The following is a 68,461-nucleotide window of genomic DNA, read 5'->3' as shown; positions in this document are numbered from 1 at the left end:
CCTTTGTTAAAATTTTCGCAAGTCTCTAAGAGTTAACATTCAAGGACGAATGTTCCTAAGGAGGGAAGGATGTAACATCCCGTACATTTACGTTAAGATGTGTCACGAGTTGATCAATATGGATTCAGGGATTAGAATCGTACATGAGGTTATAGATGTAAGACCTCATAAGTTTGACGAATTTCTAAACTATTATATATAGCCTTGATATTGTACTTTCTTTTAAACGAAACCCTTCTGTGAAAAATTGATAAATATGATTTTTATATAGTTATAATTGCTACTACTTTTTGGATATGCTTTAAATTATATACATGATATCAGGCATCTTACAAATGGGATTTTTTTTATTATAAAGGTAGAAATTATTTTCTCATAAGAAAAGAAAGTTATCTTTTTCCTTTTTGAGAATTAAAAGTACAAAAATTTGTACTCTTGATATAAATTGAAATGCTAGAATTTTAATAAAATATATTTTTGTTACAATGTATAATTTACCCATTACTAGATAAGTTGGATACGAATTATATTGACACATATCATTTTTTTTTAGCTAGGTTATAAAATTTTGTTGAATAGTTTATATTTATTATCTTATAAATGGATAAACTTTATGATTATATATTTTAATTAATATATGAAGATAAGATTTTTTTTAGTGACTGACATGTGTTTTCTTTCCAAAATGACAATTGATTCACATTTAATGCACCCACCGCCTCTTACATTAAAATAGTGTCAATACTATTTTAACTTTCTATTTTGGCAACTAGTTACCACATTACTTCACCTATTGGGATTCTTAAATATTCCTTATCAAATCACTATCTAGCATATTGAAGTCCCAATCCTCTAAACTCCCTCAAGTGGTTCTACATTGAGGTGAATCTTATATATAGGGACCCAAAATTTCTCTTTCTCTTCGTATATTCATTACATGTCTTATATTAATTAGATCTATAGTAATTTTATCTACATGCTCAACGGACTTATATGGGGGATCAATTGGTGTAGTAACTGATTACTAAAAGCATCTACATCAGATTGTTTGAGCTCGGATGCAAGGTACGTATTCGTTAAAAAGTCATGGGACGGTGATCGGAAGCTGTGAGTTCAAGTTGTGGTAGTTGTATAAACTGATTAGTTATTATTTTCTTGTGGTATGGAGATTGGTAGGGTTTGATAGCTCGTTTAGAGCTTGTTTGTTGCTCAAAGGAGGTCGGATGTGGAGTACACCATTGTATTATAGCCTCCGGAGCTTGTCGCCCCTTGATTGCTTGAAGATAATGTTGGTACAGATGTAGTATTGGGTTGTTCTTGTTGTTGTTGTTGTTGTTGATATATGAATTTGGAGCAAGTTAAGGTTATAGGGGAGATACTGCCCAAATTTATATAAACGAGTTGCTAGCGTGAAGATTCGACTAAGTCTCTGAATGGTAGTAACCATGTGCCTTGTTGTGCTTATGTAGATTAAACCCCATTGTGTGCTGTGTTGGGAAGTATTGTAGCTTGAGGAGATTGAGGTATGTTAAGGCTATCCCTTCTTTCTTTTGGCATGAATTACATAAACGAGCGAACGATGAACATATATGACTCCAATGAATTCTAGTTCTCAGCGGTACTTGACATAACAGTTGTCTTTGATTCTCAAGTGTCAGTTCATTCTAATTATTCTATTGAGACTCAGATGATGATTTAGTTTGTATATGGTTGCTCCTGATATTCTAATCGTGCATAACGTTATTACATCATTTCACCGAGTCCCGTGCCAGGTATGTATTCGTGCACAGTTTCATTGCATTGTTCACCGAGACCCTCACTAGAGGGCCGGGTACGGTATATATATTTATATTTCACCAAGTCCCTTACTAGAGGGCCGGGTACGGTATATATATGATTATTTCACCTGGTCCCTCACTAGAGGGCCGGGTACGGTATATATTTATATTTCACCGAGTCCCTTACTAAAGGGCCGGGTATGGTATATATTTACATTTCTAGTCATTGCCTTTGGGGCTACTTACATGATTATTCTCTGCCTTCGGGGCTATTCATATTACAGGTGGTTTCTCATACATTCATTATGTCTTATATCTCATTCTTTATGATTCTGGCCTTACATACTCGGTACATTGTTCGAAATGCGACGTCCCTTTGCACTCGAGACGCCGTGTTCATGCCACGCGGTCCCAAATTATTTTGCGGTAAAAAGTATTCAGCTAGGATGGTTGGCTATCAGCTAGGATTGGCAAACTCCATTTTCTTTCTGGAGCGATCTTGCCGAGTCATTATAGTTATCATGTGTGTGTTCGGGTATGTCGGGGCCCTGTCCCGATTCATATGATTCAAGTATTTACTCTTAGAGACTTTGCAGACAGTGTCCTGTGGTTAGTATGTTGAGATGTCATATGTTGAGTAAAGCGACCATGTAGGCCGATATGTCAGTTTGACTTACTCGGTTTTTGATTAATTGAGTATCGTTCGCAAATTTCTATGGTTTGACGGAAAGTACTTTATTATATTTCCGAATGTTTTTATATGTCCAGTTTCATTATGTGAATGCCAGAGGGTTCGCTCAGCTCTAAGTAAGAGTTGGGTGCCCATCATGCCCTGATGAGATTTGGGGTGTGACAGGCTCCTTCTCGAGGTGTCTCTGGCCTCCTTTCCATTGGTATGTAGTTCATCACCAACTCCCTCACTTCCTCGGAGACATTTTCCTCGTAGTACTATTCCTGTGATATCCTTTTCGATGGGTTACTGGCCAGATTCAGTAGCCTATCAACCTCTTTAATCTTCTTTCCTATTTCCTGAAGCTGCTCTTCCATTTGTTGAACCTTTAGTCTTAGGATCTCGGCGGTTTCTCCTAGGGTGAGCTTGTTCTGATCTCCTTGGTTTGTCATTTGTAAGTCAACCTTTTTGAGTGGAGATAAACTAGGGTAAGTCTTAAGTCAATTGATCTTTCTTTTAGGTATGTAATTTAAAACATTAGATCAGTCGTATTCCAGCTTTAATATTTGATAGCACATATAGCAAGTAGGCATGTGAAGCATGTAGCAAGCAGTCATGTAATTTGTAAATAGTTATACTACGTGTGTTCCTAAGGCTTTTTGAGCCAAGGTTCTCCTAATCGTTTGAAACATGCAAGTTCCATTCGTAAAGATGAACCATTGCCCCGAAAATCATCATTCATTAATAATATCTTCCCCGAAGGGATTACAAAAGATGACGAAGCCGACATGGGGCTATAATAATAAAAGCGATAAAATCAGCAAAGTCCTCTAGTGGTTGATTGTCACACCCCGACTTTACTAGGGTGTGATGGGCACCCGACCCCGTGTACGGAGCCGAGCGAACCCGCTAACTCTTATTACACCTATGAACTCTTTGGATTCTAAGACAAAATAAAGTAAAATACATAGTAAAATTTTTCAAAATCTTTTCGTGGTTTCTCAAAGTAAATACAGCCTGCACATATGAGGGCTCTGTAAAGTAGACACATCAATCAGTGGAGCTCTTTTAAAAACTGACACCTTAGACCCACGACTCTGTCTGCAAAGTCTCTAACTGTAATCATGGACCTTAGTACGTGTACGCTGACTTGCCACACTCCGCAGCAAACGGAGTTCGCCAACTTCGCTGAGACATCTTCTTTGCTAACTTCACATCATCTGGGTGTACCTGCGCGGCATGAAACGCAGCGCCCACAAGAAGGGGCGTCAGTACGAACAATGTACTGAGTATGTAAGGCATGGATAGTAACATAGCAAGAAGCATATATATGAACAATAATCGCATAGAAACGTAGAACATATTATGTCAAGCTGCAACTTGTACATAGGAATCATAGAACTGCATGGAAAACATAGAACATATCATAGGATAGCAGAGTAACCTGTGCATATGAGTGCCCCTGGGGGCGGATGCCATGCATGCTTACTTGGTCATATCGGTCATAGCACCGCACGAGGCGGCTCGCCCACATAGCGCCGAATACTCCCGCTCCGCCATAAATCCCCCGTCGGGGCATCCCGCGTCCGGATGATAAGCCACCGACCGGTGGCAATGAATCATAGTACCTTCCCCAATTCCCCGTGTTTCCATAGTTCCCATCCCCCAACCCATGGTCATATTTAGCATGCAAGAGAGCCCAAGAAAATCTTATACTTATCGGAGTGACGTAAGGTCGGAAACCTCCGATCGTATTATGGAGTAATCATGGTCGCTTTGTCTCACCTTGAAAGAAGGATAATCATAAGGCGAGACTAGAACATAGAACATGTCATAGCATTTCATAGAGTCATAGACATAGCATATCTTATCATAGTCATAGCATAGAATCATAGTCATCATAGAATCATGGCCATCATAGAATCATAGTTATCATAGAATCATAGTCGACATAGAATCATAGTATTCATAGGATTATAGTATTCATAGGAGCATAGTCGCCTTAGAATCATAGCATCTTAGGATCATAGGTATCATAGAATCATAGGCGTTGCCTTAGTAGGTTGAGATTTTCAATATTGTAAAACTTAGTTTTTAAAGGAATAAGAATATTTTGGAAAACTTAGTTTTTGAAGAAAAAGAATATTTTAGAAAACACTTGTAAACTTTTAGTAAGGAAAACTCATGCATTGGGGTTAAGGGTTTAGTAAAACAATTCTTATTTAGTAGTTGGAATAATATCTAAAAGTTTCCTTTAACAGTAATATTGAAATAAACCGAAAGGGAGCCATAGAGGAAATTAGGGGATAGTGGGCCCACCTCGAGTCAAATGAGGCGGCGTACATAGTTTACGTATAAAACGTTTCGTGACATGACTTGTGAGAGTTTTAGGGCATACGGATTCTATTCAAGCAAGTTCTAGGTATTTAGATCATTCTTACAACTATTCATGAGCTTTTGATTCAATTCTACCGAATGAATAGTAACCATTTTCAATCGTGGATTTCTAGGAACGGGATTGTCCCCGAGACACGTATTCAAGCCTATTACACCTAAGACATGCCATAGAAAGAGGGTGAAGCCTTACATACCTTTTTCCGCTTCTTACGCTCCTCCAAATTCACGTTCCAAATCCATCAAAATCTACAAATTGGTCATGTTGACCAAAACTTGATTAGTGCCTTTGAAAGTCTGAATTCTTCAAATAAGACTTGGCTACCGAAATTTCGGCAAGCATTTCCCCCGTAAATACATCGTCCCGAGAATATGGCTGGCCCATTTCAACAACAACAACCCGAGAATGGAACTCGGCCATAATATCGACAACAAAACCAACAATATCATCTCCAAACATGTTCATTTCAGTTCAATAACTTTTCATTCACTTTCAAATAAGCTACATATTTTCAAGCTCACATTATTGATCGTATGTTCAAGTATGGATCCGAGACCATTCAAACATGATTTAAGAACATTTCAAGCAATATATACAATTTTCAAGATACTCCATCCAACATACCATTTGACCCGAAATTCACAATTTTAGAACACAACGATATATTTCCTTCACCCAAATTCATACGTTATATCAACAATCTCATATGTTACAACATGATCTTCACATTTCTTGAAAGAACGTATCGAAATAATATTAACCTTCAAAACAGCCCGTACCATATTACAACTTCAACACAAGTTATTAAACCTCTCTTTTGTCACATAATTCACAACAAACAACAATCAAAACTCTACATAAAATTAGCTCATCATTTTCATCAAAACAGCCCACGTCATCTATCATTCCAACATGGATCATTAAGCTTCATTTTCCATCATAAAATTCACGTCACGACAACCAAAATACTAAACAATATTGGCTCAACATGGTTGCCCAAACCATCCATACGGCTAACCACAACATACATAAGTTCATGAATTTTATTCATTTATTCATCACATAGTCCATAACATAACAATCAAAATGCTAAGTAAACTTAACTCTTCACACCTATACCATATGCACACACGGCTAACACACTAACATACACCCTTCATGATTTTTCATCCATTTCCATGCATTACAACACTCATAGACCATCTATAACATAAGAAAAGAGGATTAGAACTCACCTTATTCCACTCCCTCCTTCATTCGGCTAGCTTGTACCTTGCATGAAAGGGTGTTTTTCTTGCTTCAACAATTATTCCATGGCGTAGAGGACCTCCTAATTAGTAGGAAAGCATGAAGGAAACAATTTTCCATGGTCAAATTTGAGGGGCCGATTTCAGCCATTCTCTCTCTCTCTATGTCCTTTTTTTCTCCTTCTTCATTTCTCTCCATCTCTCTTGAATTTTCTAGAGGAAAAATGATGAAGTCTTGCCACTTAATATATATATATATATTAATATGTCACATGTCCATGCACATGCTCCCTCTCTTGGCCGTTTTTTTTGCTTTCTTTTTCTTTTCAATTTTCTCCAAATTTCTAGATTTTTCTTCTTTCTTTCCCTCCAAGTTTCCTTGAATTTTCCTAGAATAAAATGGATGACTAATTAATTAATTAACTTGGTCATCCCTTGACTATACTTATTCCACAAATATATTATGTACACATATGTCACTCCTTGGCATGAAAATATTGGCCAACCATAAGGTGGGGCCCACGGCTACCTTTTTTTGGCCATTCCATGAAAATTATTTTTCCAACTTTCGGCTTCCAATACTTTCTTATTCCAAATTTATCCTTAACGCCCCATTCCAATGCAAGGGATGAATAAACAACTTACTCATTCTAAAAAAAAATTTGACCTTGTCCTTAACTTCCCGACATTAACTCGGAATATTCAACGTACCAAAATGCGAGGTGTAACATCCTTCCCCCCTTTAGAACATTCGTCCTCGAATGTTTAACTAGTCGTACGGGTTCTCATAAGCACCTCGGGGGAGCTCCCTTTTCATAGCCATGGTTGTCCTTCATACTATCTCCTAAGCTATCCAGTACCATTCTCTTTGTCATCCGCGTTTCTCTTTATATACGTCCATTTTCTGGCGTCGCACTACTCAAAGTTTGTGCGAACTTCCCATATTACCTTATACATCACCCGGACTTCTATCCACTGATTGTCGGTTTCCCCGACCTTACTAATTTACTTCAGTGAGAGGTCTCATTGTAACTCAAGCGTTTATATCAAACGCACTACCACATCAACTGTCTTTATCTCATCTTTACATTTCTCTCACCTGCTTCCCCCCCATTTTTGGGGCGTACCTATACCATTATCCATTTATACTTCATCTCATATCCTCATTCCCAATCTCAGTATATAGTGAAATCATAATAGCTTACGTTGCAACACTTGTACCATTTACTCTTGCTATCTCTCGAACTTCGGTACCCTTACTCGATTAATACCCTTTTGTACCGTAACTTCGGTCACTGGGATTCACATGTCCACCGATACAATCATATTTGGGACATCTCACACATTCATATAATTACTATCAACTAACCCACCAAATACTTCCAACGCTATTCAAGCCTATCCTAATATCCAAAGCTATAATGCACTTTCCGTCTCTTCACCGTTCTATTCTGCCTAGTCCTGGGCGTCCTCTTATGGTTTCCAGCCTTCCCATATGCTCTAGTTCTCCTTAGATTACTCTAACTGGTCATTTGTCTCTTATGTCCCGATTTATTGAATTTCTTGTAAACTTCCCAGGGAGGTCACCCATCCTCCCGCCTTAGCACGCTTAACTTCGAAACTTTGCTGAAATTCGATGCCTTAACGCTGATGCTTTCGCGTCAACTTTCTCGTATGACCCTTATTACCTGGTCTGGAGCGAATCAGAGCCTTACAGACTCCGGAACATTTTTGTAGCACGTTCCTTTTTGTATAATTACTCTTTTGCCTTTTTCAGTTCCAAATATTCACCTTCCACCTGTACGTTTGATTACTTCTTATCTTGGGCCTCCAGGTTTCTGAGGGTAATGGTCGCACCTTTATCATCATGCCAAATCCATAACCCTTCTTGGAATGTCGCATCTCGTTCATTGTCTGTTTGTCGTATTTCCTTTTCACACTTCTTTCTCTTAGACATGCCCATTCTGGTAGGGCCTTCCTTATTATCCTCACTATTCAAATCTGCGCACAGCAATTATTAGCAATACCTGGTAGGCTTACATATGCATACGACGTATCTTGGCCATACCGAGCCTCCAGCTTCGGGTAACAGAACAGAACATCGATACTTATCCCTGTAACTTTCCACATCGCTTTTCACTTTCTTTCGTCGTAGGTAAAGCCTGCATAGGAGATTCTATTTTTCCTAGGACTTGGCTCTATCGCACGATCATAGGACAGAAAGAAGGTCAACAATTCCTAAATGCCCCGCAGCCTCCTGTTTATAAATGTGGCCGGCTTCACATTATAAACAGGACTCGGACACGACTTTGCAGACAACCCTTGGACCGACCTGCTCTGATACCACTTTGTCACACCCCGACTTTACTAGGGTGTGATGGGCACCCGACCCCGTGTACGGAGCCGAGCGAACCCGCTAACTCTTATTACACCTATGAACTCTTTGGATTCTAAGACAAAATAAAGTAAAATACATAGTAAAATTTTTCAAAATCTTTTCGTGGTTTCTCAAAGTAAATACAGCCTGCACATATGAGGGCTCTGTAAAGTAGACACATCAATCGCGTGGAGCTCTTTTTAAAAACTGACACCTTAGACCCACGACTCTGTCTGCAAAGTCTCTAACTGTAATCATGGACCTTAGTACGTGTACGCTGACTCGGCTACACTCCAGAGCAAACGGAGTTCGCCAACTTCGCTGAGACATCTTCTTTGCTAACTTCACATCATCTGGGTGTACCTGCGCGGCATGAAACGCAGCGCCCACAAGAAGGGGCGTCAGTACGAACAATGTACTGAGTATGTAAGGCATGGATAGTAACATAGCAAGAAGCATATATATGAACAATAATCGCATAGTAAACGTAGAACATATTATGTCAAGCTGCAACTTGTACATAGGAATCATAGAACTGCATGGAAAACATAGAACATATCATAGGATAGCAGAGTAACCTGTGCATATGAGTGCCCCTGGGGCGGATGCCATGCATGCTTACTTGGTCATATCGAGTCATAGCACCGCACGCGGCGGCTCGCCCACATAGCGCCGAATACTCCGGCCCGCCATAAATCCCCGTCGGGGCATCCCGCGTCCGGATGATAAGCCGGTGACCAGGTGGCAATGAATCATAGTACCTTCCCAATTCCCCCGTGTTTCCATAGTTCCCATCCCCCCAACCCATGGTCATATTTAGCATGCAAGAGAGCCCAAGAAAATCTTATACTTATCGGAGTGACGTAAGGTCGGAAACCTCCGATCGTATTATGGAGTAATCATGGTCGCTTTGTCTCACCTTGAAAGAAGGATAATCATAAGGCGAGACTAGAACATAGAACATGTCATAGCATTTCAGGTCATAGACATAGCATATCTTATCATAGTCATAGCATAGAATCATAGTCATCATAGAATCATGGCCATCATAGAATCATAGTTATCATAGAATCATAGTCGACATAGAATCATAGTATTCATAGGATTATAGTATTCATAGGAGCATAGTCGCCTTAGAATCATAGTCGTCTTAGGATCATAGGTATCATAGAATCATAGGCGTTGCCTTAGTCGTTGAGATTTTCAATATTGTAAAACTTATTTTTAAAGGAAAAGAATATTTTGGAAAAAACTTAGTTTTTGAAGAAAAAAGAATATTTTAGAAAACACTTGTAAACTTTTAGTAAGGAAAACTCATGCATTGGGGTTAAGGGTTTAGTAAAACAATTCTTATTTAGTAGTTGGAATAATATCTAAAAGTTTCCTTTAACAAGAATATTGAAATAAACCGAAAGGGAGCCATAGGAGGAAATTAGGGGATAGTGGGCCCACCTCGAGTCAAATGAGGCGGCGTACATAGTTTACGTATAAAACGTTTCGTGACATGACTTGTGAGAGTTTTAGGGCATACGGATTCTATTCAAGCAAGTTCTAGGTATTTAGATCATTCTTACAACTATTCATGAGCTTTTGATCCAATTCTACTGAATGAATAGTAACCATTTTCAATCGTGGATTTCTAGGAACGGGATTGTCCCCGAGACACGTATTCAAGCCTATTACACCTAAGACATGCCATAGAAAGAGGGTGAAGCCTTACATACCTTTTTCTGCTTCTTACGCTCCTCCAAATTCACGTTCCAAATCCATCCAAATCTACAAATTGGTCATGTTGACCAAAACTTGATTAGTGCCTTCTGAAGTTGAATTCTCAAATAAGACTTGGCTACCGAAATTTCGGCAGCATTTCCCCTGTAAATACATCGTCCCGAGAATATGGCTCGGCCCAATTCAACAACAACAACCCGAGAATGGAACTCGGCCATAATATCGACAACAAAACCAACAATATCATCTCCAAACATGTTCATTTCAGTTCAATAACTTTTCATTCACTTTCAAATAAGCTACATATTTTCAAGCTCACATTATTGATCGTATGTTCAAGTATGGATCCGAGACCATTCAAATATGATTTAAGAGCGTTCCGAGCAATATATACAATTTTCAAGATACTCCATCCAACATACCATTTGACCCGAAATTCACAATTTCCATAGGAACGACAACGATATATTTCCTTCACCCAAATTCATACGTTATATCAACAATCTCATATGTTACAACATGATCTTCACAATTCTTGAAAGAACGTATCGAAATAATATTAACCTTCAAAACAGCCCGTACCATATTACAACTTCAACACAAGTTATTAAACCTCTCTTTGTCACATAATTCACAACAAACAACAATCAAAACTCTACATAAAATTAGCTCATCATTTTTCATCAAAACAGCCCACGTCATCTATCATTCCAACATGGATCATTAAGCTTCATTTTCCATCATAAAATTCACGTCGACGACAACCAAAATACTAAACAATATTGGCTCAACATGGCTGCCCAAACCAGCCCTTACACGGCTAACCACAACATACATAAGTTCATGAATTTTATTCATTTATTCATCACATAGTCCATAACATAACAATCAAAATGCTAAGTAAACTTAACTCTTCACTCCTATACCATATAGCATACACACGGCTAACACACTAACATACACCCTTCATGATTTTTCATCCATTTCCATGCATTACAACACTCATAGACCATCTATAACACAAGAAAAGAGGATTAGAACTCACCTTATTCCACTCCCTCCTTCATTCGGCTAGCTTGTACCTTGCATGAAAGGGTGTTTTTCTTGCTTCAACAATTATTCCATGGCGTAGAGGACCTCCTAATTAGTAGGAAAGCATGAAGGAAACAATTTTCCATGGTCAAATTTGAGGGGCCTGATTTATTGCCCCTCTCTCTCTCTATGTCCGTTTTTTTCTCCTTCTTCATTTCTCTCCACCTCTCTTGAATTTTCTAGAGGAAAAATGATGAAGTCTTGCCTACTTAATCATCCCTCCATATATATATATTAATATGTCACATGTCCATGCACATGCTCCCTCTCTTGGCCGTTTTTTTTGCTTTCTTTTTCTTTTCAATTTTCTCCAAATTTCTAGATTTTTCTTCTTTCTTTCCCTCCAAGTTTCCTTGAATTTTCCTAGAATAAAATGGATGACTAATTAATTAATTAACTTGGTCATCCCTTGACTATACTTATTCCACAAATATATTATGTACACATATGTCACTCCTTGGCATGAAAATATTGGCCAACCATAAGGTGGGGCCCACAAGCTACCTTGGCCTTTTGGCCATTCCATGAAAATTATTTTTCCAACTTTCGGCTTCCAATACTTTCTTATTCCAAATTTATCCTTAACGCCCCATTCCAATGCAAGGGATGAATAAACAACTTACTCATTCTAAAAAAAATTTGACCTTGTCCTTAACTTCCCGACATTAACTCGGAATATTCAACGTACCAAAATGCGAGGTGTAACATTGATGTCGAGGCTTGACCTGTTTTGGCCTTTTTGGCCCCGAATGTGAAGACATGTCCGATATAGCTTCATTCCGGATCCAACTCTTCTAGAATCTTAGACAAATGCTCATCCATACTTTCCCAATATTCTTCAAGTGATATAATTCTCAGACATCATGATGAAGTGTGGGCCCTAGGATAGGTGTACGGGCCAAATGATTGGCAAACATTCATTTCACATCCCGCTTCGGCCTGCCCCGGGGCTAAGGTGTTTGGTCCCTCATTCTATTACTTGAGAATTAAGTCTTGATGAACCCCTCGCTTGGGGTATTAATTGCCTTCTTCCAAATTGCCTCAAAACTCTAGTGGCACAAACGTGCAATTCTTTCCCCCGAAGATATATGGGCTCAAATTAGCAAAGAAGTTTGTCCAACCAGTCTTGGTGTAATGACCCGTTTGGTCGATATAGCTCTTTTGGTACTTTCGCCACTTCCAAGCATTATTGACTCACTTTTGACCCGAGATTGACTTTTGAAGGAAGTTTCGTCAACTGGAGGTCCGTATGATTGTTTAGAACCGTATGTATGATTGGTTCGTTTCTCAATGCATTTTGGTGCATTTCTGGATGGGAAATGAGAAGAGGGCACCGGTGGTTGACTCCGTTGGAAATTTGAGACCACGAGCGCATTCATTGTATTTTTAGATTTTTGTGAGCAAATGGCCTTGGGAATAACCCGAATTTTTTATTAAAACTTAGAAATTTGTGGGGAATCCTTAGAAATGGAATTTGCGGTGGTTTTGGGTCATGAGTTATTTTTTCGGTGTCCTGTGCAAGGATATTTCATTTAATGTGACTTAAATAAGTCTTAGACTCTCATTATATCATATCTCGATTGGAGCTTGGGAAAGTCGTTTCTTGGAGACAAATTGAGGAGATTCTTGGAGGTAAAACTTTGTCCAATCATTTACTCTTCCTTAATCACAATCATCTTAGGATTCCCCCTTCCCTTTTACAATCCCTTAGAGTTGGAATTTGAAGAAGGGTTTTGGGAGATTTTCCCTTAGGGTCCTATATGATAAATTGATGATGTTGATGATAAAACTTGATGAATCTAAGCTTAGTAATCATATATCTTTAACTTTTAACGTTGAATTTCGGATTTGGAGAATTAGGGTTCATACCCAATTTGGGGATTTTTACTAGAAGTCAGATTTAGACTAATTCTTGAGCTAAATCAACAATTAATGATTGGGTTATGATTACCTAGGATACAATTTGGTATTTTACCGGCGAAATTCTCATTTTGCCCTTGTGGGCCCGTTTTCCCAATTTCTAGGGTTAAAATGGACATAATTGAAGTAATAGAAATATTAGTATCACTGTCCATGATTTCTAATTTAGAATTCGATTATGCTTAGACTACTTTGGTTCTGAGCTTCAGAGGAAGGGCAAGGCGATAGAGTGACTTGTTGGTGTTGCGGTTCGGCAGTCCAAGTAGGTTATGGTTTACCTTTGGTGAGACTTAGTATAGTGAATCACATATTTAGATTATGATGTCGGAGACAACATGTGAACCTTCGGGTGTGAAGTTGGGATGGATATTGCCTTAGGTTGGGTCCTGATGTGTGTTGGGACTAGCCACCCCGTTATATGTGTTTGATTGTTTAATTGTGTTGGCTTGATGCCATGTGTAGTTGGTAAATAGTGAATGTCACTTTGTTGTCCGATTTGGATAGGATGACATACCCGTTGTTGGTATTTGTACTTTGATACATTATTGGCATACCCATTTCGTTGGTACTTGAGTTATATATATATATATATATATATATATATATATATATATATATATATATATATATATATATTGGCGTACCCACTATTGTTACATGAGTTATTGATATATGTTAGCATACCTACATTGTTGGTATTGTGATATGATACATTGTGGCGTACCTATTAAGGTACTTGTGATATTGAGCTTGCTTGTTGATGATTGACATATGCATTGCACGCATTCTCTCATAATTATCATGCATGGCCGATATCCGATGATGATCCGGTATCGTTGATTGAGCGAAACTGATATTTAATAAACTCTTTTACTTGAGTGATTGTGAAAAAAAAAATGATGTCTGAAGATCCATTCCGGAATCGTTGTTTATATGAAACTGATATTTGATAACTCTTTTACTTGAGTGATTGTGAGGAGGCCGATGTCCGAGGTTCAATTCTGCAATCGTTCATTTATGAAACTGATATTTAACAACTCTTTTAAGTGATTGTGAGTAGGCCGATGTCCAATGGTTATATTCGAGCATCGTTGTTGCATAGTCGATTCCGATGTTATTCCGAAATCGATTGTAGTGCATGGGCTCCGCGGTCCCCCAGAGTGGTGCCGGTGAGACTCCCCCTGTAAGCAATTAGCCAGGGTCCCATCTGTCTGTTTGGCAAAGATCCAAGACGGGTGGCACTTAGACTTCGCGATTCACACTGGGTTGTGCTACCGAGACGTCGATATTTCCATCCAGAGTGCATATGTACACCTCATTTGCATAGCATGGCATGGCATCACATTCATACCATTATTGCACTACATTGCATTATGACTTGAGTGAGATGTCTTGATGACTCCATTGTGATGGTTGTGTTGTTGATGTGACCGGTGATGATTCTATCGTGGTGATTGTTCCGTGATTAGATATACTCGTACTTATTATATTGGGGTTAGATACTTACATAGGTGTTGATGGATACTTGGTTACGATTATATTGTTTCATGCGTGATTGGTTTACTTGTTATCTGTGTTATTTTCTAAATTATGTTAACTATGCTTAGTCGGCCTATGACGTCAACCGCATCGTTGTTTGTACCCTTCGCACTTGTCGCATTCTTTTATGAATGCGAGTATCGATCTCTTCTCGACTCGTGGTTGATCGAATCTACTTCTCTGACTCGTGGCGTCCGCTGACCTCGAAGACTCTTTTATTGCTTATGTCTTACTTTTCTTTCAAGACATGATTTGAGACATTTATGTATTATTATTCAGACTTTAGTATTCGGATTTAGATGCTCTTGTATGACCAGACCAGATACTGAAATGGATTTCATTTACTTCCGCACTTATCTATATTATATTATATTGTGAGACTTACGTCATTTCACTTCTCCCGCTATTATTTTTATTGATTGTGAACGTTGAGTTAAGGGTTCGCCTATCGAGGTGGGACGGGTAGGTCCCCGCATGACCTAGGCTAAAATCGATCTTGACAAGTTGGTATCAGAGCCCTAGGTTACCCGATCTTTAATGAAAGAGCGCGTCTAGTAGAGACTTGTGGATCGGTACGATAAGCTCCGTACTTATCTGCGGGAGGCTATTGGATGTTTAGGAAATCTCACTTTCTTCCTTTCCATCGTGCTACTTTATTCAAATTGGTATCTGGAAAGATCAAATTGGTATCTGACTCTTATCTCTTCTCTCACAGATGGTGAGGACTCGAGCTACTATTGCCCCCAGTCGCGTGTCGAAGCCCCAGCCTACGGGCCGGGCACCCGAGGGGCGGGCTACGGGGGCCGAGGACACGGGCTTCCCCGGGGGGTGAGCCCCGACGGTCGCAAGGCTGCTGACAGGAGAGGCCTCCATCTCCCGAGCCCAAGTATCAGCAGGCTAGAGACCAGACCGTAGGGGATGGCGTGACCCCGCACATTCGGACACGGCCCCCGGTTACATCCGACCGAGCCGCACATGACACTATGGCCAGGATCCTACTTCATCTTCGACGCCAACAGCGGCCGGCCGTATACTACTCCCGTGGAGGTTCGCTGCATCAGTGGTTGGGTGCACGGACCGAGTAGGGACCTACGAGGGTAGCACATCCCGCCGCAGCTATGGCTCCCCATATTGATGCTATACCCGCTCATGGGGAGGATATTGGGGCCGGATGACGGCGCTCGTTATGACCGCCGCCGATCGTGATCAGTGGGGAGGTTCGGGGAGTTGTAGCCGCCGAGGTTCTCTCCGGTACTTCGTCCGAGGATGCCTGCGAGTTTATTCTTGATATGCATGAGTTGATGTACCGTATGGGGATAGTGGAGACCCACGACATTGATTATGTGTCCTACCTGTTTCGTGGCGACGCGAAGACGTGGTGGAGGTATTTTGTGGCGTGCAGACCTGAGGGTTCTCCTCCGTTGACTTGACTCCCCCCACCGGACTTCCTTGAAAAGTATGTGTGCCCCGTCTTTGAGAGAGGCTCCTAGGGAGCGATTTCTACACCTGGAGAGCAGGAGCATGCCCTGGAGTCTTATGTGACCCGTTTCTCTATTTGGCCCGATACTCTACTCCGTTGATTCCTACCGAGGGGCCGATAGACGAGGCACTGTCGTGGAGGACTGCCGGGCTCTCTACATATTTCTTGCCTTCAGATAGAGTCTATGGCGGCTTCTTTCCAGTCCATTATTGAGCATACTTCGATGGTTGAGGGCGCCAAGGCCCGTGCTTTTAGTGGTGGTGACAAAAGGCCACGTCAGACTGGTAGTTTTGAGGGTTCTGGTACCCGGGGCACTAGTTAGTTTTTAAGGCCACCTCAGCCCTATTCCGATCATCCGGTGCATTCAGTATTACTGGCTTCCTCTAGTGAGCCACCTAGACAGAGAGCTCCTGAGAGCTCATTCTCCAGAATAGTGGACAGGACCGCTTCATTCGGGTCTTGAATTTTCGTGTTTCAGCATTCGACCTCTTACCCGTTTCTCTTGTGGGAGGTTGGGCATATTGCTAAGACGTCCCCCGACCTAGGCGAGATTATCACCGTCGAGGACTCCTCGTATCATCCGTGGTCGAGGAGGGGACTTCTCGAGAGGCGGTGCTCGGTCGAGCCGCGGAACTTCCCTAGTTCTAGAGGCGGGTCCCGCCGACCAGAAGTGGTACTCGAGTTCGAGAGGGGGATCCCAGACTGGGCGTGGTGGAGCCCATTGTTACTTATTTCCTGGTAGGATCGAGGCAGAGGCCTTAGACGCTGTGATCTCAGGTACCATTTTTGTCCGTCATAGAGCAGCATCTGTGTTATTTGATCCTGGATCCACTTATTCGTTTGTATCTGCATTTCATGCTGTTGGTTAGGATTTATGTCACGCCCCAATTTCCGAGGGACGTGATGGGCACCCGACCCTGATTTAAGGCCGAGCGAACCCACAGACCTTAATCACACACGTAAATTTTTTTTTTCTAAATCATACCAGAATATAATACAGACCAAATCGGACAAAATCTGAAATCAGATAAAACTTATACATAACATAGTACAACGCGTCGGCTGATGAAGCCGCTACACACACCGACACACTATACCCACACCGCCGTTCCGCAAGTCTCTAGTACCATCCGAATGCATGACGCACACACACGGACTCAACAAAGTGCTCCGTAAGGAATGGAGCTCACCAATCATGCCGGGGCATCTTCAACTCATCCGTGGGTACCGCGCGCATGAAACGCGGCCCGGAGAATGCGGGGTACGATTTGGAAAATGTACCGAGTATGTAAAGCGTAAAACCGCATAAAATCATAATCAAATTAAAGTACAGAATAGGACCGATAGAACCGTAATCGACTCAAGAATACGCATCGTACGGTAGCGTAATCTTAGTCATAACGTAGGGGCGGAAGCATAACGGTCAGATTCATAGACCGAATCGGAGATACAGAAAGCATACCAGACATACCAGACAGACCCGTGGTCGGAGCAGCCGTACAGAGTACATCAGACGGATCATAACCAGAATCGGGATACAGAGTGAGCATAATGTCAGACGCAGATCATATGTGCTGATACAAATCATGCAGAACGTACAGAATGCCGAGGCGGCTCATACGTGCGTACGATTGTACGGAACATACGGTGCGGGAGCGCGCATCGTACACTCGATACAAATCATACGGACGTACGGAATACCGTTCAAATCGGACTCATATGCGAACGTAACATACGGATTATTGCGAGATCATGCTCATATGCGGATAACGAGATCCGCCCTTTAAGGGACGCGGTAGCATAGTCAGAATCATATATCAGATGTGCATACAATCATAACGCCGTAGCGTACATATATCAGAACCCGGCCCTCTAGTACGGGACGCGGTGAACAGATAGATCAAATCAGATGCCATCCTGGCCACCACCCCATACATCAAATCATAATATCATATCATAAAACAGAGCCCGCCCGCCTACGAGGGACGCGGTGAACAATGCATAGAGGTGCACGATAACGAACCCGGCCCGGACGCGGTGAGCGGACATAACGTACGTGCGAGCAATGCGCACGATAACATATCGAACCCGGCCCGGACGCGAGGAAAGATACATTGAGCCTTGCACGAGCGAGTAGTGCGTAAACATATGCATATAAATCCGACTCGACAAACGAATATTCTTACCGATATCCGAGGCTCGGAAGCGCATTTCGAATCGTCTCTACCAAACGTTGGGATTATCGTATCGAACGCCGCAGCGTATCACATCGGGTGGTCGAAGCATATTATATCGAACGGACATTCCGACGTAATTCCGAATCATTCGCGAAGTCCGGAACATTTAGCTTACGTAGCTTTCGGAGAACGAGGTGACGGACATACCCATTTACCATACGGACGGACACGTCCGGTTACCATACAAACAGACATATCCAGATATCATACAGACAGACATATCCGAATACCATACAGACAGACATACATAAGGGGAATATCGGGAATTGTGGGCCCACTTCGCACAAAATCGAGACAACATACAGAAGTTGGAACTATTCTTACTTACAGAACTTCTTTTAATCACAAAACCTTCTCATACTTATTCATTTATCAGACATACACAACTTAGTGATACTAACAGACTTACACCTGACATAATCATAATCATAACAGACTCGGAATTCAAGAGCGAGTTACCCCAAATACACATTATATCACAACTTATTAGCTCTAGGACATGCCATAAAAGAAAAGGTAAGCCTTACATACCTGTGCCGCCTTGCTAGCTATACTTGTTCGCCCCAACTTGCTTATCTACATTCAAAAGGATCCATATGATCATTAGATTCATCGACTTGTTTTCGCCTTAATTTTTCATACAAGTTCACTTATAGGCCACCGAAATTTCGGCAAAGATTTCCTCTGTGAATACGGCACCCCCGAGATTCACACTCGGCTAAATTTCAACCAACAACAATCCGGGAATTCAACCCGGCCAAACTATCAATAATCAAACCAACAATCATAAGAACGATATCAATATTCAACTCACAACATATTCAAAATATTCCAACCCAAATCTTCCAAATGCCACAAGAATTCCAACATTACATTTATTTCTTTCAAACTCATAAACTATACCAACAATTCCATATGTTTACAATATTATTTCCATAAATTCAAGGAAGCATATTCAAATCATATCACACTCCAATTCAGCCCGCACGGATGCAACTTCAACACGGGATCATTAACTTTCATTTTACGTCATAGAATTCATATCGACGACAACCAAAATGCAAGATAACATTAATTCATTTCATGAACACTAGGCAGCCCCCATTCGGCCACTCCACCTCATACAACATTCCTTGCGTTTCATTCATTTTTCCATGCATTACAATAACACAAAAACATGCTAAATACCATAAATTCGCCACCCCTTCAATACCACACACCACACGGCCAACTACACATCCACATGGTTACCATACCAACATGCACGGCTACAACAGCACATCAATATTTCCATGAAATTCACTAGTTTCTACGCGTTATAACAACAACCAAAACACGACACAATCACACACACATGTTCGGCCACACATAGCAACACCATAACTTCATGAACTTCATTTATTCCACACTTCATAACATCCACAAATCATGCATAACACATATAAAATAAGATTGGACCATACCTTTTCCTCCTTCTTCACCCCACGGCTAGACTCTCTTTTTGCAAAACGGGTAGTTTGCTCGTTCCAACAACTTCTTCACGACGACGAGGGCCTTCCAATTAGTATAGTAGCATGAAGAAAACATTTTTCAGGATCACCTTTAGGGGCTGGTTCGGCCGACCCCTCAAAACCGTGCCCCTCTTCTTTTTTCTTTTTTTTTCCTTCAAATTCTCCAATTCTCTAGAAATCCAAATGGTGAATTGTCTTATTTTTTTTCAAGACTTATGTATATATATATATGTAGTCAAGTAGCATGTGAGGGGCACATGCCCCTCTCTAGAAAAATCTTCATTTTTTTTTCCTTCTTTTCCTTTTTCTAGAATTTTCTTGATTTCCCATTTCAAGACTTTCTCTAGAATTAATGCGAAATTACTATTTTGTCCCTCGTCTTTCCACAAAATTACCAAAATGCCATTTTGCAAATTTTCCATTTTTGCCCCTCGACTTTTCTCAATATTCCGATTTTGCCCCTAACCTTCCACATTATTTCCATTGGCCATTTTACAAATTTCTCTTTTACCCTTAACCTTTCTAAATATTTCCATACTAATAATCGTCAAAACAATTTTATAACGACTTACACATGCAAATAATTTTTGGAAGTCGTCTCGCCCTTAACTTTCCGCGACGACTGTAGAATTTCCAAACGTACCAGATGTGGGCTATAACATTCTCCCCCCCTTTAGAACATTCGTCCTCGAATGTTCAACTGACCTTATAGGGTCTTATAGCGCTTCGGGAGGGGGTTTCTTTCGCACCACGGTTCTTCCTTCCGATTCCGCGTACAACATAGTAAAATTCCTTATCATAAATTTTCCTTCCTTTTCGGTCGATACCCTCACATACGAAATATCATACACATCCATATACCCATGCACATATCATCAGTGTCAACTAACCCACAAAATACTTCCAGACACTGTTCAAGCCTATCCAAATTTTCAGAAACGTAACGTACTTCCTGTTCCCTTTTCAGCCTTGCTTATGGCATTCCATATGACCTGTTATGGTTCCCAATCGTTCCGTACATATTTAATTTCCTTTAGGCCGCCCTGGATTTTCTTTTGCCTCTTATACTCAAATTCATGAAATTTCTTCATACTTCCCAAAGGGGGTCACCCAACATGAGATTGCTCTTGCTTGAGCACGCTTAACTTTGAAACTTTGGTAAGTTCGGTGCCTTAGGGCCGATATAATCGCATAAATTTTCTCGTACGACCTTTATTGCATGACTCGGGGCGGTGAAAGTCTTACATACTCCGAACACGTCCGTAACACGTCCTTTCCGCAAAATTACTATTTTACCCTTTTCCGTCCTTACTATTCCGAATACGCCCGCAGCAATTTCCAACAACATCTCGCGAGATCATACCACCCCATATCAGACCATATTATGTCGTATAATAACATGTCATGTCAAATCATAGCCGCACAGGGCTTCCGATTTCTGATAACAGAACAAATATGTCAAAACTCACCTTCGTAACTTTCCATATCCTCATTCGTCTCCTCTCGCCGTATGTAAGGCTTACATATGGGATACGGTTTCCCTATAACCGGCTCTATCGCACGATCTTATGACAGAAAGAAGGTCAACAATCCCTAAATGCCCCGTAGTCTCCTGTTTATAAATGTGGCCGGCTTCACACTATAAACAAGACCCTACCGGACACGACTTTGCAGACAGCCCTCAGACCGACCTCGCTCTGATACCACTCTGTCACGCCCCAATTTCCGAGGGACGTGATGGGCACCCGACCTTGATTTAAGGCCGAGCGAACCCACAGACCTTAATCACACACGTAAATTTTTTCTTTCTAAATCATACCAGAATATAATACAGACCAAATCGGACAAAATCTGAAATCAGATAAAACTTATACATAACATAGTACAACGCGTCTACCGATGAAGCCGCTTACACAACCGACACACTATACCCACACCGTCGCTCGCAAGTCTCTAGTACCATCCGAGAATGCATAACGTACACACACGGACTCAACGGTGCTCCGAAGGAAGGTGGAGCTCACCAATCATCTTCGGGGCATCTTCAACTCATCCGTGGGTACACGCGCGGCATGAAACCCCCCGGAGAACAGGGGGTCAGTACGGAAAATGTACTGAGTATGTAAAGCCAGAAAACTGCAGATAAAATCATAATCAAATTAAAGTACAGGAATAGGACTGATAGAACCGTAATCAGACTCAGCAACACAGACTGTAACAGACAGAATCTTAGTCATAACGTAGGGGCGGAAGCATAACAGACAGATTCGTAGACCGAATCGGAGATACAGAAAGCATACCAGACATACCGAACGGACCGTGGTCGAGCGGCCCGTACGAGTACATCGGACGGATCATAACGAGAATCGGGATACGAGTGAGCATAATGTCGGACGCGGATCATATGTCTTTGATACAAATCATGCGAACGTACGGAATGCCGGCGGCTCATACGTGCGGTACGGTTGTACGAACATACGAATGCGGGAGCGATGATCGTACACATGCGATACGGATCATACGGACGTACGGAATCGTTCCAAATCCGACTCATATGCGAAATGAACATGTCAAAGTCATGGATCATGCTCGTATACGGATAACGTGATCCGGCCCTCTTTAGGGAGGGACGCGGTAAGCATAGTCGGAATCATATATCGGATGTGCGTACAATCATAACGCGTCCCGTACATATATCAGAACCCGGCCCTCCAGTGAGGGGCGCGGTAACAGAACCCGGCCCTCTAGTACGGGACGCGGTGAACAGACAGATCAAATCAGATGCCATCCTGGCCACCACCCCATACATCAAATCATAATATCATATCATAAAACAGAGCCCGGCCCGCCTATGAGGGACGCGGTGAACAATGCATAGAGGTGCACGATAACAGAACCTGGCCCGGGACGCAGTGAGCAGACATAACAGACAGTGCAGAGCAATGCGCACGATAACATATCAGAACCTGGCCCGGGACGCAGTGAAAGATACATTGAGCCTTGCACGAGCGAGTAGTGCGAGAAACATATGCATATAAATCCGGACTCGACAAACGAATATTCTTACCGATATCCGAGGCTCGAAGCGATTTCGATCGCGTCTCTACCAAACGTTGGGATTATCGTATCAGAACGCCAGAGCGTATCACATCGGGTGGTCGAAGCATATTATATCAGAACGGACATTCCGACGTAATTCCGAATCATTCGCAGAAGTCTGGAACATTTAGCTTACAGAGCTTTCAGAGAACAGAGGTGACAGACATACCCATTTACCATACAGACAGACACGTCCAGTTACCATACAAACAGACATATCCAGATATCATACAGACAGACATATCCGAATACCATACAGACAGACATACATAAGGGGAATATCGGGAATTGTGGGCCCACTTCGCACAAAATCGAGACAACATACAGAAGTTGGAACTATTCTTACTTACAGAACTTCTTTTAATCACAAAACCTTCTCATACTTATTCATTTATCAGACATACACAACTTAGTGATACTAACAGACTTACACCTGACATAATCATAATCATAACAGACTCGGAATTCAAGAGCAGAGTTACCCCAAATACACATTATATCACAACTTATTAGCTCTAGGACATGCCATAAAAGAAAAGGTAAGCCTTACATACCTGTGCCGCCTTGCTAGCTATACTTGTTCGCCCCAACTTGCTTATCTACATTCAAAAGGATCCATATGATCATTAGATTCATCGACTTGTTTTCGCCTTAATTTTTCATACAAGTTCACTTATAGGCCACCGAAATTTCGGCACAGCATTTCCTCTCGTGAATACGGCACCCCGAGATTCACACTCGGCTAAATTTCAACCAACAACAATCCGGGAATTCAACCCGGCCAAACTATCAATAATCAAACCAACAATCATAAGAACGATATCAATATTCAACTCACAACATATTCAAAATATTCCAACCCAAATCTTCCAAATGCCACAAGAATTCCAACATTACATTTATTTCTTTCAAACTCATAAACTATACCAACAATTCCATATGTTTACAATATTATTTCCATAAATTCAAGGAAGCATATTCAAATCATATCACACTCCAATTCAGCCCGCACGGATGCAACTTCAACACGGGATCATTAACTTTCATTTTACGTCATAGAATTCATATCGACGACAACCAAAATGCAAGATAACATTAATTCATTTCATGAACACTAGGCAGCCCCCATTCGGCCACTCCACCTCATACAACATTCCTTGCGTTTCATTCATTTTTCCATGCATTACAATAACACAAAAACATGCTAAATACCATAAATTCGCCACCCCTTCAATACCACACACCACACGGCCAACTACACATCCACATGGTTACCATACCAACATGCACGGCTACAACGAAGACATCAATATTTCCATGAAATTCACTAGTTTCTACGCGTTATAACAACAACCAAAACACGACACAATCACACACACATGTTCGGCCACACATAGCAACACCATAACTTCATGAACTTCATTTATTCCACACTTCATAACATCCACAAATCATGCATAACACATATAAAATAAGATTGGACCATACCTTTTCCTCCTTCTTCACCCCACGGCTAGACTCTCTTTTTGCAAAACGGGTAGTTTGCTCGTTCCAACAACTTCTTCACGACGACGAGGGCCTTCCAATTAGTATAGTAGCATGAAGAAAACATTTTTCAGGATCACCTTTAGGGGGCTGGTTCGGCCAGCCCCTCAAAACCGTGCCCTCTTCTCTTTTTTTTTTTTCCTTCAAATTCTCCAATTCTCTAGAAATCCAAATGGTGAATTGTCTTATTTTTTTCAAGACTTATGTATATATATATATATGTAGTCAAGTAGCATGTGAGGGGCACATGCCCCTCTCTAGAAAAATCTTCATTTTTTTCCTTCTTTTCCTTTTTCTAGAATTTTCTTGATTTCCCATTTCAAGACTTTCTCTAGAATTAATGCGAAATTACTATTTTGTCCCTCGTCTTTCCACAAAATTACCAAAATGCCATTTTGCAAATTTTCCATTTTTGCCCTCGACTTTTCTCAATATTCCGATTTTGCCCCTAACCTTCCACATTATTTCCATTGGCCATTTTACAAATTTCTCTTTTACCCTTAACCTTTCTAAATATTTCCATACTAATAATCGTCAAAACAATTTTATAACGACTTACACATGCAAATAATTTTTGGAAGTCGTCTCGCTTTTATGGGGTATGACACCTTAACTTTCCGCGACGACCGTAGGCTTGAGTGGAGGCTCTCTTATTGATCTTCACGGACTTAAAAAGATTGCGGTCGGTTTGATAATGATCGAGTGACATTGCTTCTTTCCCGAACCGAGGAATCCCTTAGATATGATGCAAAAGGGCTCTTGTTCTATCCTTGATCAGAGATTTCTCTATGAAAAATATGAATCGGAGTTTGAAGAAGGGGAGGGAGAAGGAGCCCTAATAATTCCCTATGTATAGAATATAGAAATATCAGTATTTGATTGATCTAAGTTCATGCAATTTCAATTTGTTAATAATTAATAAAAATGAATAAAAAAATTATTCATTTTTATTATTTATTTATTATTAATATTTTGGGCAATCGTTGAATAAAATCAACCGAAAGGGAAATCATTTCGCCCTTTTTGTTACCTTTTTGTTATTGAATTTTATTTAATTACACGTCGTAAACCTATACAACAAGAATTATTGACAAAAATTCTTATATTCAAATTGTTTTAACAATGAATTAATAATGAGATGGACTGAGCAATCTAAAGTGAATATTCATTGAGACGAAGTATGATATTAAGTGAAGGAAAGGGTAATTTTAGGAAAAAGATCTTTTACCGAGGTGGGAAGGGTAGGTGTCCGCATGACCTAGGCTAAAATAGGTCATGACACTTGGACCAAAACCCGAGATTTGGGCAGTAATCCACGAGGAGATCTATCCTGTTCTGTCGATTCCATCCCTGAACTTCTTTGGATATGTTGATGTGTTTGATAATCCACCATTACAGCAACAAATTGCACCCGTCAAAGTATCGGAAATGACTCCGGCATTTTTCTAAAGCCCGAAACATGTCTACCAGAATGATGGGTGCCAGGTTGAAATACTTAGTTTCCTGATCCCTGGTTATGCCGTAGAAGATAGCATAGGCCTAGTAGATCCACTACAATAAATTAGACATTTAGCAGCGACATATAGTGGCGATCTTAGTGATTGCAACAAAAGATATACATTTAGCGGCGACTATACAGGTCCCTATAGAAAGTAATTTATTAGCAGCGACTTTTATTTGGTCGCTGTTGATTTGTGCAGCTAAGATGAAATTTTGCCTCCATAGTTTCCGTGGCGACTATTTAAAAGTCGCAACTAAAGGCGTATTGAAGCGATTTGGGTCGCTGCTAACTTATTATTTTATTTTAAAATAATAAAAATATATCCCTAATTGAATTAAAACATCAGCAGTCATAGAACATACAGGTTTCTCTTCTCTACAGATAAGTTCCTTTACTCTATTGAAGTGGATTTCTTCATTATTAGTCATTTTTCATCCTTATACAAGCTACCCATATGGGTGAAAAATGTCACGACCCAACAAGAGGGCCATGACAGGTACCCGGTACTAGCTATCGAGCACCCCTTATCATACTATCTATCACTCAACCAGTGCAATCATAGTTCCCAACAGACTTGCAGTGAAACGATCACTAAATATCTTCACAGAACATGCATATATCTTTGTTACACCCCGTAAGAGTCCGTGCTACTTGAATTAAGACAAGAATGAATGAGTTAAGAAAGTTCAAGGAAAGTTAATCGAGTTAGTAAGAATATCGTTATATATATGGTTGCCTTAGTATCCTGAGGTGACATGGTAACCTAAAGGATTTGAAATCGTGTTATGACTACGTATATGAGGTAATGTGACTGCCCTTTTAAAGTATTTGAGATTATTAGTAATGATATAGAAGATGGACAAAAGATATGAATATACTTTTGTGATTGGAGTTTCGTCGAAGCTTCGTAAGTTCTCTAGTTATGTTTAAGGTTATTGTGATTCTCCGGACCATTCAAGACACGTGTATGGATTGTTATGTATGTATATAATTATGGATTTGTATGTATAAGAGGTTACATGAGGGTTGGAAGAGGATTAGAAGTTAAACGAATCTAAACGAAATGAATCGGAACAACTTCAGTAAAATCTCGGACCAGATTTTTAGCCCATATTGTTGGAGGCATATCTCCTAGTATATGAGGAGTTTTAAGGTGTTTTAAAAGCCTAAAATGAAGTTTATCAAGTCTAGTTTCCAACTCAATAAAGCACTCATCCAAATGATATCGCGATAAGGAGATATGGACAATGCAAGTTGGGCTGGCGGGACAGCAAGTTGAGACCCGATCCAAGCATTTACATTCGGCCCATGAGTATATTTCGGCCCATGAGGCCCATTAACGTTAATATATATGGAAAATTCATTAGAGGGCTGGTCATTTGCATCTAGGAGCGTCCAAAACATTAGAGAGAGAGGGAGAGAACTTCTAGGCTAAGAAAGCCATTTTGATCAAAATCCGAGCCCCGAATCTCGAAGCTCATGAAGAGAGAAGCGTTGTGCGTCGCGTTGCCTTCAGTTTGAGCTAAAAATTAGCCAAAAAGAGGAGTGTTAATGTGGTTTATGCAATACTTAAGGTAATATTAAGGTCTCTTTTTCATTGTTAATAAGTTTATTTAGAGTTTTAACGGATCAGAACGGAGAAAATAGCATTATAAACTCGTTTGTTGTTTTGTTGAGATTTATGGATCGGGGGCTGTTTTAGTTGGATTAAATGGATGGAATCAGCTGAGTTATGATGTATAATAATGGTTGGTACTGTTGTTGATGTTGTTGATGATATTTTGGGGCTGTTTTGTATGATTTTCGTGTCGTTTTGTGATGATATTTTGGGGAAATTTTGTTTGGTATGATTTTTGTGGCTATTTTGTGATGATATTTTGGGGTTGTTTGGTATGATTTTCGTGGTTTGTGTGTGTTTTTGATATTGTTGTGATTATTTTGGGTTGTTGGTGAGTTGGGACGAGTAAGAAAAATAAGGAAAATGTTGCCGGATTTTCGTTAGATTGTTTGTTAGCTTACAATGAGTAGTAAAGAATGACTTTCATCTAATTGTGGCGTACTTATTGCCTTGTTATAGATTACAAACTTGGACAGTAGATTTTAGACGAATAGACGCGCTTCAAGGTATGTAAAGCTATCCCTTCCTTCTTTTTGGCATGAATTACATAAACGAGCGAATGATGAACATACATAATTCCAAAGAATTCTAGTTCTCAGTGGTACTTGACATGATAGTTGTCTTTGATTCTCCAGTGTTGGTTCATTCTAATTATTCTATTGAGTCTCAGATGATGATTTAATTTGTATATGGTTGCTCATGATATTCTACTCGTGCATGCTTTGTTAATATATCATTCACCGAATCCGGGCCGGGTATGTAATCGTGCACGAGTTCATTGCATTGTTCACCGAGTCCCTTCACTGGGGCCGGGTACGGTATATATATATGATTATTTCACCGAGACCCTCACTAGAGGGCCGGGTATGGTATATATGTATATGATTTCATTCATCGAGTCCCATAATGGGCCGGGTACGGTATATTATATAGATATGCATAACTCTCATCACATAAGGCACAGGTGCATTGGTATCTTTGATTATCATACTTGCCTCCTGCCATCTTTTTATTCGGTCATGATCTTCTTTATTGTATTTCATGCTTTATATACTCGGTACATTTATTGTACCGACCCCCTTTCTTCGGGGTGCGTTTCATGCCCGCGAAGTACATACACTCGGTTTGGTGATCCTCCACTAAGACTTTCGAATCACTTGTTTGGAGAGCTCCATTGTTCGAGCCTAAGTCATTTTGTACGTAAGATCCTTTGATATAGACTTATGCATATCCAGGGGTACGGCGGGGCCCTGTCCCGTCATATTTCACTATTATACTCTTAGAGGTCTGTAGACATGTGTGGGTTGTATATAGGTTTTGGTCAGCTATATCGATGTGGTTCGTTTTGAATATTCCCGTATATAGTGGCAGCCTTGTTGTCTTGCATATTATGTTATGTTTTGGTTAGCTGTGACTCCTCAGGAGACAGGTTCATTATGATATGTGACGTTATGAGTCTATAGCTTGCTTTTAAAAAATTCCATATTGTCCTCAGTTTCAGTCTGACTATATCTAACAGGTTCGTATACGAGTGTCTAGCTCGGGCACTAGTCATGGCTCATTGGGTTGGGTCGTGACATATACGTAAGCTCTCGAGGTGTCAAAAGTGATATACACAAATATACACTAAGGTGATCGTGGGATACCTATTACCCACACATATGTATCTACGAGCCTCTAACTAGAATACTGAATCTTAGGACGGGATAGGACACCGCCATGCCCCAAAATATGTACACAAAAGGATGTACCGACATGCGGCAACTCCGGAGTAGTGGAGTGCTTCTGCAAAGCTGCTGACAAGGCTCCTAAGGATCTATACCGTCACCCCGTCTACCTGTAGGCATGAACACAGTGTCCGCAAGAAAGGACGTCAATACGAGTAATGTACCGAGTATCTAAGGCATGAACAGTAATGTAATAAGACATATGGAATATAACATGAGTGTTATGTCCCGTATCGTTACATTGGGACATTATAAAGCTAAGTGCGGCAAGTTAAAGACAAAGCTGTTTTAAGGTTCCCGGTAAGGGTTTTCGCCTCCCGATTTCGTTTCTATGCACAAGTTGCTTATGGATTTCGTTTGGTATAAGAACATTATTGGAAAATAAGGATTAATTGGCCAAGATTGGATGACTAAGTGAGATTAAGGACTAAATTGCATCATTAGGGAGCTTAAGAGGCCGTGTGGGCCCCACCTTTGAAATGGCCAACTATTATTGGCTAAAAACTTGGGTGGGACACATGTCCACCTTGTGGACTGCATATATAAAGAGGGTTGCTGATTCATAATTCAATTAGAAGCTCATTTCAACATTACAAGTTAGAGAAATTAAGAGATAGAGAGGGAAGCTCTCGGCTACAAGCTGGCCGAGAGTGAGGTGCTCCATTTTGATCCAAAAAAAATTAGTTTTCCAAGAAAATTTACTCCTCATCAAGTGCATATGAACGTGTGGTAGTTGTTAGAAAGAAGCAAGGAGGTGTAGCATGTCAAAAACATTGAGGTTCGGCCAAGATTGAAGAACAAGATTGAAGGTAAGAATGATCATTATTCTTGTGTTGTATGATGATTTGAATGTATAATTTGTGGATGTTGTTGTTGGATTGTTATTGGATTGTTGTTGTGGTCGAAGTTGAGGTGATCCATGAGCTTAGGTGAAGCCATGTTTGGTCTTATTTTGCATGTATTGTGGGTGGATTGGACTTGCGATAATACATGTATATGAATGAGAATTTTAGAGTTTTGTATGTGGTTGTGTTGAAACCGTGTAGGGGACTGTTTTAGGAGAAGTTATGGACATTGTGTTATATTGTATGCATGTTGAAAATGTGAATTGAGGTGTTGAAGAAATGAATTATGTTGAAGGGTGTAGGCAGTCCAAAACCGTGGATTTGTTTTGGTACTAGAATGTAAATGTGTGTGTTGAATGTTGATTCTTGTTGCAAACGTTTAGTGAAAGTAAAGTGCAATGATTCAAGCTAAAACTGAAATGAATTGTGGGCTGTTGTAAAATGAAGATGATGTTGAAACAGTCCCAAGAACCATGAAAGCATTGTCATCAAACGTATTGTTGTTATTGTAAGTCGAAAGTTCGGAAAATTGCTTAGCGAGAATGAAAACGTTATGTGTGTTGTTTAGCCGTGTGTATGGCCCCTTTTTTGAAGGGTGTGTGGACTGTCCAAATTCCCTAAGTCATGTTAAACAAGTTTGGAATGATATAAGAAAAGAATGACTAGCAATGTGAGCTTGTAGCACTAGTTGGGTTGAATGCGAACGAAACATCGTCTAAATGTTTGAAAGGGATTGTGAGCGTTAGAGTGCGTATTAAAATCCTTTGTAGACTAACTGTAGCTTTTGATATCTTGATATAGGATAAGTGTTGTTGGGCAGCAAGTACAAGTTATTATACGACTAAACGCTAAAGGTACGTAAAGCCTACTCCTTCTTTCTTTTGGCATGTCCTAGACGTAGGTATGAAATGATATGAACCTTGGGTAAACTCTACTCTCTAGTTCCAAGCATAATTTGTGATTCTTTTATTCTCCGTAATGTTATTGTCACGAGCCTACTACATGATTGACTAATGAATGATGTATAGAAGTTCCTACTCTTAAAGAATTGCACGACTAGAGGCATACTTGACTTTCAAAAGCTACACTATGTTAAATGGATACGTGTACATGAAATACGAAATGTTTACGGTTGTAGATGGTTATGAGATTTAAAAGAATTGGACATGATTATTGTCCCGATGTCCGAGAGCCGATTTAGTTTACTATTCATTGAGTCTTAAAGATGTTTTACTTTTATGTGGTTGCTTATTACTCGCTCGTGCTACCGCAATATCCTTCACCGAGTCCGGGCCGGTGGTACGTTCTCGTGCTTATCTATTATATTATTCACCGAGTCCCTCACTAGAGGGCCGGGACACGTTATATATATATGATGATATGATGATATGATGATATGATGATATGGGGAGGCGGCCAGGATGGCATATGATTCCTTATTACCGAGTCCCTTATTAAAGGGCCAGGACACGTATATGTTTATGTTTATGAGAATATGATTTTAACTACCGAGTCCCTTTCTAAAGGGCCGGGACACGTTATATATATATATATATATGACTATGATATGATTTTTCTTACCGAGTCCCTTACTAAAGGGCCGGGACACGTTATATATGTTACATACAGAATGATTATGCAGCTTTGATTACAAAACACTATATTGACATTGATATGAGAACGACACAGATGAAATATGTTCAAAGGCAAGTTTTATGAAACTTTGTTTATTGCATCGAGTCCTATACACCTTGTCTCAGATATGACTCTAGTTACTAAGTTTCATGCTTTGCATACTCAGTACATATTCCGTACTGACCCCCTTTCTTCGGGGGGGGGGCCGCGTTTCATGCCCGCGGTACACACACGCTTCGGAGATCCGCCGGCCTAGGGTATCTACCCGGCTATTTCGAGTGCTCCTTTGTTCCGGAGCATAGTTTCGTGGTATAACCTTTTGATATGTACATATGTTATCGTTCAGGGTACGACGGGGCCCTGTCCCGTCATATGATGTCGTTGTCACTCTTAGAGGTCTGTGGTCACAAGTGTGGGTCTATGTATGGTTGTTTTGTTATATGGTTATGACGTGTGTCTGGGGCGCACCCATTTGTAGTGGGCGCCTTGTCGCTTGCGTAGCTATATATGTTTATCATGCGTTTGTGTATGAAGGTAGCCTTCTCGGCTTATGTTTTGTTGGGACGTTCCCTATATATATATATATGCCCTTGCCGGCTTTGGTGCGATATTGACTGTTATAGGCTGTAACTCTTCAGGAGATAGGCAGCTTCGACTTGCATATGTTTTGCCCTTATACTTATATCAGTTCGTTCATGCTAGCGATGTAGGATTATAGGTAACATGTGTATACGGATGCCAGGCTTGGGCATTAGTCACGGCCTATGGCGTTGGGTCGTGACAATGAGATAGGGGAATAACCTATACATCTGGATGCCTCTTAGGGAGGATACCATGCATGCTTAGCTTTCTTTGAAAAATGTTTCTTTTACATGTATACATAAAATAGAACATATGATAGTGCCGAGGAGCGTCGGCCCAATTCATATAACCATATACCCCGCGTTCGGGCATCCCGCGTTCGGGATGATGTCATATTACACTAACTGATCAGGTGGCCATGCGTCTATAGCGCCTCATCCTTTTTCCCATATCCCCCATATACATATACATATGTCATATACATATATCATATAAGCAGCATACAGGAGAGCCCAAAGAAAGTCATGTATCTATCGGAGTGACGTAAGGTCGGTAACCTCGGATTATATTATGGAATAATCATCATCGCTTTGTCTTACCTTGAAGGAGAAATTATTATAAGGTGAGACTATCGAAGAAGAATAACATCAGGAAAAAAAACATAGAATAAGGTCATAAATCTCATAAGGCGTCAATTCATATACTTGGAATCTTTAAAAATAGTCATCATCCATGAATAAAATTGAGAAATCAATAAATATCTCAACATTCTCATATTCACATTGAAACCATAAGCTTGGAACCTTTAAACATGAAATCGTTCTCATTATAGTCATCGTAGAAATATTCTCATCCTTGACATCATCGTTGTCATTACAAAAACATGTCCGTCGTTGTAGTCATAAAAGCTTACAAAATCATAAACCTCTGTTTTGGAAAATACATACATTTTGGAAAACATTTACGGGTTATCGGGAAATAAATCATGCCTTGGAATCATAGACTTTTAACTTTTGAAAACAAGGAAGATATGGAAACATTTATGAAGTCATAACATAGGAATCATGCCTTTGAAAGAAAGGGACGAGCCTTAACATACCTGCTCGACCTCCTATTGGCTACGTTTACCCGCCCGAGCTCGTAAATCTACATTCAATTCACACTAATGTTAGTCTCCTTATCACACATTTATCCTAAGTTTCAATTTAAACTATTTTATATTCTGTTGAAAATCGGGCAAAGATCTCCCCGTTTATGTGCCTAGCCCGAATTCTTAGTTCAACAACCAACAACAACAACAACAATAATACCAACATCAATAATATCATTTCCCATATCAAAGTGTTCCATAAAAACGACCACACGCTATTTTTCTAACTTCCATAACTAATTAACTCGCTATACAATCATTAAACCACTCTATCTTCGTAAATCAGCCGGTATTAACATAAATAGGAAGAGATCCATACCTTGTTCTTACTAAAACAGCAATATCTTCGGTGTTCTCCTAGAATCCAAACCAAAATCCGCCGCAAAACGACACTACAATCACAGTTGCGCGCTATCCGAACCTAAACTACACTCTGCCTCTTAAAATTCCATCAATTTTATGCTATCCTCACTCCTCAACTGTTTTCTAGAATTTTCTTGAGCAAATCTGATGAAAAAAAAAGGGGTTTTACCCTTTATATAAGGTTCAAATTCGGGTCGGGTCACTGTAGCAGTTTATTGTAGCAGTACTGTTACTGTAGCAGTACTATAGCACGCGTCTTTGCTTTATCAGCTGAACTTGTAACATCCATAATTCTCTACTCCGATGTCCTATAGATGAGCGGTTTATTACATTGGAAACTAGACTCGACGAACTTCATTTTAGGCTTTAGAAACACCTAAAAACTCCTAATATACTAGTAGATATACCCCTCCAAAGTTGACTAAAAATCTGCCCAAAATTTCCGCCAACTTTTTTTTTTTTCCAAATTTTTTCGACGAATTTATTTTCTTCGATTTGCTTGGTCCCGAAACCTTTGGGAACTTGCTTGACACTTGTTAAGAGTATTCATTAACCTTATAAGGGTTCCATGACCTCTCCGAGCTTACTTTAGTTTACTTACAACGCAAACGACGCGAAATTTTTTTCGAGGTGTAACATTCCTCCCCCCTTAGGAACATTCGTCCTCGAATGTTAAGTTCTTAGGGATTTCTACGAAAATTTCGCCAGAGTTTCCCCTATAATTGTACCACTATCATCCTGTCACAACAACCCAAAACATATAATCGCCTCACTGGGCTACAACATCAATATCCATACTGGCCACACACGACTAAGAAATCACTTTAGAGAAGCATTACATACCTGAAAGTGCTGATGGCCCTGTCTGCACGTCTTCTGGGGGTGGGAATAAATGCGGGTATCTAGATTTCATTCCTTCCTCGGCTTCCCAAGTCATTTCTTCTTTGTTATTATTCCTCCATGGGACTTTGACTGAAGCTACGTCCTTGGTTCTCATTCTTCAAACTTGTCTGTCTAGAATGGCAATGGGTACTTTTTTGTCACGACCCGTCTTGAGGGCCGCGACGAGCACCCGGTGCTAGCCCACCCGGGCACCCCTTATTCATACTTATACTTCACTTTCTAGGTGAGCCACATCATTACATCATACTTTTCGTTCGTCATCATTCTAAGATCATCGGGCAATAACATATTTATATCATCGCCAACATCTATGCTCATGCCCGTATACGGTACGCGCCGACAAGGCGAACAAAATAACATCCCAAATATGGCCGACAAGGCCGAACATATCTAACCATATACACAATGTCTACGAGCCTCTAAGAAGGGTACATCATATCATGTCATATGGGCGGGACGGGACCCGCCGTGCCCATGAATATATACACAAAAGAATATATATACCAAAAGTAACGACTCTCCGAATGAAATGGAGCTCGCTATGTAGTCCCGAGATAGTACGGCTATGGATCAAATCGTCTCCCCGGCCACTGCGGGCATGACGCGGCGTCCACAAACAAAAGGACGTCGGTACGAAGAATGTCGAGTATGTAAAGCATGATCGATATCAATATGGAAGCATAAAGGATAACATCCGAAATAATACGGGGAGATAATAGCATCATCATCATGGCACTTACACCTTTCCATAGGAACGTTCCATTTCTATTTCACACTCGTGTGCATACATTTGTATTCTTGCTCATTTACCTTTCTGTATCTACTTTCATGTTCGTATTCATTTCTCCTTTCATATTCATGCTCATATCATCTACATTGCGTATTTATAGCCCTTACTTGGCACTTACATAATCTTAACATAGTCGTACTCATAAAGATGTAATATACATAGCATAATCGTACTCATATAGATGTCATACATATAGTATTTATATAGCCTACCCGACCACGAAGGTTCGAGGTTTTACGTACCCGGCCCTACCAAGGCTCAGTGCACGGCCCTACCAAGGCTCGGGGTTATTATTGTTATTCGTACCCAAGCTGCCGGCGCGCGCGCGTCGTTATATAAGGATATACATGTTTACTATATTCTACCCGCCGTATAAGCTCGGGGTTCACAATAGCCTCTCGTGGGCATACATACATATACATATACATACTTATCATATTCTACCCGGCCATGTAAGCTCGGGGTTCACAATAGCCTCTCATAGGCACACATACATACTAGTTCATATCTATCTCTTACCCTCTTTACTATCGTCATTTATACATTCTATCCTTAGAGCATTACTCGTCGTATAAGAAACTTAGTACAATCGTATCACCGGGCATCATTGGCTTAATAGCTTCTCGAGCTAAGATCATTAGAAAGTATCATGAACTCATAAGAGATGAACAATTGGCCCAAGAACCATGCCTTATGAAAGAAGGGTTAGCCTTACATACCTCGTCGTGTAGCTATTCTATCGCTTGAGCGATCTTCTTCAAAGCTCACGTTCTACCTTCATTGAAGCGCATACTCGTATTAGATGATAGATAGCATTAGCATTCATGACTAATTCTAGAGAAAATCGGACAAAGCATCTCCTTTATTTATACGACTTTCCTCGTATTACATATCAACTCCCAACATCCATAATAACATTCATTTTATCATCATAATAGCTTCTAGTCATCTACATTACTCTTACTTCACAATTCTTTTCACTTTATCCATATCCATAGCCATAACTCGTCAATACGTTCATTCATATACAATGTCGTTTTCCATACTCCCAATATCATTTATAACATGATTATATTCATGAAGCATCAAGAATCATAACTCGTTCCAAACGTTTACTCAAAAGTGCTACTATTCACACATTCATGACCCATTACTTATTTTCTTTCGTAATTCGAGTGTTTCATCTTCCCAACACTTTATATAACATGGAAACATCATAAAACTTACCTTAGATGGTGTAGGATTGAACCTTGGTTGCATGAACCTCACTTGAGCCAAACCCTAGATTTTCCTTCACTTGGATTTCTTGCTTTTGATGAACTTTAATGGTTTTCCTTACTTTGATTCACTTGGTTTGATGATTAAGACCTTTGATCCCCTTTGTGTTCTTGTTCTTGGAACAAATATGGAACCCTAGAGCCTTTAGAGAGAAGTAGAGAGAGGTTGGAAATGAAATAATGAAGTTGGGAACTCATTTAAACACTTAAAACATTTCAGCCCGTCGGGTGTTCCACGGACGTTCCACGGTCCGTGGAACCAAGTTTTGTCCGTGGAGCTGGTCGTGGTTCATGACCAGCCAGCTGCTCTCTCTCGCTGGCAGTTCCACGGACCCATCCACGGTCCGTGGAATGCAATGCTGGCCGTGGATGTGGCCGTGGAACTCACAGTTCCACCAAGTTTGATCCCGTCGTCTCGTTTGATCTCCAATCCTTATGGAACCTTCTTAGCACTTGTTTATCACTTCCTTAGCAACCTAAGGGGCGTCATAACTCTTCCCCAACACATCATTAAGTTGTCATCGACTTACTACTCATAAAGCTTTTTCCGAACTTATCGCTTACATAGCCTTTTCTTGGCAACTTTCTTATCTAACATCGAATGTCTTTCGAATCTCATTTAGAATCATCAATTGCTATGTCTTACTTATTGAAACATCGTATACTTCATATTTCTCTTTAGCCTACTCACTCTCTGTGCATCAACGGAAAATTTTTCCGAGGTGTAACATTCTCTCCCCCTTAGGAACATTCGTCCTCGAATGTTAAGCACTCGGGGATTTTATAAAAATTTCGCCAGAGTTCCCCCTATAATATGGCACTACCGCCCGTCACAACAACCCATAATATCAATGCCACACAGGGCCATAACATAATAGCAATATAATTTGGCCACACACGACCCGAATACATAGAAGGAAAGCGTACATACCTTGTGATATTGACGTCTCATCTTGGCCCTCTTCTGGGGGCTGGAATAGGTGCGGATATTTGGATTTCATGCTCTCTTCCGCTTCCCATGTCATTTCTTCTCGATTATTATTTCTCCACAAAACTTTAACTGAGGCCACCTTTTTGTTTCTAAGCCTCCGTACTTGCCTATCTAGTATGGCAATGGGTTTTTCATCATAAGCTAACTTTTCTGTTACTTGAACATCATTTAATGGGACGATCCTAGTAGGATCTCCAATACATTTACGCAAACATCGAGACATGGAACACTGGATGAACTGACTCCAAATCAGGAGGTAAATCTAATTCGTAAGCTACTTGGCCTACTTTGCGCACAATTTCATAAGGCCCAATATACCGGGGACTAAGCTTCCCCTTTTTGCCAAATCTCATAACGCCTTTCATCGGCGACACTTTCAAGAACACCCAATCTTTGACTTGGAACTCTAGGTCCCTCCGACGATTATCCGCATAGGATTTTTGACGACTTTGGGCTGCTAACAGTCGATCTCGTATAAGCTTGACTTTCTCTATGGCTTGTTGGACCAAATTCGGCCCTATCAATTTAGCCTCTCCTGTCTCAAACCACCCAATCGGGGATCTACACTTTCGCCCATATAAGGCTTCATACGGTGCCATTTGAATGCTAGAATGATAGCTATTATTATAAGCAAATTCAATGAGCGGCAAATGATCATCCCAATTTCCTCCAAAATCTATCATACATGCTCGCAACATATCCTCGAGAGTACGGATAGTACGTTCAGCTTGTCCATCAGTCTGTGGATGAAATGCCGTGCTAAGGCTTACTTGAGTCCCTAAGCCCTCTTGGAAGGACTTCCAGAAATTTGCCGAAAATTGAGTACCTCTATCGGAGATAATAGATCGGAACACCATGAAGTCGCACTATCTCTTTAACATAGAGCTTTGCATAATCCTCTGCTACATACGTCGTTCTGACTGGCAAGAAATGAGCTGATTTGGTGAGTCTATCCACAATCACCCATGTGGAATCATACTTACGCCGAGAACGGGGTAAACCTGTGATAAAGTCCATGTTAATCACTTCCCATTTCCAAGTTGGAATTTCTATAGCCTGTAACAATCCGCCGGCTTTTGGTGCTCTATTTTCACTTGTTGACAATTGGGACATTGAGCTACAAATTCTGCTATATCTTTCTTCATCCCATTCCACCAATACATGGATTTAAGATCATTATACATCTTTGTCGCTCCGGGGTGGATAGAATAACGGGAACAATGAGCTTCTCTCAATATTTGGTGGCGCAATCCTGCCACATTCGGAACACATAACCTGCCTCGACATCGGAGAACTCCGTCTCCTGTAATCTCAAATGATGACTCCTCTTTCTGAGGGAGTGTATCTCTGTACCGCACTAACATGGGATCTTCGTATTGTCGCTCCTTCACTTCTACTACTAGCGACGAGACTGCTAAATTCTGAAGGGTAGTTCCCCTGCTACACCGAGTCCACTACTCGGACTCTAGGCTAGCTAGGCTTTGGAGCTCACAAGTCATTTCTCGTTTCTCTGATTTCACATCACATAAGCTTCCCATAGATCTGCGGCTAAGGGCGTCAGCCACCACATTTGCCTTTCCGGGGTGATATAGAATATCAACATCATAATCTTTTAACAATTCTAACCATCGTCGCTGTCGCAAATTCAACTCTTTTTGCTTGAAAATATACTGAAGGCTTTTGTGATGCGTGTAAATATCTACATGAACACCATATAAATAATGCCTCCATATCTTTAATGCATGGATCACGCACCAACTCAAGATCATGGGTGGGATAATTCTTTTCATGCTTTCTCAATTGCCTCGAGGCGTAAGCAATTACCTTGCCATCTTTGCATTAACACACAGCCTAACCCAACGCCTGAAGCATCACAATAAACTACATACCCTTCCAATCCCTCTGGAAGTGTTAGGCCGGCGCGAGAAGTCAATCTATCTTTTAGCTCTTGGAAACTACGTTCACAAGCATCCGTCCATTGAAACTTTCTTTGATTTACGAGTCAACTTGGTAAGTGGAGCAGAAATAGAAGAAAAACTTTCAACAAATCTCTGGTAATAACCTGCTACGCCCAGAAAGCTACGTACCTCCGTAGGAGTTGTAGGCCTTGGCCAAGTCTTTACGGCCTCAATCTTTTGGTTATCTACCCGAATTCCATCACCGACACAATGTGCCCAAGAAATGCCACCGAGTTCAACCGAACTCGCACTTAGAAAATTTCGCAAATAACTCTTGAGTACGAAGAACTCGAGGACGAAGACGCAAATGATCCGCATGTTCGCCTCGGATCTAGAATACACCAAAATGTCATCGATGAACACAATCACGAACAAATCTAGAAAGGGCACGAACACATCATTCATCAAATCCATAAACACGCCGGTGCATTAGTTAGCCCAAATGACATTACCGGAACTCGAAATGGCCATATCTTGTTCTGAAAGCTGTTTTGGGGATATCTTTCTCCCTAACTCTCACTTGATGATATCCGGATCTCAAATCTATCTTAGAAAACCATTGGGCACCTTGTAATTGATCAAATAAGTCATCAATCCTCGGAAGAGGATATTTATTCTTAATCGTCACCTTATTCAATTGCCGATAGTCAATGCACATCCTTAAAGAGCCATCTTTCTTTCGAACAAATAATACAGGTGCTCCCCACGGGGATGAGCTAGGCCTAATAAAGCCTTTATCGAGCAAATCTTTTCAATTGCTCTTTCAACTCTTTCGATTCTGCGGGAGCCATTCTATAGGGAGGGATAGATATAGGCTTAGTGTACGGCAACACATCAATAGCAAAGTCAATCTCCCGCTCGGGAGGAAGGCACTCCGGAAGCTCTTCCGGAATACATCCGGAAATTCATTCACTACGGGAGGCGAAAGGTCGGCGGTTCGGCTTCTACATCGTGAACTCGCACTAGATGATAAATGCAACCTTTTGTAATCATTTTCCTTGCCTTTAGATAGGAAATAAACCTACCCTTTGGTGACGCCGTATTTCCTTTCCATTCTAAAGCGGTTCTCCCGGAAATTGAAGCGAACTATTTTCATTCTACAATCGACATTGGCGTAGCAAGAAGCCAACCAATCCATGCCCATAATAACATCAAAGTCCACCATTTTTAATTCATGCAAGTCAATCATAGTACGGCGATCACAAATCACAATTACACAATTTCTATATACTCGGCTAGCTATTACCGATTCACCAACGGGTGTGGACACCTCAAAAGGCTTAATCGACTCGGTTTGATTCTAAACCGACCCGCAATATATGGAGTAACATATGACAATGTGGAGCGGGATCTATCAAAGCATATACATCATGAGAAAATACCGATAATATACCGTAACCACGTCGGGAGAAGACTCAAGATCTTGGCGTCCGACCAAAGCATAGATACGGTCGAGGACCGCTAGAACCGGGGGCTCTCCCCGCCTCTACCACGGCCGACCGGCGCGTGTGAACGGCCCCGCCGGCGTATAGATGTCGAAGATCCGGCCACCGACCCCGAAGGCCGGGTCCTACCTCGCCACTAACCGAGGGGCAATCTCGCATAATATGGCACGGTCGACCACATGAATAACAACCCTCTCGAACCCAATCGCACCGGCCCCAATGTAACTTCCCACCCGGGAGCATCGTGGTACGGGTGGCCTCGCCTGACCCGAATCACCTCTAAACTGAGATCCCGAAAAGCTCTGACTCGGCCCAGGATGAGTAGATCTATCGAATCTCTGGCCTGAATACCGTGGAGGCGCACTAGTCATAGAATAGCCCGAATGTCTAGAAGACTGCTGTCTGTGCCCACCTCTAGACTCGTTCATTGGACCCGAGGATCTGGCCCTCTTGTTATGCCCTCTATCATACTCGCTTCTTTGTTGTTGCAAGCTTTCTTCTAAATTTTGAGCGTGGGCTTGGATGCGTGCAATATCCATATTGTCTGGAAGGACGCGATCGACATCTATCCATCAAGTGTGGCCCTAGGCCTTTCACAAACCCGTATACTCGATCTCCCATATCCGCTACCATGGCCGAAGCATACCTAGCCAAGGAGTTAAAAGCGGAGGCTATACTCTAGAGCACTCATGCTCCCTTGTCTCAAATTTAGAAACTTATCGGCCCTAGCTCGCCGAACCTCCGGGGGCAAATAGTGTCGGAGAAACGCATCTACAAACTCTTGCCATACCGGGGGAGGTGCATTGGCCCCCCGTGAAGCCGTCCAAACCGTGTACCAACATATCGCAACATCCCTCAATCTATAGGACGCTAGCTCCACCGACTCGGTGTTTGAAGCATGCATCAACCGAAGCGTCCTCAACATACCATCAATGAAGTTCGAGGGTCCTCATCCGCTTTGATCCAAAGAATTCGGAGGGTTCAACCGATAAAATCACGGGCTCTTGCACTAACGCCCCTATCACCCCGACCGAACTTGACCCCTTAGTCCGGGCCGCAACCAACCGAGTCGCAAATTAATGGCCGCTTTTACATCTTGGCCGAAGCATCCGGTGGGGGAGCGGAGGTGCCGGAGCCGGGGCCGAGGCCCCCTCACGCTCCTCTAATGCAGCCCCGAATGGGAAGATTGAGATTGAGCCGCACTTTGGGACTCACTTTCTTCTACTACCGGTGGCGGTGCTCTTTCGACCCCGCTTTTCTCGTTTGTCTTGCCCTTTTGGGCTGCTGAAGCCTTTCTCTTTACAGGCATTTCTGAAATACACAACATATCGTTAAGAAACAAGAAGTTCTTACATCAAAGCTCTATCGCACGATTTCTTATGAAGAAAGAAGGTCATTCATTCCTAAAATGTCCGCAACTTCTTGTTTATAAGTGTGGCGCGCAACACACCCATAACCAAGACTCGCTAGACACGGCTCGTAGACACATCCTAGGACCGAACTCGCTCGATACCACTTCGTCACGACCCGACTTGAGGGCCGCGACGAGCACCGTGCTAGCCCACCCGGGCACCCCTTTTTCATACTTATACTTCACATTCTAGGTGAGCCACATCATTACATCATACTTTTCGTTCGTCATCATTCTAAGATCATCGGGCAATAACATATTTATATCATCAGCAACATCTATGCTCATATACAGGTACATGCGCCGACAAGGCGAACAAAATAACATCCCAAAATATAGGCGACAAGGCCGAACATATCTAACCATATACACAATGTCTACGAGCCTCTAAGAAGGGTACATCATATCATGTCATATGGGCGGGACAGACCCCGCCGTGCCCATGAATATATACACAAAAGAATATATATATACCAAAGGCTAACGACTCGAATGAAATGGAGCTCGCTATGTAGTCCCCGAGATAGTACGGCTATGGATCAAATCTGTCTCCCCGGCCACGCGCGGGCATGACGCGGCGTCCACAAACAAAAGGACGTCAGTACGAAGAATGTACTGAGTATGTAAAGCATGATCAATATCAATATGGAAGCATAAAGGATAACATCTGAAATAATACAGCTGGGAGATAATAGCATCATCATCATGGCACTTACCTGCTTTCCATAGGGACGTTCCATTTCTATTTCACACTCGTGTGCATACATTTGTATTCTTGCTCATTTACCTTTCTGTATCTACTTTCATGTTCGTATTCATTTCTCCTTTCATATTCATGCTCATATCATATACATTGCGTATTTATAGCCCTTACTTGGCACTTACATAATCTTAACATAGTCGTACTCATAAAGATGTAATATACATAGCATAATCGTACTCATATAGATGTCATACATATAGTATTTATATAGCCTACCCGACCACGAAGGTTCGAGGTTTTACGTACCCGGCCCTACCAAGGCTCAGTGTCTGGCCCTACCAAGGCTCAGGGTTATTATTGTTATTCGTACCCAACTGCAGTGGTGCGCGCGCGTCGTTATATAAGGATATACATGTTTACTATATTCTACCCGGCCCTATAAGCTCGGGGTTCACAATAGCCTCTCATGGGCATACATACATATACATATACATACTTATCATATTCTACCCGGCCATATAAGCTCGGGGTTCACAATAGCCTCTCATAGGCACACATACATACTAGTTCATATCTATCTCTTACCCTCTTTACTATCGTCATTTATACATTCTATCCTTAGAGCATTACTCGTCGTATAAGAAACTTAGTACAATCGTATCACTTGGGCATCATTGGCTTAATAGCTTCTCGAGCTAAGATCATTAGAAAGTATCATGAACTCATAAGAGATGAACAATTGGCCCAAGAACCATGCCTTATGAAAGAAGGGTTAGCCTTACATACCTCGTCGTGTAACTATTCTATCGCTTGAGCGATCTTCTTCAAAGCTCACGTTCTACCTTCATTGAAGTGCATACTCGTATTAGATGATAGATAGCATTAGCATTCATGACTAATTCTAGAGAAAATCGGACAGCATCTCCTTTATTTATACGACTTTCCTCGTATTACATATCAACTCCCAAACATCCATAATAACATTCATTTTATCATCATAATAGCTTCTAGTCATCTACATTACTCTTACTTCACAATTCTTTTCACTTTATCCATATCCATAGCCATAACTCGTCAATACGTTCATTCATATACAATGTCGTTTTCCATACTCCCAATATCATTTATAACATGATTATATTCATGAAGCATCAAGAATCATAACTCGTTCCAAACGTTTACTCAAAAGTGCTACTATTCACACATTCATGACCCATTACTTATTTTCTTTCGTAATTCGAGTGTTTCATCTTCCCAACACTTTATATAACATGGAAACATCATAAAACTTACCTTAGATGGTGTAGGATTGAACCTTGGTTGCATGAACCTCACTTGAGCCAAACCCTAGATTTTCCTTCACTTGGATTTCTTGCTTTTGATGAACTTTAATGGTTTTCCTTACTTTGATTCACTTGGTTTGATGATTAAGACCTTTGATCCCCTTTGTGTTCTTGTTCTTGGAACAAATATGGAACCCTAGAGCCTTTAGAGAGAAGTAGAGAGAGGTTGGAAATGAAATAATGAAGTTGGGAACTCATTTAAACACTTAAAACATTTCGGCCGTCGGGTGTTCCACGATTTGTTCCACGGTCCGTGGAACCAGAGTGCTGTCCGTGGAGCTGGTCGTGGTTCACGACCAGCCAGCGCTCTCTCTCTGGCAGTTCCACGGACCCATCCACGGTCCGTGGAATGCAATGCCGGCCGTGGATACGGTCGTGGAACTCACAGTTCCACCAAGTTTGATCCCGTCGTCTCGTTTGATCTCCAATCCTTATGGAACCTTCTTAGCACTTGTTTATCACTTCCTTAGCAACCTAAGGGGCGTCATAACTCTTCCCCAACACATCATTAAGTTGTCATCGACTTACTACTCATAAAGCTTTTCCGAACTTATCGCTTACATAGCCTTTTCTTGGCAACTTTCTTATCTAACATCGAATGTCTTTCGAATCTCATTTAGAATCATCAATTGCTATGTCTTACTTATTGAAACATCGTATACTTCATATTTCTTTAGCCCACTCGAGCCTACCTTCCTTACCAACTCTCATCACACCTTCCATTGGCGACCCTACCAGAATACCCAACTGTTAACTTTGAATTTTCAAATTCCAAACAATCTGATAATCCCCTATTCTTGTAAAACATTCATCCGAGCCATATGGACATTGGAGTGATTACTGGTACCATATGTAATTTCAATCCATATTAACTGATTACCCAAATTTTCTTCTTGGTTCTAACATACATGCTCATGATATATCTTGAACGTCAGAAAGGTGTGTTCTACTCACCCATTTATCTCAAGGCAGAAAGGTCCTCAAAGCAGGAAGGAATACTGGAGTAGTCTATATTCTTTAGGTTCCTCTGTGCATACATGCTACGCCGGAAATGTTTCATATCACCATCACACATATTTATGTCATCACTTTATCGTGTTCCTTTGAATACTTCGTTTTCATTTCAGTCCCTCTCATACGGTAACTCTACTTCCTTCTATCGACAAGATGTTACTAGGTTCTAGATTGAATACTTTTGCCTTTAAGGCTTCCTTGTACCGTTGTTTTCTAATTATTTTGTGATGCTGAGACTTCGTATCCACACAACTAGCTCACGGTGGCTCCTTCACCCAACTTTCCCCTTAGTCTAATCTACTTCGAATACCATCACGCTCAATCCTTCTTTGCTTCTTTATTTCTGGACTCCTCATTACACTCTTATCTTGAGTTTACACGTAATTTCTCCCTGGGTGCTCTTTTCAATCTCTACTTGTCATGCACAAACGATCGGTCATGCTTATTGTCAATCGTCCTTTCATTTAATCGACCTATTAGTGTAATGCCCCTTTTGAGGTGGTTTCTAGTTCTTTTCACCATATTCCCATCTCTTGACAAGGCCTACTTCTGATCCCATACTTGCTTATCTCTACCTTCCCCCTTAAGGTGTTGGTCCATCATCCTATATTTAGCGTCCCATTAGTTCCTCTTTTTTTTTTTTTCAAATGCATACTTTTAGCGAGTCCATAACTAGTCTTAGTTGTAACTATTCGCCGTCGGAATTTATCTGGGTGGTTGCACACATTTGTGATGAGTCACCTATTCTCGTAGACGTACAAATCCTGGATAGGCCTAAACTCTCATCAAATGGATCTTCATAGTTTCTTTACTATATATGTATATATTTTTCTCCAAGATCACCTTTCTCTATCATTCGCTTTGCTACACAAACACTCGGTCTTAGGCACAAGTCTTCCGAATTTACAATTTTATCCCTTCCATTCCTTTATTTCAACAAGAAGTTACAACTCCCATCTAATCGGATCGACACCTTGTTTTTTCCTTTCATTGTACCCTCATCCTTTTATCAAATGACTCCGTTCACGGGACAATAATCTAAACATATTTCGGTATCACCATTGGCCTCTTTTTTCTTTTCTTCTCTTTTCCCTCAAAACACCATCTTTTGATAAAGCGCAACTTAAGGTTCAACATCAATCCCTCTACACTCTTTTCATGATCCGTCACACCGCCATAGGAGTATTATACTCGCTATCCCAACGTACTAATAACGGGGGTAACACATAGTCCTTTTAAAAGTCTTTATATGGATGTCGTGTAAACTCGCTCCTTACACATAAGATACCTTACTTAACAAATGGTCCCATAATTCTCGTCATAAATCAATGGCCCACACCATTCGTACAGCATGATTCAAAACTTGAACTTCTTCGTAACTCCTTGTTACATCCTCCCTTAGCGTTAGAATATCCACAGGGTTTAATTCTCTTCCTCCCCGCCTTGTCGAGGTTCCGCTCTAGTAGACCTTCCTCCTACTTGGCTCGCTTCTACCCTTCCTTCTTTGTTTCCAATACTTCCTTCTCTCTTCTCTCTCTGCTTTCCGCTACACACGTCACTTATACCGAGCATTAACAACTCCTGTTGTATAATCGTTCGAGTAAATTTCTGGAGATATATATATATATATATATATACACATCTTAAACTATACCACAGAGCACAATTACGGTTACAAGATTAACCAGTTTTCAGGCAAAGAGCTTCTGTAAACACATCTCTCTTGATCCCTTTCCTCGAGGTATCACCGAGGTCAATAAGTCTAGCTCATAGGGGCAAAGCCTAGCCTAATAATCTGATTTGGTGTTACGTGCATCGGTCTATACATATATATATATATATCAAGTTCATTCCATAATTCGATCTTCCAAAACATAAAAGGGCTAACAAAATTCTTCTAACTTGCAACTTTTCCTCGATGCTTATCTCTTTAATTCGCCTTGGTAAAAGATTCTTCCTACCCCCAAAAACATCATTCTCCCTTCTCATGTTCCTTATTTCATCCTAACCTACTCATCATTCCCTTAACTTAATACATACTTGCTACATTTATCCCGCATTTAACTACTAGCTCCGTCCTTAATCACTCATTGCCGTCCTTTTCTTTCTCTTCGCCACAATCCTACCCACAGTTCCCACAATTTCCCTTAGACTCCCGGAGGAATTTTGGCCGAATTTCCTTTATAAACATAACAATCCCAAACCTGCATGCTCTTTCTAGGATTCCATTATTTTTTTTTTTCTACACATTACGTCAATCAGCTCCCTTAGTAAAGGTGTACTTACTCATAAATCATGATTCTGGCTATCACTAGGTCGCCAACAGGCATAGACATCTCAAATCGTTTGGTTTGGCGCAGGTTTCAACCCAATACGTTCAGCAATATAAGGAGCGATATATGACGACATAGAACCTGAATCAATCGATGCATATACATTATAAAGAGAATACCGATAATATACTCCGGGACAATATCGGACGATGTCGCTCGACTAGCACATAGGTATGATGCCGGGTCCACTCGAACGGGGTGTTCCTTCTCGGTCTCTATCACAACCTGCTGATATCTAAGGCCTTTACATCGGAGGGCGTACCAATGATGAAGAGCCAATTGCTATTCCCGTGGGCTGAACCCTACCTCTACCACGTCAAAATGGGCAGTCGCGCAGAAAATGACCCAAGCCGAGCACAGTATACAACAAACCTCTAAGCCCACGCGCACGACCCCGTACGTAGTCTACTTTCGCACCGAGGGCATCGTGGTACGTATGGTCTTATCCGACCGAATTCACCTCTATACAGTGGAACCCAAAACCCGCAGACCCGACCCGATCCGAGATAAGCGGGTCAGGAAACCTGCAGGTACACTGTTGTCGAACGAGCCGGGTACTTACCGAACCGCCGCTTCGAGGCACTTCCGAACCCACGGTCAAACCTTCGAAGACCTGGTCCTCCTCCCGTGACCCCCTATCACCAGACCCACACCCCCGAGCTTAAGCGCGCCACACGAGCCGCAAAAGGACGGCCTCGTCTCATCTCCCCGGCTTCGAAGCATCGTGCAGGGAACCGGGGTGCCGGAGCCGGGAGGGAGACCCCTCGCTCCCTAACATAAAGCGGAGCGTGAGCAAGACGAGAGGGAGCCCTCATTACGGGATTCACCCTCTTCAATATTTATCGGTGACTCTCGGTCACCGCCTTTCTCATCGCCATTTTGCCTTCTCGGGCGCTCGTTGCTTTCCTCTTCTCAGGCATCGCTGAAAACGTAACACTCGATTAGGAAGAAGGAAATCCTCTTATTATAGCTCTACCGCACGATCTATAAGGAAGAAAGATGGTCATGGTTCCTAAATGCCCCGCAGCCTCTTGTGTATAAGTGTGGCGCGCTTCATACCCATAAACAAGATCCTACTGGACACGGCTCGTAGACACACCCTAGGACAGAACAACTCTGATACTACTTTTGTCACGACCCAACAAGAGGGCCATGACAGGTACCCGGTACTAGCTACCAAGCACCCCTTATCATACTATCTATCACTCAACCGGTGCAATCATAGTTCCCAACCGTTCGTTGAAATGGTCACTAAATATCTTCACAGAACATGCATATATACATAAGCTCTCGGCGTGTCAAAAGTGATATACAAAAATATACACTAAGGTGATCAGCGGGATACCTATTACCCACACATATGTATCTACGAGCCTCTAATTGGAATACGAATATTAGGACGGGACAGACCCCGACATGCCCCAAAATATGTACACAAAAGGATGTACCGACACGCGCGGTAACTCCGGAGTAAGGAGTGCTTCGCAAAGCCGCCGACAAGGCTCCTAATGATCCGTACCGTCACTCCCGTCTACCCGTAGGTGATTTAACACGCGTCCGTAAAAAGGACGTCGCACGAGTAATGTACCGAGTATGTAAGGCATGAAAGAATGTAATAAGACATATGGAATATAACATGAGATAGAGAATAACCCGTACATCCGGATGCCTCTTGTGCGTATACCATGCATGCTTAGCTTTCTTTGAAAAACGTTTCTTTTACATGTATACATAAAATAGAACATATGATAGTGCCGAGGAACGTCGGCCCGATTCATGTAACCATATACCTCGCGTCCGGGATGATGTCATATTACACCAACTGATCAGGTGGCCATGCGTCTATAGCGCCTCGCCCTTTTTCCCATATTTCCCATATACGTATACATATGTCATATACATATATCATATAAGGAAGACGGCAGAGAGCCCAAAGAAAGTCATGTATCTATCGTAGTGACGTAAGGTCGGTAACCTCCGATTATATTATGGAATAATCATCATCGCTTTGTCTCACCTTGAAGGAGCAATTATTATAAGGTGAGACTATCGATGAAGAATAACATCAGGAAAAAAAAACATAGAATAAGGTCATAAATCTCATAAGGCGTCAATTCATATACTTGGAATCTTTAAAAATAGTCATCATCCATGAATAAAATTAAGAAATCAATAAATAGCTCAACATTCTCATATTCACATTGAAACCATAAGCTTGGAAACTTTAAACATGAAATCGTTCTCATCATAGTCATCGTAGAAATATTCTCATCCTTGACATCATCGTTGTCATTACAAAAACATGTCCGTCGTTGTAGTCATAAAAGCTTACAAAATCATAAACCTCTGTTTTGGAAAATACATACATTTTGGAAAACATTTACGGGTTATCGGGAAATAAATCATGCCTTGAATCATAGACTTTTAACTTTTGAAAACAAGGAAGATATGGAAACATTTATGAAGTCATAACATAGGAATCATGCCTTTGAAAGAAAGGGACGAGCCTTAACATACCTGCTCGACCTCCTATTGGCTACGTTTACCCGCCCGAGCTCGTAAATCTACATTCGAGAGAATTCACACTAATGTTAGTCTCCTTATCACACACTTATCCTAAGTTTCAATTTAAACTATTTTATATTCTGTCGAAATCGGGCAGCATCTCCCCTGTTTATGTGCCTAGCCCGAATTCTTAGTTCAACAACCAACAACAACAACAACAATAATACCAACATCAATAATATCATTTCCCATATCAAAGTGTTCCATAAAACAGCCCACATGCTATTTTTCTAACTTCCATAACTAATTAACTCGCTATAGAATCATTAAACCACTCTATCTTCGTAAATCAGCCGGTATTAACATAAATAGAAAGAGATCCATACCTTGTTCTTACTAAAACAGCAATATCTTCGGTGTTCTCCTAGAATCCAAATCAAAATCCGCCGCAAAACGACACTACAATCACAGTTGCGCGCTATCCGAACCTAAACTACACTTCGCCTCTTAAAATTCCCTCAATTTTATGCTATCCTCACCCCTCAACTGTTTTCCGTAATTTTCTTGAGCAAATCGATGAAAAAAGGGTTTTTACCCTTTATATAAGGTTCAAATTCGGGGGATCACCGTAGCAATCTTTTAGAAAGGTCGGCTCGATCAGTAAAGCTATCAGAAGACGCGTTTCTCTTTGTGTTACCGAACTTGTAACATCCATAATTCTCTACTCCGATGTCCTATTGATGAGCGGTTTATTGCGTTGGAAACTAGACTCGACGAACTTAATTTTAGGCTTTTGAAACACCTAAAAACTCTAAATATACTAGGAGATATATCTTTCCAAAGTTGACTAAAAATCTGCCCAAAATTCTGTCAACTTTTTTTTTTCAAATTTTTCGACGAATTTATTTTGTTCGATTTCTTTGGTCTCGTAACCTCAAGCACTGCTTGACACTTGTTAAGAGTATTAATTAACCTTATAAGGGTTTCATGACCTCTCCAAGCTTACATTAGTTTACTTACGACGCAAACGACGCGAAATTTTTTTGGAGCTGTAACAAAAAAGATTGGAAGGTCCTGAAAATCCCAAATCTAAGAATTAAAACTCTATCTCTCTATTTATGTTGCTCCCTTTCTCAGCTAGATCAGATTTTTCTCAAAATACCTCAAATCACAAGAATTAACTCTCAGTTTCTCAATTCTTAATTAATGGAACAACTTTGCTGCTCTGTTTCTTTGCTTCCAGTTAGTGACCCAAAAGCTCAAATCAGGTATATGTTCAAATCCCCAATCCTTTCCTTTTTCTCGTGGGTTATATGAAAGAAAGTTTGAGATTTCTTGTGATTTTCCAAACACAACAAGTATTATAGTAAAAAATTAATTTGGGTATTGTTTGTAACGATTCATAAAGAATTTTTTTCAACATGCAATTAGCCATAATTAATTTTCAGAGAATTTTCACAGTTGTATTCTGATAGATTCTGATATTTCATCTCTAATTTCTCTGAACCATTTGAGAACCTATAGGACTACAAAGAATTTCGCATAGAAGAGTCATCCAGAGCTTATTTGGTGTTGTTATTGTGGATTCGATCTTGACAGAACTCTCTGTTATTTCTTTTTTTGGGTAAGTTCAAGTTTCTTCTTGAAGACCTTTCTGGTGTTATTGTGATTGCATGTCGATAGTCCATTATTTTTATTTTTTGTTCGTATGTGGTTATACTATTGAAGTTAACTGTGTATTAAAGTATAGACATTCATTTGGGTTGCCAACAGGAACAAGCCTGTCCATCATAAAAAAAAAAGTACCTTTTTCATCGACAAAATTGGGAATTTGGTAGTTAAAAAAATACATGGATATTTACTCTGGTCATCTAATGTTACTGTCGAAACCAGAATATCTACAACTTGTATCCTTGACAATGACAATCTTGTCATCCGTAACAATGATAGGGAAGCCGTAAGGTTAAATTTTGCCTTGTGTGAGAGCTTCTTGCATCTAACAGATACCTTTTTGCCTAGAATGAGAGATTTCACGAAAAGACAAGTGAAAGAGCGTAAAGTTTCTGGTGTTGAAAAAATGAGAGTGACCTTTACCTCAAAAGTTGTAGAATTAAAAAGATAGTTGTTTTTTATTACAACAGTTTAGTGTATTCAACTTTGTGGCATCAGTTTGGCTTATTGGTAGAGATTAGAGAGTTGGCTTATGGATAGGTAAAGTATGCAGACAAATTTAACTAAAAAACTCCTCCAAAATCCTTAATCCAGTTCAGTAGCTTTCTGTAGGACGCTAGTCTTTAGAATTTTTTTAATTGTTAGTTACTACTAGTTTATTTTTAAACAAGTTCCGTACAACCTTCAAGTACAAAGTGAAATTTTAATACAAGGCAATGAGATGCATATTCTTTCTCTCAGTCTCAACTATTTCATTTTGTTGAGATGTGCAAAGACATGACATCTCATTAGTGATCTTATGAGAATTTGTAAATTGCAGTGTGAAGAATATAATATTCTGGTGCATTTTTAGTTTATCACTATAGAATGTGCAAAGACATCACTATTCTGGTGCATATTCTGGTGTATTTTTAGCTTATCTCCATATTTGCCTGCCTTTGATTATAATTCTAAAAAAAGTATGTCTACCTGGTTTCCATCCTTTAATCACTTCTCTTATTGGTGTTACCGATCTTCTTAAGTTTAATATCACTTCACCTACAAGATTCCACATATGTATTTTACTATTTAAATTGAATCAACCAACTGCAATATTTAATTGAATCAACCGACTGTAATTATAAGCTACAGACCTTGAATGCATATACAGATTTTTCCTCTAATGCCTCTTACACCTTATGTTAGAGACCCTTAAGCAGATTTTGATTTTTTTTTTTAACTAGATATACATTAGACATTCCTATGTAAGAGCCAAACAAGAATCTAGCTTAATTAAAAAGTAGTTATAGATTTTATTTATAACCTTTTGAGAAGGAACGGTAGATCACCTTTGTACACTTTAAGGGTACCTCATGCTTCTACTTTAAAGGTTGTAATGTATGATTTTTAGTATACTGGAAAAAAACCAAATAATGAATGTCTTACAAAATCTTTGCTGGCAGATTTTGAGAATGTCATTCCAGATGAACATTTGTTATGCTTGGATTGAATTATTAAACAAAGAATAAGATTCATGACTCTGTGCATTCAGTTAAGTAAGAGATGTTCAATATATTACATTAAATTATTTGTATTATGTAGAACTGTACAAAAATTTATTAATGAAACTATTTAATTTCCTTTGGTAACCAAAAGTAGTGTAAGATGAAAAAGTTGTTGCTACAATGCTAATTTCATTTAAAGTATAGATATTTATTTGGGTTGCCAATAGGAACAAGCCTGTCCATCATAAAAAAAATACCTTTTTCATTGATAAATTGGGAATTTGGAAGTTAAAAATGTACATGAATATTTACTCTGGTCATCTAATATTTCCTTCGAAACCAGAAAATCAACAACTTGTATCCTTGACGATGGCAATCTTGTCATCCGTAACAATGACAGGGATGCTGCAAGGTTAAATTCTGCCTTGTGTGAGAGCTTCTTGCATCCAACAGATACTTTTTTGCCTAGAATGAGAGTTTTCATGGAAAGACAAGTCAAAGAGCGTAAGGTTTTCTGGTGTTGGAAAAATGACAGTGACCCTTCACCTCGAAAGTTATAGAATTCAAAAAGATAGTGATTTTTAATTACAACAGCTTAGTGGATTCAACTTTGTGGCATCAGTTTGGCTTATTGGTAAAGATTAGAGAGTTGGCTTATGGTTAGGTAAAGTATGCAGACAAATTGAACTAAAAAGATCCTCCAAAATCCTTAATCCAGTTCAGTAGCTTTCTTTAGGATGCTAGGCTTGAGAAGTGTTTTAATTGTTAGTTACTACTAGTTTATTTTTCAACAAGTTTCGTACAACCTTTAAGCACAAAGTGAAATTTTAATACAAGGCAATGAGATGCATATTCTTTCTCTCAGTCCCAACTATTTCATTTTGTTGAGATGTGCAAAGAGATGACATCTCAGTAGTGGTCTTATGAGAATTTATAAATTGCAGTGTGAAGAATATAATATTCTGATGCATTTTTAGTTTATCACTATAGAATGTGCAAAGACATCACCATTCATGTGCATATTCTGGTGTATTTTTAGCTTATCTCCATATTTGTTTGCCTTTGATTATAATTCTGAAAAAAAAAAGAATGTCTACCTGGTTTCCATCCTTTAATCACTTCTCTTATTAGTGTTACCCATCTTCTTAAGTTTAATATCACTTCACCTACAAGATTCCACATATGTATTTTACTATTTAAATTGAATCAACCAACTGTAATATTTAATTGAATCAACCAACTGTAATTATAAGCTACAGACCTTGAATGCATATAAAGATTTTTCCTCTAATGCCTCTTACACCTTATGTTAGAGAGCCTTAAGCAGATTTTGATTTTTTTAACCAGATATACATTAGACATTCCTATGTAAGAGCCAAACAAGAATCTAGCTTATTTAAAAAGTAGTTATATATTTTGGTTATAACCTTTTGAGAAGCAACGGTAGATCCCTTCGTACACTTTAAGGGTACCTCATGCTTCTACCTTAAAGGTTACAATGTATGATTTCTAGCATACTGGGAAAAACCTAATAATGAATGTCTTACAAAATCCTTGCTGGCAGATTTTGAGAATGTCGTTTCAGTTGAACATTTGTTATGCTTGGATTGAATTATCAAACAAAGAATAAGATTCATCACTCTTTGCTTTCAGTTAAGTAAGAGATGTTCAATGTATTACATTAAATTATTTGCAAAAATATATTGATGAAACTATTTAATTTCCTTTGGTAACCAAAAGGAGTGTAAGATGAAAAAGTTGTTGCTACAATGCTAATTTTGTTTAGAGGTTATTTGATTTGTTCATCTTTCACTGGTCATTTTCTTGTTGTTATCTTTGTCCTTTCGCGTATAATTAACTAATTGATAGCTTCTTTTTTTTTCTTAAAACAGGAATTGATAAAAGTTAGTTGAATATTAGCAATAGAGGTGACAAAAGGTATAGAGTTGGAGTTGACAGCTTTCTTAATTGGGCATTCATTCAACCAAGGGTGAGCACTATAATTCGATGTCCTTGTAAAGGGCGTAGGAATACCATGTTCAAGCTATGGACTGATGTAAGAGGTGACTTATTGCATAAGGGTTTCTAAGATTCTTATAAAGTGTGGGACTTGCATGGAGAACTTTTAGTTAGTGATGAAGTAGAGGAGGATAGCGATGCAAAGGAATATTGAACAGGAGTTGCAAAGGAAGTTGGAAGATGAGTGTGAACACGTTAATGTAGAAGTGGACAAGAGGATCTAGAACAGTTTGATGCTTTCTTTCAGGTACTCCTAATATTTTTGTAGATTTTTTTTACAATTCTCCATCCGCCTTTTTTGGCGATTCTTCTTCCTCCCTTCTTCTTTTCATCTTCTCCTTTCATGTTAGAGTTGATGGTTGACTCTAAAAGTATAGGTTAGGTATTCTCAAATGGCACCCGCACCACCAGCCGGCCAAGCATAGTCGTTATTAATAATAAATAATTACCATGTATATATTATAACTCTAAGATCAGCAAAAAATATAAGAACATAAAAATGTTTTTCACTATTGGAATATTTTAAAATTATCATTTTTTATTCTTGGCATTGACATCTTTTTCATCATCAAATCGTCTCGTGTTTGGCCTTGATTTTAGTTGAGTTCCGACATGGATTGGAACAAGAAAAGTGACATTCGATATTCTTTTTCTTGACATTCGTTTAATAGGTTAATAATGGAGGGTGATTATTAGACAAAACAAAATCAAAGCGGCATAACTGAACCTTTTTAAAAATTAATTTGACACATCCACTATGTTGATTTTTTTTTTTTTGGGGGGGGGGGGGGGGGGCAGTGGTTCAAAGCTCAGCTATTCAGGTTGGAGCTCCATTAGGATCAGACACATAAAAGAGGATAAGGGTATCAATCACCGGAGAATATGAGAATTGTAAAATATATTCAATAGTAGAGGAGTAAATTTGATTGTTCTCTGACCTCTTTTTAGACTTGTATGGGATTGTAGTATCTTTGTTTGATTAAAGGAAACTAATGGCTTTGATTTGCCTGTCCCTGAATCATACTTTTGAAATGTTGATGTATATGTTCGTTTCTTGTGTAAAGTGTGACTAGTGGTAGTTTTCTTTCGTTTTTTGTGTAAAGTGGGACTAGTGGTAGTTTTCTTTCTTTTATTTGTCCCTGTCAAATTCAATTGCTGAGTGGGAAAAAAGAATTTAGCTACTGCCAATTTTCATAGATTTGAGACTATGGACTGATTCACAGAGGGAATCCATATCTACATTACTGATTTTAAAATGATGAAAAGTTCAGAATGAATTCACAAAAGAGTAATTCCTGGAAACAGCTTGTTAGAGTCAAATATGTAGAAACTTGAACAAGATATATGTTTTTCCGAGCAGTTCACGCTGCCTACACAATTTTATAGATCAAGCTGTTGAAGGGTTTTGGGGTTTATCATTCATTCTTGTTCTGAAAAAGGTATTGTGGAATCTTGATTTATCATAATTGAATTGTGTAGAAATTTGTGGGTTTATTAATTGAATTGTGTATAAAGGGGGATTCTTTTTGGTTTTTTAGTTGCTACATCAAGAAAGAATTGTAGTTTGTGCAAAAAGTTGGAATCTTTTGGTGTTGTGGTTACTGTATCAAGAATATTATTAATATTTGATAGTAGCCCTTTTTCTGAAGTTGTAGTTTGTGCAAAAGTTGGAATCTTTTTTTTGAAATTTTCTTGCATGGATTGGGTTGTTTTGACTTTTTGGGGTTCCATTATTGTGGTTGTTCTACAAAATGTTTTGGTTCTCTGGCTTGCAAAATCGAGGCTTTTGTGGTGTTGTTTATTAAAGCCATTTTACATGTCCTGGTTCTATTAATTGTAGATGTTTTTAAATTACTAGACCTTATGTCCCTTTTGGCAGAGGGTGGTTTCACTTAATACATGACATTCCTTCTTGATGAGGAACATGTCTTTAAGATTCTGTGATCTCTTTATTCTGTTCCTTTTAGTGCATTATGCTAGATTCATTACATTATTGTGTGTTGCACTCAGATGTTTCTTTTAAATTGAGTTGATAAATATTCAGGAACCATATCTTTGGTCTTTTAGATATATCGGAATTGTGAGATGTTTGTCATGTTGTATAACTTTTCCCAACTATGTCAATTTTTTCAATACAAATAGGAAAATCTATGCCTAGGTGATGGTTGATGGCAAACATTTGGTCTTTGCACTTATTTATAACGTTACTCTATTCCATCGGTTGAATATCAGGCTTAAGATTCATCCCATTTGAGCAACACTATATTTATTTGGCAGAATTATCACACTTTTGAGTTTCACATGAATTGGAATAACTTGGTAGAATTACTGCACATAAAACAATGTACAATATGCTTACTTCTAATTAGAGTTGATCTTTCACTTAGAATACCTTGTTAACATTGATTAGTGTCACTAAACTATGAGTTAATCTTTCATTTTGATCTTGGGATGATTGTCTCCCCTTTTACAATTTGCATTAAATTATGAGAATTGTCAAAGTGATCCTGTGTTTTTTTCCTTTAATTGCAGGGACAAGGTTCTTAAACAATTCCATACATCGAAGAGGAGTTTGAAGGCACTTAATGTTTGTTGTTTTTGGCCATATGTATGCGCATAGAATGACAATGAACAATGAAGAATTGTGTAATTGATATGTAATTGACTGTTTAGCAATGAAAATGTGTACGATACTTTGCTTGGAAAATGCTTTTAGTGTTTGTTGAAAATCACTGGATGCTATTAATTAATACCTTTTGCAATTGAATGTACTTCTATATTAATTTTAAAGAATTAGATTGCCACTAGAAATCTATTATAATTTTTATTTATAATTGTTGAATAATATGTTTTAGTGGCAACATAATCTTGCCACAAAAAGAATAAGTATTTGTTGCGTGATATAAGTGTTGCCACTAAAGGTTTAACGGTATTTGTAGCGACTATAATCGCCACTAAAATTATTTTTCCATTATGAATTAATAGTTTTTGTGGCGAGTTTAGTTGCTACTAGAAGGCTCTCTAGTGGCGACATGGAAGTTGCTACAGATGGATAAATTCTTTTTGTGGCGACTAGGTCGCCACTAAAATCCATTCTTTTGCAGCGACTTCTCGAAAACCTCTTTTGTGCAAGTTCTGTTTGTGGCCTTTTTTTTTTTTTTTTTTTTTTTTAACCTTTAGTGCTGAGTATAGTCTCCACTAATGATAGTGTTTAGTAGCGACTGTCAAAAGTCACCACAAAAAACATTCAGCAACAGAGGTTCTTGCAGCAAGGTAATGGTCGCCACTCAAAATATTTTGTAGAAACTTTTGGGGATTTTGTAGCTACTTTGGTAGCCAAAAAAAGCCAGATTTCTTGTGGTGATCACTCGGGTGTCTATGGCGCTGACTCATCCTTCGGGAATACCATAAAGCCTAGTAGGGCTATGGCAAACGCCAAAGGTCTAACAACTTCCCATTCTTCTCTACTCTTCAACTCCCTCTGATACAAAGTATACCCGGAAACATCCCCCAAACCTTCGGTACAAGTCTCTAAAAGCTACAATGGGCTAATATGCCCAAGGCGCCTCAGTCAAAGCAAGAAATTTTATAATCGGGCCAACAGTCAGCCTTTGACGAAACAGAAAATTATGGTCCGGCTTGTGTCGCCTTCTTAGACAGGTTCCATTACTGTCTATGGCATCCCTAATCTCTTCTAGAGTTGGATTCAACTCAATATTCCCGAAACGGAACAACATTTTCTTATCGTCCCAAAACCCGGCTAATACCTCCATTAGCTCCAAGCGATCCTTCATTGTCATGATGGAGGGTAGATGACCTAGAGTGCAGCTAATTATCCTTCGATGAGCATCATCTAACCATTCCCACCAAGCTCTCAATAAGTTTGGAGCCTTGGTAACTATGTTGAAATGGATTCTACGCTCCATCTACAAAACAAAACACAGTTAAGATTTCCCCCGTCCCCATAGGATCAATGGTTCATCACAGGCACAAACATGCTTCCACATAGCACATAAATGAAATGCGGTGTTTTTCGGATCATAGACTGTCCGAACACAAGATAGTCTTTCTTAATGAGCCTTAGGTAGGTCTGAGATACCCAAGGCTCGGCTAAGTATACATGCTCTAGTTCAAAGGGGGATTTGGCTTAGCTCTATCCTAGTTTTCACGAGAATGGGCTTTTCACAAAAGACGGGGAACCCGAGCGGACGACTAGGGCTAAACCGTTAGGGCTGTTGGACGACCGCGAACCAACCCTGCCTCATAACGGTTCCAAAAGAAATATTTTAGTTTTATACTAATGGAATGACCGCGTGCTCCGCGAAGTCGCCTTTGGAACAAAAGTGTAAAATAAATGCTAGGAGTGGTGGAGTTGTGATATGCATGCAATGACAGTTAATAGTTACGGGAAAGTAAACACATAAACAGTTAGAGTAAATATACTTATATTATATTGGAATCCTTATGGTTAGAACCTTTAGCTCTCTAGCGAAGTCGCTATCTGTTACAGTTTGTATGTCTCGGGCGGGGTTAGCGCTCGGAAAGCTACAACGAACTTGTTGGTGCTCTTTCGGACTTTGTTTTAAAAGAGTCGCCACCTAATTTTTAGAAAATTAGAAAAACCAGTTTTGAAGGGTTTATTCATATACAGTGAAAAAACTTTCATAATCCAAAGTTCTAGGTAAGGGTTCTGGTGATCCCCTAGGGAAGGTGTTAGGCCCCTGGTATTAAGGATCCCTATACGGCTGACCTTCGAATTCCAATGTATGAGTATTTGTATGAACTGTTTATTTAGTGTTTATTCCCGCATTTATAAAATCTGTCATTTGCATATCATTTAATTTTTTCGAAAACAAATTGAATATATTCCCTTTATATATAGGGTACTCAGATTCGGAATTATAATATCCGAATATAAATAGCTTCCTTTAATGTATAAGGATAGTATATATTATTTGAAAAAAAGTATAGAATTGTTATATTTAAGTGATGAATATATGTAATTTTGTTCATGTTTAAATCATACTCGGCTCAGGTCCGTCCATTTAATACGTGTAGAACGCCTTATAAAAACTTTGTATTTTACGAATGTCTTGTTATTTACAAACGCTTGTAATTGTAAACTAGTATCATTTATTATCTTATTCATGGACCAAATGGATTTATTTAAACTTTTCCAAGAGTAATACAACTAAAAGATTTCTGTTTTCCTTGGCTTAGCCCAATTTCTGCTTGTTGTTTCAAAATTCAGCTGGGCTTGGCCCGTTTCCTTCTTAACTGTTAAAAGCACGGTCAGTAGTACTCCTAAGTTTCCTTTGTCACTTAGGGCTTGGCCCAAATGATTTTCCTTTTCATTTCTTTTTTAGAATCCAATACTTAGTTTTAATTTTCTTTACAATGGATCCGCTTTTATTTACAAAAATCTGATCTTGAAATGTTAAAGTGTTCAAGATTTGGGAATTCTATTTTTTATCCGTCCATTTTAACTCGTGTGAAAAAAACAGCTTTTCATCTTGAGAATCTATTTATACTAAGCAGGTTTTGAAAATTTGTTTGGGGGACCTAAAGTCAACTAAACGCCATAAGTACCATTGTCCTAAGACGGCTAATTCAAACCATAAATTCTAATATATATCTGAGTTTTTACAAGTTTTACAAATACAAAAAACAACAAGATTACACTTAAAAAGAAAAGCATAAATAAATAAATAAGAAGAAAGGGAAGGCTAGGGGTGTACCAAGCCCCTAGTTGGCCATTTTCACCCATGGCTAGGTCTTCTATGCGTTTATATACTAGCTTCCATAGCCCTTCATCAGACTCGATAATTTTTGAAAGAATTTGCCTGTGGTTGGCTGGACTCGGCCCAAGTGGCCATGTAGTAGAGGAGAGGAAAAAGAAAAGGGACCCGGTTAGTTTTCATTCTTCTGAACTTATCACATTCATAGATATACATAGTGTACATATATACGTATACAATTTATACACACATTTACATACTACTGGGCCTTAGCGGCCCAAGACTAAATGCGGATATAGTAAAATACTCAAATCCCTCTCTTTTTACCTTAGATTTCTAAAGATTGGGTTGTTCCTTAATAATCCTGAATTGGGCCAGGCCCATCTGCCTTCCAAATAGGAACACAATTAAGAATTAAGACTAAGTGAGACCCTCCTCCCCTCTTACTTTCTTAATGTATACATCTATTGTATACTCAACATCTCTCACACAGTCTACTAAGAACATATATATATAATTTGTATGTCAGGTGTGTATCAGATGTATATCAGGTATATACCCTCCTTTTCCTAAGGCCCTAAAGTATATCTCTTGTATATGTAGCCTTAAAACATTTTTTGGAACTCACACTTCCATTAATCCTTGGTCTATTGATAAGAGTAAGAACCAGAGAGGTACTCATAGCAAACATATATCCCATAGACCATTAAGGCATGCCATGGCGCCTTTTATTTGAGGGAAAGGTACTATGAACCAAGATTTCCTTGGTTCTTCCCAATCCCTACTCTAAGGTGCCTTTAAAAAGCTTCCATTGGCCATGTGACGTAGAGTTCACACTACACACACTCTAATTCTATTCCCTTATCAATCAACCAAGTTAAGCATCAACAGCAAATCCAATTGCCATCTCAAACTAAATCCATCCTAGAAGACATAGTTAAACTATGATCTTTTTACTGTTTCTAATAGGACACCAGCTAATCTAAGTGTTTCACTCCCTAAGGTTGATTTCAACTTTGAACTGAACCAGATTGATCTCTACGCAGAAGATAAAACTTCCTAGGCATGATAGACACAACATGCTTTTCTTATTCAATCAGTTTATACATATTAACCTACCACTAATCATATTTATTATCAAATTGGCAAGTCACTACACATCATGGATTTAATCAACCAGTAAAGAGAAGAAGCAAACTACAGAAGATGTCATACATTTCACTATACAACACTTAGAATCAGCTCATGGGAATACATTAAGAGCAGACAAAGCATTTCACAAAAAAATCTTATATGCACAGTTAAGTTGATTCCAAGCAATGAGGCCAGAAGTTGGATTATCACATTGTCCTGATCTAGGTAAGTAGATGCGCAATTAAACCTGCTCTAGGTTCTATTAGGCCTCTTCATTTTCATTTCATAACACAAACAGGACTAAGGTAGGGTTGCTTTACTTCTTACGAGAGGGTTAGAATGCATTTTTTTTCTATGATTACTACTCACCTAATCTTCAAATACCATTTTCTTTCAAGTAAATCTTAGCCAAGCTAGAACAAAGATCCAAATAGGCTCAAACTACCTCTACCTCCTTCCTGAACCTTTCAGTCAATCCTATTTAGACAGGATAACTAAGTGAGGTTGATCTACTACATTTGATAAGTCTAAACAAAGTAAAATTTCATTTTTTGACCTAATTTAGCCCAAGGATTTATTGGCTAATTAGAGGCAGGTTCCTATCATAAATGAGCATAAACTAACTTGATTAGGATTAAGGGATCAATCTTAAGCTAACACATCTACATTAATTACTATAACAAATTGTTAACTGAACAAGGAAGTTTACATAAATATGATCAAAGGAAACAATCTTCAAATTAACACTGTTTTAAATCTACGACAACTAATAATTAGGCTAAATAGAAAAAGGCCTAAAGAGAACATATTAAGTCAAACTAATTGAGCAGAACAACAAATCACGAATTAAACTTACATAAAATAGAAAATCAAAGTAATAAAAGAACTAATAAGATAAAATGTAACCTTTTGTTTGCGCAGCCTTTGTCAAGAACGAATTTGGGACCCCTTGCTTCCAATTCTCAAACTCAGCCACACAAACACAAAAGAACAAAGTAAATAAAAATCTTTAAACTAAGAGACACTCGAACCCTTTTTAGGCTAAAGTCTAAAATTATACTAATAGCTCAGATTTCAAGTTTTTAACTCGAAACTAGAGCTTTTTCCAGGGTGTGAAAACTCATCAAATTGTGAGGGTTGGGGTTCTATTTATAGTGTTACACCCCGTAGTTTCGTATGTTGAGATTCGAGCTACCTTTCAGGAGGTACGTGAGCTTATATGTGTTTAACTTATGGTTATAAGGATTTAAGTGCAAATAGTAAGCTATGGAAGGATTGAAGGGCAAGTGAATTAAGGAAATTAAATTTGTTGGAACTTGGAAGAGAATATGAGGGGCAATTTTGGCCCAAATTGGAGAAAGAATATCTTTTAGTAGATGAGGAGCTTTGAAGCAAAGTAAAAGCCTAAAATAAAATTCGTCGTGTCTAGTTTCTAGCGCAACAAACCGCTCGTCGATACGGCATCGAAGTGGAGAATTATGGACATTACCAGTTAGGCTGACAGAGCAGAAAACGCTGTTTGCTACGATCAAAGAATCGCTACGCACCGACTTGCTACGGTCCCGCCCCCCCCCCCCCCGACCCGAATTTGACCCACTATTTAAGGATCAAATCTGATCCTAAACCTCATTTTTCAGCCAAGAAATGCTCCAAATATTTCCCAAACCTTCTAGAAAATTCTCCCAACTTTCGTCCACTAGATTTTTAAGTGAAATCCCCGAATCTAAGTTCGGACAACACATAGTTGCGATTATAATATCGAATTGCGATGAAACTTGGCTTGGATTCAAGGTGGTAATCAAACATATTGCAATTCTAGCGGGTGAAAGGTATGAATATTTCCTTATTAGTATTGATTTAAGCTTATCTACGGAGGAAAAGTTACTACATGAGCGTATAATGAATTTATGGGTCGAGAAATTGGATCAAACATCGTGTGTGGTGTTTATGGAACATGTTGGTGTTGATAATACTGTTGTTGATATTGGTATTGTTGTTTTTGTTGTTGGTTGCTGAATTGAGATGTTGGGCTAGGCATATAAACAGAGGAGATGCTGCCGAAATTTCGATAGATTCTAGAAAGATTTAATTAGAGGCTTAGAATAAGTATATAATGACAAGCCTAATAATAGTATGAATAGTTTTATATGTAGATTACGAGACTATGAATGATCTTACATAGACTGCAAGACAAGAAGTAAGTTGGAAAGTGAAATGTAAGCCTCCAGGTATGTAAGGCAAACCTTTCTTTTTTGGCATGATCCTTGTTGTTATTCATTCTATATGTACCCTATATGATTCCATTCTTAGAAAAGTAAGGTATAAATGCTTCTTGTGAGGGCTTATTGGTATTGTACTCCTATTCTGTTCCGAAGAGAACACCCATAAAGTGCCAAATTGAGTTGTGTATATGGTTCTACTAACGATTTCGAGAAAATGAGTTTTATACTAAAGGAAACATAAAGTTTGATTTTCAAAACCACTCCGAAGGGGGGGGGGTGCGAGATTTTACTACTTCATTTCATTTATGATTTATGTTTACATTCCCTAGTATCATCCCTTTGTATTTATATGATCATTTATTCTTTGGGTAAGGCAATAAGATGAAAATGAGTAGAATATAGGTAGTAAGAATTTCATAACAATTCTACCCTCAAACCTGGAAGTATGTCCTCCTGAGTCTAGTGAGAAACAATTTGATAACTTTTATGAAAGACTAAGGCTAATAACTGGATTGTGATGAATGGATTAGTGACTTATGATATGATAGAAATTGATATTTATGGATTGAGTTTGTGTTGACATGATTGTAATATTAAGCCAGAAGCGGCTGCCCGAAGGGGCCATCATTGTTAAGCTGGAAGCGGCTACCCGAATGGGCCATCATTGTTAAGCCGGAAGCGGCTGCCCGAAGGGGCCATCATTATTAAGCCGGAAGTGGCTGCCCGAAGGGGCCATCATTGTTAAGCCGGAAGCGGCTGCCCGAAGGGGCCATCATTGTTAAGCCGGAAGCGGCTGCCTGAAGGGGCCATCATTATTATGCCGGAAGCGGCCGTCCGAAGGGACTATTGTGATACTAGCCGGAAGCAGCTATCCAAAGGGACCACTCTGTTAACATGTCAGAAGCGGCATGTGCGTTGGATTGCATTATTTACTTAGGGATTGTGTTGAAACTTCGTGTGCATATTTATGTTTCTTCCAGCGAAGGCTGCATGTTACACCTCAGAAATTTCCCGTTAGCGTACAGTGAATAGACTATCAAAGGGAATAACGTATACTATGTTTTAATAAGCAAGAAATAGCATTTGACGACCCTAATCGAGATTTCAAAGACATTTAAGGTAAGGGAAGAAAGTTGTAATGAAAGCAAGTTATATATTGTGTGTCGGGCAAGATTTACGAGTATCGAGTTAATGACGTTTTAATGATGCTTGGGAGAAGGGTCATAACATCCCTTAGATTGTTAATGAAGTGCTAAACAAGTGTCAAGAAGGTTCCATAAGGATTGGAGATCAAACGAATGACGGAGATCATTTCAGGAAAAAGGAGTTATACGACCGACTTATACGGTCCGTATAAGGGTTCGTATAACACCCAGCAGAGATGATGACTGCCTAGTGGTGAACCACTACCACTTATACGGGCCGTGTAATGTTTCACGGACCGTATAAGTGTCCGTGGAAGTCCCGACGGACAGATTAAGTTGCAAACATAAATACATGTTCCCACTTCATTAATTTCATTTCCCACATTTCTTCATCTCTCTCAAGACCTCTAGAAGGTTCCACATACTTCATATACAAGGAAACAAAGGAAATCAAAGATCAATATCAAGAATTTAAGTGAACCAAGTGTATGAAACACATTAAAGTTCATCTAAGTCAAGAAATCCCATTGGACGTGAATTAGGGTTTTGGTGCAAGAAGAGTATTGCCACTCAAGGCTTGTTCCTACACTATCTAAGGTAAGTTTCATGATCTTTTCATGTTGTTTGAAGTATTGAAAATTTGAAACACTTGGATTGTAGAAGGAAATAGGAAATGGGTCATAAATATGGCAATAGTGTCATTTTTGAATAGAAGCTTGGATTGAATTGTGGATATTGATATGTTGTGATTATGAATATGTTATGAATGACATTTAGAACATGAAATGAGTATTATATGTGAAAGAACGCGATAGTGAACTATGACCATGATTATGGAGAATTTGAAGTGAAATTATGAAATGTGGATAATGCAAATGAATGATGATTGTTGTTTATGATATTGTGATTGTTGTTATGAATGCTTGGGAGTTGATATGGAATATGGAGGAAGTCGTATAAACAAAGGAAATGCTGCCCAATTTCCTCTAGCTTTAGTAAGCACGTTCTTATAATTGTTTAGCTAATGTTAATACGAATTCTCTTGAAGGTAGAATGTGAGCATTAAAGAAGAACGAGTAAGCGATAGAATAGTTAAACGGAAAAGGTATGTGAGGCTTCTAAGGCATGAATCCTATAACATGATTTTCCTCCTTCTTCTAAAATTTCCTACATTCCGGATAACTAAGAGTCTATAATTATGAATAGTTATATGAGATAAGAGATACATTATGAGTATGATAATGATGATGATGGACTTAAGTCTAAAGATCCTAGAATTCATGATATGATGTGTCTATAAAGATAATGATGTTGTTTATTGTATATACACTCACCTTACATGCTAGTTCCTTTAAGGTGAGGCAGAATGTTTATAAATGCTCCATAATGAAATTTGGGGTTTACGACCTTACGTCACCCCGATAAATTATAACTGTCTTTGAGTTTCTATGCATGCATTATGATGAGTACATTATGATAAGTATATGATGATGATATTACACCGCGCTTATATGGCTGGGGAGATACCGCTAAGGCAGGCGGCGTATACACCATGGCCAGATGGCATGGGCAGACACCACTAGTGGGCGGCATGAGTGTTATATCTCGCATTTTGTACGTCGGAATATTTTAAGACAATTGCGGGAAGTTATGGACAGGGCTACTTTTTGACTTTGAATTAAGTGTAAGTGGCATATTCATCTTTTATTAGTATGAAGTACGAAGGGTACATTTGGAATAAGGAAAGTTGGAAGTTAAGAGTTGGAGGAAATATTTCATGAAATAGCCAAGAGTGGCCAAGTGGCCGTGGGTCCCACCCATGGTTGGCCAATTGTCTTAAGCCATGAAGAGGTACATGTGGTCACCTTGTATTTGTAGGGACTAAATGTGCGTGAAAACAAAGATGACAAGGCAAGCAAGACAACTCTTCATCTTTTGTGACTTAAGGAAAAATCTAGAAAAATGGAGAAACTTGGAGGGAAAGAAAAAGAAAAAAAAAAGAGAAAAGAAGAGCACATGATCAGCCATGTGCATATACTTATATATATATATATATGAGCAAGTCATGAGAAGGGAAGCACAACACTTCATTATTTACTTCTCTAGAAAATTCAAGAAAGAAGGAAAAAAAGAGAAGGAGAAAAACGGCCAAAGGGCCGGGACAACCAGCCCCATGAGTTTGATCAAGAAAATTTTGTTCTTCATGCTTTCCTACCAATTGGAAGGTCCTCGTCAACGTGGAGAAGTTGTTGGAACAAGAGGAGCATTCGTTGTTGTTATAGATACTCCTAGCCGTGTGGAGGAATTGTATGGAAAAGGCAAGGCTTAATTTTCTT

General features: G+C 39.6%; 1 long non-coding RNA gene across 1 annotated transcript; it reads left to right on the top strand.

Annotated features, from left to right (window-relative positions):
- The first annotated feature begins 26,497 nt into the window (after nucleotides 1–26,497).
- Nucleotides 26,498–52,769, top strand: LOC132054487 (uncharacterized). Its single transcript, XR_009414308.1, has 3 exons — nucleotides 26,498–26,586; nucleotides 51,776–51,980; nucleotides 52,237–52,769. It is a non-coding gene; the product is annotated as an uncharacterized LOC132054487 (long non-coding RNA).
- Nucleotides 52,770–68,461: the final 15,692 nt, after the last annotated feature.

The sequence above is a fragment of the Lycium ferocissimum genome, chromosome 1, assembly GCF_029784015.1.
Source record: "Lycium ferocissimum isolate CSIRO_LF1 chromosome 1, AGI_CSIRO_Lferr_CH_V1, whole genome shotgun sequence".
NCBI classification, from domain to species: Eukaryota; Viridiplantae; Streptophyta; class Magnoliopsida; order Solanales; family Solanaceae; genus Lycium; species Lycium ferocissimum.
Note: the sequence above shows the minus strand (reverse complement) of the source record. Positions and strands in the feature narration are given on the sequence as shown.